Here is a 72089-nt window from a genome sequence, read left to right as displayed (position 1 = left end):
CGCTACGTTATCATCGAATGCAATCGATTAAACATTACAAACATAATCATGGGTGATAACTGCCAGTTTGATATTGTTATTTCTACAAGTCGATTGAAAGCCGATTTTGACCATCATCTAAACGATCTTGACACATATGACTGACTATAGGAAGCGTCGACCAATGAGAGGGCTTGCTTTGATCCCACCCCCGTCATGCTGCCTTATCGTCCTTGCTATCGTCCGCCTAATGATGAAAGCGTCCATTCGTCGCGCTGAAGACGCGGGTTCGTTTCCTCACATGGCTACAATGTGTGAAGCCCATTTCTGGTAGCGGTGGAACGTTAGTTTGCTGAAATATTGCTAAAGCAGCATAAGTCTATACATACTCACTTCATTAAATTTGTTTGTGCTTGGTGATACAGCAACATACAACATTCTCCATACTATTTTGGATGGAGATATCTTAAAGATGTTACCTTTACACAACAGGTATGTAAAATCTACGTAATTGGAAATAAGCCACCGGGTATGTCGAGTTTTGCGAAATTAGTAATCTAGAAGAAATATTGTTGGGTATGGGGCTGTGTGGGGTATGGGGTGGGGGCTGTGTGGGGTATGGGGTGGGTGATGGATGGGGATGAAGTCCAACTTGAAAAGCTCATTATAGAAGTCATTAAGAGTTCTTAGGCCAGTTGTATGACTGTTGCGTAATTACGAATGTAGAATTAATTTCCCTCATATTTCATTAATCTAAATCTTGATATCAGAATGAATATACTTGGCGTCATTAATAAACGATCAAAATATATATAGCACATGTAAAGACGGGTTTCTCAGAGTTAACAGAACTAAGAGTGTTTTGTGTGTTAACAAACGTGACACATCGTGACATACGAGGGTTGGCTGAAAAGTTCTAAGCCTCACTGTGAAAAAAAGTTACAAAGTCCACATTTGTAATTTATTTTTCTACATAGTCCCCTTCCAAGTTCATACACTTTTGCCACCGATGCTGCAAGGCCCGAATCCCGGTCAGGAAGAAATCTTCTTCAGCTACCCTAAAAAAATCAGTCACAGCGGAAATGACGTCATCATTACTTGCAAAATGGCGACCGGCGAGTTCCTTTTTCATTTTGGGGAACAGGTGGAAGTCAGAAGGAACCAAATCAGGTGAATAAGGAGGATGGTCAATGAGATCAAAGCCACAATCGCGGATTGTTGACATGGCCACCACCGATTTGTGAACAGGTGCATTGTCTTGGTGGAAGAGGACACCTTTAGCGAACACACCTCGTCGTTTGGCTTTGATTGCTTCTCGCAACTGGTTCAGTAGATCAGCATAGTATCTGCCGTTGATAGTTTGACCTTTTTCAAGATAATCATTGAGAAGAATACCCCTGGAATCCCAAAAGACTCATGCCATCACCTTTCCAGCTGAAGGAACAGACTTGGCTTTCTTTGGAGCTGGTGAATCAGGATGCTTCCACTGTTTTGACTGTAGTTTTGTTTCTGGTTGAAAGTGATGTATCCAGGTCTCATCAATGGTTACAAATCGTGCCACAAAATCATCGGGATCTGCTTCAAAACGACGCAAATATTCAAGGGACGTCTGGAACCTGACACGTTTCTGTTCTGCTGTCAAGAGCTTTGGCACCCATCTTGCAGAAACTTCAGTCATTCCTAATTCGTTGGTGATAATATGCTCAACCCTCTTATGAGAGATGCCCACTACACTAGCAATATGTCGAGTAGTCAATCGTCGATCATCCATCAACATATCGAGCACTCGCGTGATGTTTTCTGGAGTGGTTGCTGTTGAAGGCCTTCCTGAGCGTGGGTCATCATCAAGGCTTTGTCTGCCACGCTTAAATTCTGCAGCCCACTTCTTTACTGTGGAAAATGAAGGAGCATCATCCCCTAGAGTGGAGACCATGTCAGCATGTATCTGTGTTGGGGACATCCCTTTCTTTTGCAAGTACTTGACGACTGTCCTGTATTCAGTTTTGTCCATTTCTGATGATTTCAGAGGGTAGGTTTACCAAAAGAGATGTAGTTGAGAATAAAACTATTAGTACGTTTGTAGTTCTTGTGTTTTTGATTCACTAAATGATTGTCCTCATTGGTGGCAAACACCTGTCTCTACCTGGTGGGGAAAAACCACTCAGGCTGAGAACTTTTCGGCCAACCCTCGTACAGACATAAAGTCCAAAGAAGCACTCACAATAACAGATGCAACAGATCTATAAAACTATCTCCTTTGCAATATTAAATCTTCTGCCTATCATCATGGAAACAAAAATTCAAGGTGCTTTCATCTGCATCGATGCCAGGGATTATGATGTATACTCCATGTCAAATGCTTCTGCCTGTGACATGGTGTTAGTGGTGGACGAACTGAAGGTCGCGTGCAGCGGAGTCAGGCCATCTTTAAATGTTGATGCACGGTGCTCCTGGATATCCTTACATTGATAACATCGAAGAGTTGTGTCTGACCATCTGCTGCATTAAGGAATTTGTTATGTAATGCAGTATTCATAATGTACCTTTATCTTGAACTGTTGTAACTCGGGGCACTTTCATATTCATATTGGCTTGAAATCTCTGCCATAGTCGACCAACAGCCAATATCGGAACGGAAGTTGGTACAGTGAATCTAAATTAGAAAAGATTTAGGGGTCGTCCAAAATCTGACACCAGTTGGGTAGAAACGTGAACAGATGACTGCCAAGTGGTAAAGACACAAATGCGCTGGGGAGACACCCACGCCAAAATACTGTTGCCACACTCCCTGCCAGGGGGTTTGGACTCGATCTGTCTTGCAAATGTGATCCTGGACGGGTAAAAACTTTAGGAGTGGCTGAAGTTCTGATAACTGGGGATGGTCCACATACTGCTACTCAGCCAAATACCTCTGATCAGTAGACTGGCGTCAATTCTATGACTGGGCCGATCTGAAGCTTGGTGCACAGTTGGTGTCTGGCGCTGATCTGAAGGCTAGGTTTGATCCGAGGAATGACGCCTATCCGAAGCCTGGCGCCGGTCAGACCTTTGCTCAGGTGATACCTGGCGTTGATCTGAAGGATTGGTACCGATCTGATCTACTCCACAGTTGCCGTAATGGGGTAGCAAAAGTCTACCGTGGAAGATCACCTAATCCAGTGGAAAGCTTTATAGGTTTGCCACAACGTGCCACAATAAAGACAAGGTTCAGGTGCTGACAAGGAAAACATACACACACACACACACACACACACACACACACACACACACACACACACACACACACACACACACACACACTGTGGTGGTGTTCAGCTGCCTCTGAAAACCCTCAGACCGTCTATCCAACCTGGCCTTAAAATGGCGTAAGAAGAAGAGGTATCTGTTACATCAGTGGTCAGATCTAATAATGTACTAGGCAGTATACGACACAAGGAGGGTGGTACCACATTCAGATTACAACTCTCACTTTCAATTGGAAATGAAGTACCGTCAGCCTTGCAAATAGTTTCAAACGTGCTTATAACATTTTGGCACACAGTGCCGTCATTAAATACCCCCAAATCATCTTCACTTTCAAGCATAGTCTTTGAATTCACGCTGTTAGTTATAGTAGATTTTGGGTATCCTTTCGCGAGAGAAGAATCAAGTCAAGCTTGTTATAATTGATCAGGATCTGTCCATTTTAAACTAAACACCTCAGAAAACGTGAAGTCAGAGTCAGCAAAGTTACGTCCGAGAATCGCAAACGGCATAAACACGAGAGAGATCTTCAGCTTTTCCATTTTTTTTCATTTGATGGCATTAACTCTGATGAATAATTAGTGAGCAACATTCTCCGCAGCTGTTGGTGAGTTTGACGATTTCAGGTCGATAGAAAGCTGCTCAATAACGGGCGTAATATAAGGACTTACATTGTTTTCACCTGCTACCTGTCCACTACTGTGGCGGGTGACTTCATCAGATTGCAATTTTACACCAAGTTCCACTGTTCTGTGTACATTCCCCCACAAACAGTAATACTTTAAGTTGCATTATTACTGTGTTACGCCACTTATCATTGTTTGACTGGCTCTCTACTGACACTAATGGCCACACCTAGTGCTTCCACTACCCACCTGAAAGAGTCCATGTACCTGACGCTGCAAGCATCAGAGGGTGTTCTTCCATATATATATATATATATATATATATATGCTAATCTGGATATATATGCTAATCTGGATTTCATTATGTTAAGATACAAGACCCAAATGGTCCTTATGTCCCCGCGTGTCAAAATCGGAGACATTATTCTAGACTGTGACATTATGGATGTGTTTCCATATAGATTCTGGACAATGACAATGACACGAGCCCCTTGTTTTCAGGCGTAATCTGTAGAAACTCTACTTGCCAGTGGCATGCTGCATAAGTAACGTCGATTGCCCCTTATCAGATTGTCATTTTATGTACTGAGTGAGTCAGTGAGCGACCTTTACGCTGCCACTCAGCAAATATTCCAGCTGTATTGTCCATAAATAATCGAGTGAGGACCATACAATCCAGTGATCAACAGCATGAGCATCGATCTGCATAACTGCAACCCAGTCAGCGAATCATTCCAGCAGAAGGCTGCTTCACCATTGTCTTACGTAGGGAAGTTGTACATGTATTTGGCTCACCACCAAAATCACGGGCTTTACACCATTCGCGTATGACAATTTGAAGTCACAATTAATTGTCATCCGTCTGTCATCACAAATGCATGGCTAACACATCTTTCTAATGTTCTATTTTTCGTACCTCACAGATGAACACCCTATGTATATTCTTTCTCTATTTAATAGTGCTAAATATCTAATCATCAGTTATGTTAATAAACATGTTGTTACCGATCGCGCATAACGTATGGCGTATCACTTACTAACTTACTTACTAACACCAGTTAGCAATAATATGATGCATCACCTGTGCGCGACACCATGTAAATACTCACCATTATTCAACTGTTCTCATAATTATAACGTTTGCCACTATACCAAAAATTAATATGTCTTATTGATTCTCATTCAATTGCCATCCGTCAGCCATAATACATGCATGGCTGACACAACATCGTTTTAATGTTGTATTGCTTCACAGGAATAAACGAGATGTTTTTACTCCAGCGGGGATCTCTGTCCGTTATTTTGTCGACTTGGCAAGAGTCAGGTCTGAACCTTCGACATATATATGATTTACCATCAACTGTAGATTAAAACAGGTGTTTGGTTATTGAGGCCAAGAAAGTCAGTCGTGAAAACTTAAATGGTTGCTGTAAACAGGATCAAACGCTTTAAAACCCGAGTCCAATTAAAACACGACCCAAAGTTGATTGCAAAACAGATACTACAAAATGTTACAGATACTACCAAATGCCACAAAACCCATCCACACTGTTATTTTAAAACACATTTTTTACAAGATATTTTAGAAAAATCTTCTTTGTGATCAATAACACTTTCAAGTAAGACAGATTAGATTTCTGACCTTCGATCAACCATCGACTATTACAACAAATCTGTCACAAGAATAAGGGAAATGTATATCACCAGGACCACATATCACTCGAAATATCAAAAGGTTAACAAATACGTTCAATAGCAACTACATCTGAGTAAACTAAGATCAAAATATTGCATTGGTATTTCCGTTTTTGGCACTGTGCAAATCACACAGTAATCATTATACATAAACTACATGTATGCTCAAGCCCCACCACAAAAGGAAAGTAACAAAGCATACCTTGTCAATGGTATAACTACTGTACACACAATGTCCTGGCGATGCATGGACTTGGCTTGTGGTATTTGTGACACTTTCCCCATGAACGCACCGTCCACACTTGTGGCGTTGTACGTTCATTGTGACCAGCGTTGTTATGATGGCGAGACAGGTCTGACTGAGAACCAAGATCAGATACATGGCAATTTTTGACAGGGATCCTGACTTGGGAATCACATCAATGATGAAAACCAGAAACACTGAATAGGACATGCATATGGAGATTAGATAGGACATCCTTTCTCCTGAGTCGATTGGCAGTAGGAATGAGCAGGCGTTCAGGAGAGACAACAGACACATGGGAAACAAAATGGTGGTCACGTAGAACGCTGTATGACGCTTCATGTGAATTGTAAAATATGTCACTCCAAGGTCGTTGGATGATGTAGACACATTTATAAACTGCCACTCCGAAGAGGTGTCTGTCACTTCAGTGGTCAGATTTAAAGATGCAGCTGGTATTATTCGACACAAAGCGGGAGGTAGCATATTCAGATTACAACTCTGACTGTCAAATGGAAATGAGGTACTGTCAGTTTTGCAAATGATTGCAAACGTGCTTACAACATTTTGTACAACAGTACCGTTATTAAGTACTCCCAGACCACCTTCACTTTCAAGCATAGTCTGTGAATTCACGCTGTTAATTATAGTAGATTTTAGGTACCAAATATCCTTTGGAGAGAGAAGAATCAAGTCAAGCTTGTCATAGTTGTCGACATCCCATGTCAGATCAGGATCTGTCCATGTTAAACTAAACACTGCAGAAAACGTGAACACAGAGTCAGCAAAGTTAAGCCCGAGAATCGCAAATGGCCTAAACTCGAGAGAGATGTTAAACGGTTCCAGAATTCCATTTGAGGGCATTATCTCTGCCGAATAGTTGTTAAGCAGCTTGACGATGACCAGCGGGGATTGATTGAAAATAGCTCACGAAAATGAAAAATGCAAGGGCGCGCACAAACATTTTCACAGTTTCCACCTGCTACCATTCCACAACTGGGACGGAGACTGTTTGTCAGACAATAGAGGCCAAGTTCCACCGATCAGTTTAGATATCCTACTAAAAGCAAAACATTACGTTTTATTATTACTGTGTTTCGCCAGTTACTATTGTTTGATTAACACTCTACTGACACTTATGCCCTAAACTAGAGCTTCAACTCAAGCACACAGTGCACACACTACACGGGATTTTCCTACTTGTCCAGCACTTATTCGTGCCCGGAAGTACAACTCCTTACTCAAGAAAGATCTTTGATTTGACCATTAAGTATGAGTATCATGATTCCTATCTGGACAGGCTATGAAATATATTTTAACTGTGATAATGTATGCAATTTTGTAATTATGTATAAATGTGTAATATGTGAATCATATGTAAAATATGATATTTGTCAAATATGGCATCAAAATATATGACATGAAAAATGGGGTAATAATCATAAATATCAGATCGCAATATCTGTGAAATGTTCGGCATGTGTTTACTGTTGACACAAATATATTCTCATGATATTGTCACAAATGTACAATGAACAATGCTTTTACCAGAGGTTTCTTCTGGGTGTGGAAAGGATTTTGTCGCATATATTTGTTGTATATTCTGTTGTATAAAGCACCTTTATGAAGGGGACCTGCTGATGGAGCATACCTGGCACGTACTTTGAGGCGGTCCCTACTACCAGACAAGCATGTAGGGATTAACGAAGTCAGCCATCACACTAAACTTCTATTACCACGGCGCTGCAGACACGGGTGGTTACCTTCTACACGGTGCACCAGTCGCTTATAAAAGGTGAAACAAACATAAGTGTCAACTGTTGCACTAAGGTTTTATCCCAGCATAATTAAATACCCAATGAGTTTTGAACTTTTACAATTGATTTATTATTTTTCAATACCGCTATCTATATATGATCGTGAACAAGACAAATGAACCGTAATTACGTTAAAACAGCTCTGCAGTGATGAACTGAACGTCTGTTGGGATTTTCTTGTATATCCTCACTATATCATTTATTCAGAGACATTAAATATGTCCTGTAATTCTCAAATAGAAATTTTTAAAATGTGATGTATTTCATTCAGTGTGTGTAATCTTAATGCTGTGTTAAACTGTAATACAATTTCAACTGCAGGTAAGACTTTAACAATACTGATATTTTCAGCCTTTTTACATGGGAGGGCATCAGAAAACCCTCCCCTAACTCTCCAGATCACAGTTATTTTCAGCCTTGTTAAACAACAATAAATATCAGTTCAAGTACATTTCACGTGTTGCTAAAAGCGTGCAATGTGATTTTACCTTACAAATAGATCGCATGATATATGTTTTCTGGTCATTTTCAGTGATGCCAAGTTTTTGGGGCATTATCATATAAACTGGTCACTGAGTATAAATCCCGACGTGCACTGACGAACTGTTTCGTTATTATGCCCCGCAACGCGTTTTGCGGGGGTATGGTGGCCCTTTTGGTATAAATTCAGTCTGCATGCAAGAAACATATCATACTTAATCATAAAACAAGGGTGCTAAAGAAAACAGAGCCGTGTTTATTATCAGGAACACATTTCGTTTTGTGTAAAAGGGAAAACATAGCTGTGGAAATTAGAGGAATGGATCACTGAGTGAGTGAATGATGACACCCTACCGGTAGGACCATGAAACGACGACCCGTATAAACGACGACCTGTAACCGGTTAACCAGAAAATCCAGTCAGATAATTGTAGGTGTGACTGTTTGGTAGGAGTACAGGGATTCCAGTGCCTTAAAAGATAGAATATAATTGGGGGAAATAAGAGTGGAAACATACTGCTGGTCAGTTTTAATGCTTCTGGCCATACTGGATAGTGTGTATTGAGGACACATTTTTGGCCATTATCGCCATGTTATCCGTGACAATCATTGTACATAAAAGTGAAAGATTTAGTTCCTAATCTCATTTCTCACTTTGAAAAAGCGAAGTCCATTCTATCATTCTATCATGAGCCTGTATATGATTTAACTATTAAATAGTGATGGAAAGAGATGTTGTTTCACAGTGGACAAGAAACCCAGCCATAAAAGCGTAACCAGCTGCTGTAATCACGATCACGCACTAGTCATATTAAAACACGTCACGAAGCAAAACAGGTGTTACAAAATGTTACAGATACTTGCATTTCCAAAAAACGTTATGACCACTTTGAAAAACAGTCTAATAATACATAATCTGAAAACTTTCAAATACGACATATTTTCCATCTTCATCTCAACCATAGCATCATCTGTAGGAATGTGTATCATAAAGATCACATTTCCCTCATTACATGAAATAGTAGGAACATGTAGGTTATGATTTCAATACACTAGTAATACAGTAATCATCACACATAAAAATACGCTAAGGCTTCATCAATCGTAGGTCCGGCGTAGAAGATGCCTTCAAAAACCCATGCCTGCTATGAAAGGCGACTATGCTTGTCGTAAGAGGCGACTAACGGGTCAGGCTCGCTGACTTGGTTGACACATGTCCCTCATGTCGATTCCCAGTTGCGCAGATCGATGTTCATGTTGCTGATCACTGAATTGCTGAGTGCGGCGTAAAACACAACTCACTCACTCACAAGAACATGCGAAATGTGCGTCACAAAAACACATATCACTTGTCATATGAAAATGTTAAGAAATAGGTTAAATAGCCACTAAACAAAGATTTACATTAAAGTATGCTGTATGCTGTCTTCATTATACATAAAATACAAGTATGCTCAGGCCCCACAAGAGAAGGAAAATGACAAAGCATACATTGTCAACACTAAAAATACCATACACACGCTCTTTTGGTGACACATTGGTTTGCTCGCTGGTTGGATTTGTGATATTTCCGGCACGAACACATCGTCTGCTACACTTGTGGTGTTGTAGGTTTGCAGTTATCAGAGTTGTTATGATGGCGAGACTGCTTTGAGCCAGAACCAGGATCAGATACATGGCCATTTTTGACAGGGATCCTGACTTGGGAATCACATCAATGATGAAAACCAGAAACACTGAATAGGACATGCATATGGAGATTAGATAGGACATCCTTTCTCCTGAGTCGATTGGCAGTAGGAAGGAGCAGACGTTGAGGAGAGACATTAGGCACATGGGGAACAAAATGGTGGTCACGTAGAACGTTGACTGACGCTTCATATGAATTGTAAAATATGCCACACCAGTGTTGCCCGATGTAGACACATTTATAAACTGCCACTCCGAAGAAGTGTCTACCATTTCATTGGATCGATCTGGTGACACAGATGGTAGTATTCGACACAAAATGGGAGGTAAGACAGTCAGATTACAACTCTGACTGTCAAATGGAAATGAGGTGCTGTCAGCCTTGCAAATAGTTTCAAATGTGCTTATTGCACTCAGGAAAACACTGCCGTCGTTAGATACTCCCAAAGTATATTCACTTTCAAGCAAAGTCTTTGAATTCACACTGTTGACTATAGTAAGTCTAGGGTACCAGACATCCTTTGGAGAGAGAAGAATCACGCCATGCTTCTCATAGTTGTCGACATTCCATGTCAAATCAGGATCTGTCCAGCGTGACAGAAACGTAGCAGAAAATGTGAACACAGAGTGAGTTATATCAAGTCCGAGAATTGCAAGTGGTGTAAACACGAGTGAGATGTTAAGAAGTTCCCGATTTTCAGTCGAGGGCATGATCTCTGGTGAATAGTTGGTGAGCAGTTTGCTTCTCAGTTGTTGGCTAGTTTGCCGATTACTAGCACAGACTGATTCAGAGTAGCAGATCAAAACCAGCACAGTTAGGGTTTGTACAAACATTTCCACCTTCTACTATTCCACTATTAAACAACTGGTGCAGGAGACTGTTTATCACACAGGGGTGGAATAAAGGTCTGATAACAAATTCCACTGGTCTCTTCACATGCCCTCAGTAGCAGCACCACATCGTGTTTAATCATACCTGTGTTTCACCAGTTACCATTGTTTGGTTAACACTCTACTGACAGAAATAGCATATCCGTGTACATCCATTAAAGTGCAGTACACACAGCAAGGAAAGCAAGTCCATTACCCTCAATCTTCAGATCATTTCTATCTGACCATGGATGCAGCAACCGCTTGCATATATAACGCGAAAATCAATGTTTAATAATGTTGATGGGCGACATATTCACATTATCACCAAAGCAATGCATCAAACAGAAACTTTACATCCAAACTTCATATCATACCGAGTAATAACATACATCCTGAATATTTATATTTTGAATATTTTCTCTACCAGTTTCTGATTCTGCACTTGTGGCCTTTTGTCCTATTGTCCTACACGAATATTCGATTAATGTCCAATTATTGTTGGACTCATCAAATTCAAAGCAGTGCATTAGTTCTGTAAAGAGCAGCTGCATTCGACATTACAATATTGATGAAATCCTTATCACATAAATGAGTATATTTTTATCAAGATGTCAAGGTTTTGTTCGGGATATTGACATATCAACACTGATTTGATGTAAAGTCAAGTGTTGCTTTGCCGTTCAAGGATACTTAAACATGACAAACTGATTCGATGTACATGTACTCTGCTGACAGACTGACAAACAGATCGACAAATAGGTCGTCATCGTTCCCTCCAGTGTTAACGGTACATTATTTAAGACGGATATCTAAAATATGAAGCAGATACTCAATACAATTGTGTCACAACTATTGATAACTTCATTTAGATACATAATTCAAGAGGAAAACTGTAACTGAATGTCAGAGGAGCATAGACTTTGCTGGACAAAGCGCTCTACCGTCCACCCCTTCATTTGTCATGAAAAGTCAGTACACATTTATACAGCCTCTGTTCTCAAACCAATCCCGGGTTCGGCAGAACATACCCTTAAACAGACGTCCAATGTCAGCCTGGTTCCATCCCACTCTTCCTGTGGGTCAGTGCCAAGGTTGTAGAGAGTGGTCGGTGGCTGTTGACCAAGGATATTCTTGTCATGTTCGATGGGACACAGGTCTGGACTGTGTGCTGACAATGGTAAGGTAGTTCTGTTCCCCTGTTGGAGGTACTCAGTAACAACATGAGTCCTATGTGCTCCTGTGTTGGCATGCTGAAACACAAACCATACCGGTGCGCAAATCAACTAGAGTGAGTGAGTTAATATTTAGCGTCACATTGGCAATATTGCAGCCATATCGTGACGAGAACAATTTAATTTATGCTAATATTAAAATAATAATAAATCTAAAACACAAACACCTGCCATCGAATGACAGTAAAAATACTAGATCATCACAGATATGAACCTAAAACTAGCATGTGAAGCTAAAACAGAGTAACTAAAGAGGACAATACAATATAAAACACGGGCTATAGATCACCAACAACTGAAGGTAGATCACCATACTAGGGACCATGGAAATCAACTAGACATAGTGCGTCTCAAGCAGTATGACATCTTGAATGTCATAATGTTTATCAAGGTAGAGTGGCATGGGGCTTTTTGAAATCATCTTGGTGAAAAGAGTTTGCTTGATTGTATCTCAAAAGTTGTGAATTATAAACACAACGGACACAAGTAGCATGACGTCAGCGATTCAAAGGCTGCACCAGTGTCTGAGTGAATGAGTTAATGAATTAAGCTTTGCGCCACTATAAGCAATATTGCAGCAATATCATCGCGAACTTCACACTTTGTAACCATGTGGGGAATCGAACCCGGGTCTTCAGCGTGACAAAGAAACAGACGGGTTAACTACTAGGTTACCCCACCACCCTGTGCTGTTAAGGGGTCAATGTAACGGTAAATCTATATATAGGAAAATATATGCGTGTGTTCACTGCATGGTTTAACGAAAATGACACCGACACTTTTCAGTCCAACATAACGACTTTGTAATGTTTCATGAATATTCTTAATCTGAACATTCTCATTATTTCCTTGATAATAGTTGATTCCTTTAAAGTTACGCCTTATCAGTTTACCAGATCTGTTTTGCTTAATCTTAACTCTGTAGGTTTCTTACGTTCTACAATTATTGATGTTGACATGAGTAAAATTGTTCTCGTCACGATATGGCTGAAGTATTGCCAATGTGACGCTCAATGTTAACTCACTCACTGAACTCTCCACTGTCCTGTTTAATCAACTTCACTTAGAATATGTGTTCTGAATATGATAGGTCACTCTTTTTAAAACCAACGTGCCTAATTCGACTCAACTGGCGTATTGCATATCCCTGAATGCAATATGCAATATGGACACACAACAGGTACTTATTTTCAAAACAGGAAAAGATTTATGTCCCTTTTACCTGTCTGTGTTCACTATGATTGGCGTGTGTGAGTTGCAGAGCAGGTTTCATCAAAAAGGGGTGGGTGGGTGTGGTTTTATGCCGCTTTTAGCAATATTACGGCGGGGAACACCACTCATGGGCTACACAGGCTATACCCCTGTGGGAATCGAACCCAGGTCTTCAGTTTGACTGGAGGACGCTTTAACCACGGCGCAAACTAACCGCCCCCAGTAGTATAGGGAATGACAGTTCTGGACCACTTTCAAGAAATGTCTCTACAAAGCCTTATTTAGTAAATAAGGCTTTGGTTGGGCCCTTAGCTCTTGCTACTATTACCCCTACTACAAAAAAGTTGGCGGTAATTACTATGCCTACTTTGTGTTGGTAGGAGGTAACACTGTGCCGTACGGTACGATCAATAATTCTTCTCTTACAAAACCCCTACCCGGCCCATCCCTCAAGTAGTATAAGTTAGGTTCGTCGGCTTTCATATCCACTTTATCTATGTTGTAAGTTTTGACTGACCATATAGGATCGGTGGCTCGCTTACGGTTATCACCCTCGTGTTCCCCCGGCTGGTATAGATACCTCACTAGGGCCCTATCTGGTATCTGTTTCTCCTTCCCATGCAATGGAGCGGCCGACTCTGCAACTATTGATTTTAGTTTGATAGCGTCTGCCGGTTTCTTACCGGTGAGACGGGTGACTTCATGGTTGATTGCCGACACCACCTTGGGTAACCTCGTGACCCATTCAGTCGATCGTTTTCCAGGGGTGGCCATCTCCCTAGCATACTGATGGCCGAACAAGCGCTCAGCCAAAGTCCTATTAAATCTCTCAACTATGGCTTGGCTGCGATGGGCTCCGGCCGTACCACGCCTGACCTTTGTATCGTGTTTGGCTAGCAGTTGTGACACGGCACCCATGAACTCCCGTCCGGGGTCAACTTGCAGCTCTGTTGGCCACGTCAGCGGGCTGCGTTTGTATATGCGTTCGAATCCTCTGGCTACCTGGGCCGAATCTTTCGTGGTCAAGGGTTCGGCTTCCTTGTAACGACTGGCTACGTCCACTACGGTTAAGGCATACTTGTACCTCTTGTCGTGGGGTAGGAACAGTATGTCTGCCTGGTGAACGCTATTAGGTATGTTAATACCGAACCTCCTTCTAGGTACGTAGCGTGGTGCCGGCAAATAGATCTGCCACAGGGCTTGTTTTTCAAGCCACGCTTTGGCTTCCTCCGGGGGTACTCGCGCTATTTTAGCTAGCTTATCTACTGCGCTAGCTCCTTTCCAGTACCCACGCGGGCTGTAGTAAATAGCCTCAAATTTTTTCATGTCCATACGCGTATGTGTTTATCCCATCAATAGCTATCCAACGTTTCGTGTCCATAGGCGACAGGGACGTCTTGTTTATAGTCAGTCCGTATATCTTATGTCCATCACTTCTAAGTGTGTTCATTTTATGCCTAAAGGTACGGGTCTTGAACAGGGCTTCCTTGAATCTGGCGTGTTTGATGTGTTGTTTCACCACATACTTCTTAACCCCCTTAGCCTTCCGGATCTCACTATTGTCGGCTTTCAGTATGGAGTACATCTTAGGTCTCAAACCTATGTACTCGGCTATGGGCGTGCCAGCACACTCGTCCTTCATTTTACCTAGGACCTTTTTATTTACCGTACTGTGTAGGGCATGGGTCTTAGGGTAGTCGCTGGTGTCGTATAAATCGAGGTGTTTTTTCATGTCCTCGTACACGTCCTCGGTTCGAATCTCCATCAGCAGGGAATCCGTGTCAGTGTACAGCACTTCACACCTGTCGCCGTACTGTTTCTTGAGCTCGTTGTAGTAAAAGTCGTACATCAGGTGTTTGGATAAATCGAGGATGCTCATCCCCACGTAAACAGGCCGGTTGAATTTTATGTGGCTTTTCTTCATGTGTAGGGCAACCAGGTTGTCTGTGAATATCTTACTACGGTTGAATGCCGGACTGGCTATCAATCTCCTGAGCTTGTCTTCCTCACTCAATCGAACCAGCTTCACGGTCACGCGTTTCCTCAGGTTCTCCATAGTCTTACCAAACACCGAGTTGTTCATGAGCTTGTAGAGATTTTTCTCAAAATCACTGGTGGCTTTTTTTCGTAGGTCTGTGTTCATTCTGATGTAGGGCTCCATCCATGGGCTCTGGTCGAACATGAGCACCCTATGTATTTTGGTCAGCCTCATACCCAACGACAGGTACAGCTGTAGGTTGCGATAGTGAACGATGTACTTGGTCTTATTCATTAAGTTAGGCACGAGTTTTTCAACGTCTGTCACACGCCCACCTGACAAGTTATGTTGGTACTCAGACATCCAGTCTGGGTTAACCCTCATACGTTCGGGGGCCAGGGGGTAGCTGTTGTGCGATGTGTGTAATTCCTTGGGATACTCTAAGTCAACCTCGAGGATATACCCTTTGTTCGAATCTGGTGCAACCCCCATAACATCAACGTGGGGTACCCATTCGAATCCCCCTGTAGGTAGATACTGACTCATGGCCCAGCCGTACAGGTTGTTTGCGTCGAGGTAGAGAATGTGATTGGTTGGTTTGTTAGGATCGTAACCTTTCACGTATTGATTATTTGCTTTCGCGTATCGTTTGGATGCCATGGAAATCCCACCTCGCAAACCTTTCTCAATGAATAGGTGCATGTCGTAATCTGTGAGCAATTCCAAATTAACTCCGGTCTTTTTAAGCAAGGCGTCCCACGACAGACCTGGGCTGGTGTAATACCATGCGGGGTCGAGTTTATACTGCTTGAAACATGTCCGCCTAAACGTTTCAAACACGTCGGCTAACAGCAGTACATCTGTCCTCAAGTACAGGTCGTGATAATCACCCAGGTTCTTACAACCCAGTTTATTCCATACGTTAGTCGCGTGCGAGTAATCATCTCGTGAGACGGACGCCTCATTCAGCTTGCTATAAAAGCAGTCAATAGGGGGTAGTCTGGTCTCGGTGAACTTGACCCAACTATCCATGTACTCATAGGGGTACACACCCTTCCTCATAAGCAGGGGTCTAGTCTCGGCGTCTGTGTATCGATCGGTGATAGGGAAGGTATTGTTGGCCTTGACCAGACTGTCGAGTGACGACAGGAGGAACTGAAACGAGTCAATGAACCTAAGTCCGTTTAAGCTGAAGGAGATGTATCTCTCCATGTTGTTGGGGATGCACGTTATATTACCATCGATTTTCGCGATGGCCTGCATGATCAAGTGTGAGTCGTACCCTCTCAAGTTGTGAAAGACAACGGGGATGTTTATTGTCTTAGGGTTGATTTTAAGCTTGAGGTTGCACGCGTTGTGAGCGGCGCCTCTATACTTACCAGTTATGTGACAGTGATCTCTCACCGAATCACCGTTAAGTGGTGATTCACACACGTGACAGTTAGTGCTACTAGCGTGGGCTAGCCTGTCGACTCGGGTCAGACGCATGGGAGCGATTTTATACAATGCATTCCTAATAATTTTTTCTTCCTCCTGCAAACACTTTAGAAACCTTTCAGCCGCGTCAGGGCCCCTATATACTACCGGAGCTTTCGTTTCCCCGTCACAACGGACGACAATGTATCCAAACGAACAGGCTTTATGCTCTTGTGTTTTGTGGGTGAAGGGAGCCTCGCCGGCGGCACCACTGGGGGTATCCCCCACAACTAAGGCTTCGAAGTCGGCGTATATAATATAAGGCACAGACATTTGATTCTTGTGGTTACTGAATTTTAGGATATTGTCACCTTCCTTAGGCATGTCGACTCGTATGGCCGTCTGCCCCACACCTTGACAATCATCCCGGTGGGATTCTAATAAATCAGCTCGGGTGAAGCCATGTAGGCATCGTACACAAAAGTGTTTTTCCCCATCGTGTTTCGACTGGTCGTGCAACAACCGGCTGAGATGTTTTATCCACGTGTAGTGATACTTTTCACCTAGTTGGATCATGAATATATTGATAACGCGAGGGGGGGGTACCCCCGGGCTGACCTTCACCGGGCTGACCCTGTGTACTATTGTTGTGTTACCTTCGTGCCCAAAGACATTTATAGCCAGATTATTCTGTTTTTCTACTTTAGTGATCTGGGATATGGGGGTGGGTTCATCTATACCATCCCAGTTGAGCCCATCGTCTTGCGGATAGCTAGAAAGCCTATCTGAATGAGTGCCAGCTGGAAATAAGGCTGACCTGATAGCTAACCTCAGGCAATCGTTTCCTCTATTCTTAACGTTTACTATAGCATGTTTGTTCCTATAGTAGGGAGGCAAGGCTAGGTATGACCCGCCTCTGAACGGCACGTAGTTAGCTATGTCTAGATAGACATTATCGATTTTATCTACAGCCCACCCGGACCCCAAGTGTGTGTAGCGTTCTAGGTATTCTCGTATCTGCTGAAAACTGGTATCGATTGATGCGTCAATGGTCTCTGTATGTGTGGCGACCTCTTGTTGACCTCGGAAGTAAGGCTGAACATACTCAGTGGTACTCCCAACCTGCTTATCGAGCGACATTTTCACTGTGATCTGAAACTTGATACTTCCTAGGTTATTTAGTTCCTGGTTGACCTTATCAGCTATCAGAGGCTTGATATCTGTAATGTTTATGTTTCTATCAACGTGCATGCGCCAACCTCTCAAATAGTTACCTACAGCGCGCTCAGTGCGCACGAACTGTAGGTCAATAGCTCTATTCTGTCGTAATAATTCTACAAGCTGTGGTTTTCTCATACGGGAATACCCGCCTAAACCCAAATCCTGTGCCTCGGCTTTCAGTTGTTTTACAGTGGGACGTGCTACGGGGGCATGTGATAACAATGCTGTTAACCCGGCTCTCCCCAGGTTTGAATAACCCGTGTATCCAAGCTGTTTTGCTTGAGCTTTTAATTGTTTTACCGTAGGAGGGGCTTCTAAACCTAGTAATCTCAACAATGCTGACTTCCGCATTCGAGAATACCCGATCACACCTCTCTGTTTTGCGACCCGCTTGAGCTCGCGTACAGTAGACATTGTGTTTACACCTAAGAGAGCCAATGTCTAATTGCTTCACAGTAAAGGGAGGTAACCCTTAAGTGGCTATCTTGAGCAGTCGCCTACGTTCTTTTATGTAGCCTTTTTTATTCTCGTAGATGAGTTGATGTCTGACTACGTTCGCTCCGTGAGCTTTACATAGACAGTAGTGTCCTTTAACCCCGATACCACACACAGAACACATGTAGTTAGGACTTCCCATATGGAAACAACAGAACCCCTGATTCCTGCATTTCCTACCACAGGCCTCGGTCTTCCCCATAAGTATGTATTCGCATCGGTATGGAGCGGGTCTCATGTTTACTTATATAGGTATTTTAATTTAATTGCTTCGCAACCAACGCAGTAGCTGCTATACCCAACACTATGAAGCCCAGTTCACGATTCATTTGTCCCTTGGATGGTGTGTAGTACTGAGCGAGTGTGGGTTTATTGAGCGGTTCCAATTGTTTACCAGTTAGTAGATAGTATTCTTTCATTGCTTCATCGGCATCGTAGAATGTTTTAATGGCATGGTTTTCACGCTTGAGTTGTTCGTTAATAAAATCGATCCTCTGGAGGCGTTTTTTAGCGTACTCAGCCTGTGCTCTTTGTAATTTCTCAGTAGCGAGATCGTGCCGCTTCCTTTCTTCCTGTATTTCAGCCGCGTGATCATCTCGTAGTTTCGAGAAGAGGAAATTACTCCCGGAAAATGCCAGGGCATTCACTAACGCCCCACCGACCATCATAGCTATCGTGGCCATCCCTATATTTATTTCATTATATTATCAGGTATTATTCCTTGTTTTACTAGGATGTCTTTTGTGGCCATCGCCATACCAAGGTTCATTATGAGCATACCCATATCCTGCAGGTTGAAATCTAGCTTGATAGTTGGTTGTTTAAGCACCATTTTAGTCAACCGAGCGTACCCTACGGCTAGACTGGCGACCACTGTGGCGTGGTATGCGTCGTTGACGAACGTTTTCCCCTCAGACATTATGTATATATAAAAATATTTTAAATTATAACATGATATGCGGGTCAATAGTGGGGGATACCCCCACACCCCCACTGTTGGGGGTTACCTCACTGTTGGGTGGTGGCTCACTGTGGGAGGGTACCCCCACGTACAACCATGTTATAACCACGGCAGCAGTTACACCTACAGCCAACAACAGTCGGGGGTTGGTCACTTTATGTTGGTTACACCACCGTTTTTTACCGGCAGCTACTCTCTTAGGATTCTTCTGTCTGGTTACTGTTGGGGGCACCCCCACTGAAGGGGTCTCCACCGTCACCTCGGGTGGGGTCTCCTCCATCACTGTGTCCACTGGGGTTTCCTGTGCAGCATCCATCTATACTATTATTATTATTCTTTCTCTCAAATTGACAATGCTTTGCCGTGATAATCGCCGCCGTCACTGGAGCCAACAACATACCATATTTGTGGTACAGCCCGCAGCTGATAGAGCTCACGGCGTGTTCGATAAAAGGGTCTTTATCTAGGTCCTCCCACAGGTAAAGTCGGCGCTCTGGTGGAATGGGAAGGAAGTGTGATACAATACCGGTGTATATCTGGGTCATAGCCGATCCTATTGTCTTTGTCATTTCTGCTCCGAGCCGGGACTCGTATCTAGCGTACAGCTTATCGATTTCTTCGGCTGACATTTTATGAATTTTATCCGGAGTGTAGTCCCCAAAGTAATGTTTGGCTTTGCCGCCAACAGCCAACGCCACCAGTTTCTCTCGCTTGGGGGAATCCCCCACACCCCCAGTGGGGGAACCCTCCACAGACAATTGTTCGAGCAATTCCTCACACTCCATCTTATAATATAACAAGTAAGATTTAGTTTTAACTATATAATACCCGATGCAGGCAAAACACAGAGAAATGAAGGTTAAGTTGCACACGACAAATACTTCAAATATCATAGCTATATGCTTAGCTTTGCTTAGCTTTGCTTAGCTTTGCTTAGCTTTGCTTAGCTTTAGCATACTATATATGCTACTGGTTGGTCGGTCTTGAGCACGAGCTTAGCGTGTTTAGTTTCAGCGAGCTGTTTCTTCACCCGTTCCCGTTCTAATTTGCTCATCACATCGTTCTCTCTCAAACACTCCTCGAACGAATCCCTATCCTTGCAGTGAAATAAGGCCACCCATCGCGTCTGCTCCCTGAGGTCTTTCAACACCGAGTTGAACTTCTGCGTTAGCACCCAGACGCTGTGATTTGCATGCCGGCCGGAGAAGGCCAGGTACGATAGCATGTCTCTCTTTTTTGTTATCTCGCGATTAGCGCTGAGGTCGTCCAGTATGAACAGCGTCGGTTCCCCTTTAAATTTCTCGTGAAGAGCTTTCAACCAGTCCTGCAGGCGTGTTCCAGGGTCGATTTTGTGTACATCCGGGTCCGTCATCACCCAAGGTCGCGCGTACGTTTTATTCATGCTCAGAGTAGGGCACATGATAACGATGTTATCGAACACATCCTTGTAGTAACCCTCCAACATATCCAACACGAAAACGGTCTTCCCACAGCCAGTCTGCCCGCACACTATGGCGCAGTGTGGGTCAGTGGGTAGTTGTGGGTACCCCTGGGGGGTGTGGGGGTCTCCCCCACTAGTAGATGGCTTGCACGAATCTCCCATTGTCTATATTAAGTTGCGCGTCCATAATAACGTACAGATATAATTTCAACTTACCAGCGGTTTGAGCCTTCTTAGTAATCTGGATGGTTATCCCTTCGCTGCCGTTATCTATACGGCGCCCGCTACCGTGCAGTTTATCATCATCCGTGGATCGCATGTCCAACCATAGGGCGTACTTGGTGGTCAGGTATTCACCGATCTGCACGGAGCCTAGGTCCAGGTCCTTTGTTATGTAGTCCCCCACTGGTAGCTTTTTTATCTCATCCCACTGCTGGTGTGGTCTCATACCATGACTGAACAGCTGGTTGGGCACGCCCTCGATGGTCACTTCCACCTTTTCAATCTCGGGGTTGAAAAACTTCTCGCTGTCCCTCCGGAATGGATCGTAATCCTCCACGGGGACGACCAGGATACCTTTCATCGATCGCGCCGGCACGTTCAGGTTGATATTCCACACAGTGTCGCTCTTATCTCGCACGACTGATCTATGCCTCAGTACGCGATCGTACAGGATAGCCATCTTCCCAGAGTACTGGCTTCGAACCTGCCTGGCCAGCTCCGGGCTAGTGACCATGTCGAACTCCAGAGAGATGTTGTCTATGGCATAACTGGCCTCATCACCGTTCGGCGTACGCACTACTTTGCTATAGTCGTTAAACGTGAGCTCGTATTCGAGCCTATCACCCAGCGCGGCCTGGTAAAACGGCGCGTGTCCCGTGAGCAACTCGAAGTCGAGCGGCACGCAGAATCGATTCCCGTATGCTCGAGCGATGGCCTTTTCACCGTCCGATAGCTTGTCTTGCTGGTCTGGCGTGAAGACATACCCTATGCGCGCCCGGGTTGATTTGCTGATACCCTGGTACACATCATTGACTCGTTCTCTCTCGCTTTTCCAGAGATCCTTGTAGCAGTGAAACACGTCGCTGTCGTCGATGCTCAGCACCTCGTTACCGCTGATCTTGACTGTCGTTTTCTTGATGATAGCTCGACCCACGTTCCGCACTAGCTCGCGTTTGTCGTTGTCGGAGGTCAACGTGATATTGAACGCCAGTCAAACAGTGCCTGGTACAATGAGGTCATTCTCACCAAGGTTTGGAAATCTAACCAGCAGAGTTTGATTCTGGTCTATCTTGCTGGGATTGTTGGTGATGGTCACCGACTGGCGCACGGCTCTGGCCCCTAATGGCTCTCTCAATCTTCTGAAAGGATCTAATTTTCTGCCGTACATTGTTATATAAAAGAAATATATTTTTAATACTAATGGATGAAGACATAGATATGACGGAGATGCCGGGCGCTAGTGCCCAGGCATTCGATGATGAGCAGGAGACCTCATTTACTAGTTCACCATTGAACCAAGAACTCTTGGAAACAACGGTAAATGATTATTACGAAAGTTTAAGAAGAGATAAAAACTACGTTGAACCACAGGGTCGATACCATAAGAATTTTTTTATTGATACAAAGGGTGTTCTACGCCTTAAGTCTGACCCAGGGGTTGACCTCTTTAACAAGAGCAATAAAAAAACACTGGCCTTGTCAACTCTAGCCAGCCGCCATGGTGTCGAATTTATCCGTAAAAATCTAAACATGAATGATTACGGTGGTGCAATACCTAAGGCCGTTAAAGAAGATCTGCAAGCTACCAGATCCCACCTCACCACTAGAGATGAAATGACACCACAGCGTGCTACAGAAGCCTCGGACAGCATAGAAAAACTGTTGAGCACCTACTGGGACAAACCGTTACCGGGGTTTGACTTTCCGGTAAGGGAACTGCGCGGCTTAGACGAAGCCGTGAAACGCGTGCGTGGAGAAATCGTGAACAACATGGGGAAACTGAACGAAATCGACGAGCACATCGCTAGGGAAAAAACCAAACTCAACGAAACTGAAAACGATGATATGAAGCGTCGTATCAATGAACGACTACGCGATTTAGAAGACGAGAGACGTACACGATTGGAATCCGCTTCCTCGAATCGTGAACAGCTTCGATCCCAGATCAGTCGTATTCGGGAAACAATCGATAGAATACTGAATGAGGATACAACTTTAGCCAACAGGATTCGGATATTGTTCCGGGAGCAAGGGATCACCATCGTCAGCATTCTAACTGCATTGGGTTTCATCATATCAACCCTGGTGGTGTCACTGACAGGGGGAACCCCCACACCTGCCAGCGGGGGAACTCCCACTCCCACAGGCGGTGGTGTTAAAGACTGGATAAAAAAACTCGGGGAAGGCCTAGCTAAACTGGCTGGTAAAGCCGCCGAAGCCCTTCCCGGCATCCTGGGTAGCATCGTCTCGTGGTTGTTGAGCGCTCTGTCTAAAACTGCCATGTGGCTCAGTCAAAACCTGTGGGCAGCCATCGTCGCCATGGCGGGTCTGGTGTACGTAGCGGCTAAGAAATCTTTAACCAAATAAGTCCCAAAGTTACCCCACCAACCACTAGGGCTGTTTTATTATCAATATGCTGCTGATAGGGGGGTACCCCCACATGAATATGGGGGTGTGGTGTTGGTTGAACTTTAGGCTCCGGAGGTGGCGCCACTATACCCTTTTCACGTGGTGGGATGTGTGGGATATAGGGGGTGTTAATATCGGGGTTGATACCCAACTTTTGGTCCGCCGTGGCTATGACTATTTTGTTGTTATAACCCACCACTTTTTTTATTCTCAGTTGCATATCACTCGGAGCCATGTACAACCCCACGCCGAACACGTAATTGACTTTCGATCTGGCGTATTCTAACACGTTTTGGTAATGGTCGATGGCCCGCAGGAGATCAACTGGAGAATTGATAGCATCCTCAACGTTGGAAACGAACTGTTTCTGAGCGTCGTAAGCAGTTCCCTTACCGAGGATGTTGGAACGCGTCATAGACTGCGCACCCAACAGCGCCCACACGTACGTTCGAATCGAGTCGTTCAAGCGTATTGTACCAGCACGAGTGAATTCTTTCGATGTTTTTGAGATCATTTTAGTCCAGGCTGTGGCTGCATCAGGATTGGTTTGCTTTATACAGCTGACATGGATCTTTTCATTCGTTGTGGGGCCTGTAAATGTATGTCGGTTTGGGTTGTATGAACCATCTTTAGAACCGGCATAATATGTTCCGGACCTGTAGAAGTACACGAGAACTATACCGAGACCATGGTTCACACCAGGAAGGCGAAAGTCTTTATTCGTTGGAATCTCAAACTCCCCACAAATACGTTCATAAGCGCGTCTATCATAGGGGTTATTCGTCATACTCCACGCTTTATCTTGGGGAAGAGGAGCACTTATTTCCTTCAATATTCGTCTCGTTTGATAATAAATATGAAACAAAATAACCGCCTTACTCAGTTCATCTATACCGTAGTCTGGTGTCACACCCGACCCTGTCGTCGCACACCACACAGCAAAGTTGAGTTGGTTCTGCCAAAACTGCATTGGGTTTTGATTCCAGTTTACCACCGCCTGCGCGTTATTAACGGACACGATATAGTTTTCAAAGATATTAATAAAGGTTGTTTTAAACCCCGTACCATCTGCATTCACCACGATTTTCAAGTGTGCTAAATCCATATTATAATATATAATTCATATATTATAATATGTACATAACACTTCCAGGAATAACGAGCGGTGAGGCCGTTCAGCTGACGCACGCGATCGATAACACGTCAGGTCAACTCGAAGTCGCACTCTGCAATATCACCTACCTACCGCAATGGACTAACATTAATATCAGCAACAATAAGCTGTTCGTCAGTGGAACTCGCAGTCAGATAACTGACGGCTACTACAGCGTGTGCTCTCTAAACGACGAGGTCTTCAAACCCCTGGGAGCCGAACTCAAGATGAACGACTCAAACGGCACAGTGGTGTTAATCAACAACGGAAGAACCTCCTTGAGGCTCGGCCGGCCATTAGCTAGGATACTCGGTATGTCTCCTGACGAGATAAAACCAACAACAACCGTCACAGGTACGAAGTTACCCGATCTAGTACCGTACCGAGAGCTGTACATTCATCTCGGTCAGGTGAGCACAACGTACAACATTCAAGGAGGTCACCCTTCCACTATACTGAGAGCAGTGCCGGTGAAAACTGAGAAATACAACGACGGTAGAACCGAGTCGTTTTCACCACGGCAGTATAAGAGATTAACCCAGGGCAACATACCTGAGCTGACAATATCGGTGTTAGATATAAATCATAATCCTGTAAATATAGGATACCTCAGCTTAACGCTTCATGTAAAATGACCAGCGCCCAAGGTCCCGGAGTGAAAAAATGCGTCAATATCGGGATCTCCGACCTCGGAGACACGCGCGGTTTCGACGCTCCCGGAGTAGATGGTAAATCGTACGCCTTGCAACTGAAAAACAACATTTACAAACGCGTTGAAATCCCCTCCGGTGGAACCCTAAGTGATATGATAGATACCACAAGAGCAACAGTCAACACTAAGTACGCCCTTGTCAACACCGGTGATAATAATTGGATAATATACCCATCGTTCGGGGGTAAACTGTTCGACTTAGACGATGTTGAGAGCACTACCGTCGTCCAAAACAAACCATATATACTCGTCTTCACCGAAGATAACAAGTGGGTGTTGTTACCCGATAACGACGACTGGTTTCTCAATATTAGACTCGTCTCCCCTTACGTGTTCACGGATAACAAAGACAACCACCTAAACAAAGTCGTGAACAATGGAACCCTGCTCGTGGCTTACGTCCCAACTCAGAGACGTAGCATAGTCGTCAGCCCAGTCAACACTATAGCAGCCCACATGCTATCGAGTAAACCAGCCATACAAAACGTGAAATTGCAGTTGGTGTCTGAATTCGAAGGTGTGGTCACTATACTAGAGGATCTACTGGCAAACTCAACACTGATCATCAAAGTCTACCTAGGAGAACCATCGGGGAATGATGTCGAGATCGTGAAGGGGATCAAACTCGGGTGGGGTAAACAACATCAGTATCAAGTTTGCAATGTTTACGTGCGGGTGGGTGTCGACTCCAAGACCAGTCTGCAGGGGGTCAACGTGATCGTGGAAAACAAGATATCACTAATCAATATCTTCCTGCCTGACAACATACACTTCATGGGTATGAAGTTAACCCCTGAATTATTATCAGAAAACCAGTTGGAAATTATATCGTAATAGTATAATAATGACCAGTCATCATCCCAACACTACGCTTAACGACCTAGGAGACACGGAGGGATTCGATCAGCCTGGTGAGGAAGATGAATTATATATTCTGCACTTCAAAGACAACGTGTACAGACGGGTGCCGTTACCAGATTTAAAAGAACCTAAATGGCTGATCAACTTAACATTCACCTCACCTTATATCACATTAAATAATGGGGTTGTCTCTAAGATTAAGAACAACGGTATCTGGGCCGGGGATTTCATTCCGGAGAGGGCATTAGTACACATACCATCTACTGGTTACGAAAAAAAGGGGTTAAGTGCTTATCCACACAATAAATTAACATTTAGCAGTAATCTTGATAGAATATCCTCCCCTTTCACCCTCATCATAGAAGTCTTCTTTACGGCTTTATTCGATGGAACCCCTCCAATAGTACACCAAATTTTACCCGGGGTGTCAATACGCTGGTCTTACATAGACCAATATTGTCGTATTGTTATACAACAGGATACCACGGGTCCTATAAACCACTTAATAAACCTCAGTGGGGTTTCTATTACAACAGGAAATTCTATTAGCCTCTCACCTATTGCCATGACTAGTAGTCTAGAACTTGTAGACTTCAAATTCATTGATAGATTTTTAACTGAAACCCAATTAAAATATCTTTCAAAATATACATTATAGGATGGGTCTGTACCCAGTCGTAGAGGAAGTAGCGAAGACGCTGGAAACCGTAGATGGGTTCCGCTTGAGACAGTTATGTGATGTGAAACGTCAACTAGAACAAGACCGTGACACGCGGAAAGCACTATGTAAAAAGTATAATAGAGCTTTCAATATCGTGGACGGGGCTGACACTACCCTTATGGCAACCAGCATGGGACTAGGGGCGGCAGGTGTTGGATTGTTGGCTACCATCGTGGCTGCACCTATAGTGCTAGGTATTGAAATAACAGCTGGGGTGGCAGGGTTGGCAGGGTTGGCGCTTAAGTTAGTATCACGCAGGCTTAATCGTAAGGCATTGAAACACGACGAGATCAGGGTTCTGGCCGAAGCAAAGCTGAACACAGTGAGTGAGCGTATTTCCACGGCACTCTCTGATAGTAAGATCTCAGAAGAGGAGTTTCGTTCAATCCTCTCTGAACTCAAAAAATATAATGGAATGAAACAAGATATTCGATCCAAGTCTCGTAAGTCTGCTATCAGCGAGGACGAGAAAAAAAAGTACATAGAACAGGGGATACAAAAAGCCCAGCAAGCCTTTATTATGAACACCAAAGAGATCGTAGGCGGTTCACGTTAAACTGTTTCATCGATATAAACGTGACATAGGCACAGTGTTACCTCCAACACACGTTAAGTAGTAGGGGTAATGTATCTATACCAGCCGGGGGAACACGAGGGTGATAGCCGTAAGCGGGCCACCGATCCTATATGGTCAGTCAAAACTTACAACATAGATAAAGTGGATATGAAAGCCGACGAACCTAACTTGTACTACTTGAGGGATGGGCCGGGTAGGGGGTTTATAAGAGAAGAATTATTGATCGTACCGTACGGCACAGTGTTACCTCCAACACACGTTAAGTAGTAGGGGTAATAGTAGCAAGAGCTAATGGCCCAACCAAAGCCTTATTTAGTAAATAAGGCTTTGTAGAGACATTTCTTGAAAGTGGTCCAGAACTGTCATTGTATATACTACTCCCCCCAAATACAAGAAGACCAAACCTCGCGACTATATTATGATATAGCACAGTGCCTTTAGATCGTCTATTGTGAGGGAGACCCCATTTCCTAGATACCCCTTGCGGATTTACGACTATTCGACCTTCAGAAATCTATGTTCTTGAGTCCAAATATGTGAGTCACCCTGATTATGCTTACAGGTGTAGCGTTGTCACCATGTACGAAACGTTACCAAACCAGTTTCATACAAAGCGTTAACATAATATCACGAGATCAGTGTAGATGACTGCCTGTCGCACGTCTGTGGAGCGTCATTCGTAAGGTACGCAGTTGCTGCCTTTCAGCCAGACCGAGTGAATAGCGTAATTCAGAAGAATGAAAGCCAGAAACTGTTAAAAAAGTTACGTGTATATAATCTGGTGCTCATTCATCCGTGTTTTGAAACGTTTGGTTGTGAAAAGGTGAACGGGCGCTATCATCTGCAATACTTGCTTTTGAAATATCTGGGTCTGTAGTGGTCAAATCTACTGGTAAATATTACCTGCAATGGAACACATTTATCCAGTAATTCTCATTAAAACTGACTATTGACTACTGTATATTAAATATGACTCACTGTGCTCAGGAAGGGCGCCATGTTAATATCACACACTGGCTATTTTAAGACATTCCCTTGAAATATTACCTAATCTCATTTCACTGTAATGAGCCCCTTGAGAATGTAACTTCTCGTCATTACGAGTAATTTTGTATTGTTCAAAGAGTGGTGTTAGTTTTGACTTCCCCCACTAGTTTTAATTCTAATTGTGATATTCTGGTTGTTTGACTGTCCACAGATTTTTATAATATACATGTATCCCTTTTCAGTGTAAACTGTTCTTGTCACAATATGGCTGCAATATTACCGACGTGAGGTTAAACATTAACTCATTCACTCATTATAACTAATTTCGGGACTATTATCTATTGATTTTTCATAACTAACTCTTTGGAATGTTACTAGTCCCTTGAGTTACAATTAACGTCTCGAGTGCTATATTCACTGCCGTTACAACAGCACCCTGGATGTTCTATCCGCTGTTACAACTAGCCCCTTGGAAGTATTTTTCACTGCCGGTAAAACTATCCTACACTTGGCACTTTCTTAATCACACTGGCGAAGGCTATTAAAAGTGGATATTGTGAATGAGAACTAATAACGTGTGTAACGTTCACCAAAAATGAGTGAGGTGGCTGCGATTGTACAATGACACGAAAACCTTATGATGCATTTCACCGTGAGACTTCCCCATGGTTCCCACTAGTATGGTACTCTGGTATCAGTTGCTGGCGATCAATAGCCCCATTTTATATTGTGTCGTTTTGAAATGATCTAGCCTTTTACACTGAACTGAAACTAGTTTTAATTAATCTTTGAAAATATAGCCGTTTTAGTGTCCCTCCCAGACAGTTTTTTTAAATATATCTAGTCACAGTACTTGACTCTTTGCCATCAGTATATGGCTGAACTTTGCCAATTTGACGTAAAATTTTAACTCACCGTGAACCTAACGACATTACAACGCAGACTTCGTTGTAAATGAGTAACTGGCGGATAGCACGACTGTTCAAGATATATGTATTTGATGGGAAAGGTCCAGGGTAGAATAGGCCTTCAGCGATCCATGCTTAATCACTGGATTGTCTGGTCCAGATTTGATTATTTACAGGTCATCGAAATATAGCTGTAATACTGCTGAATGCGAAATGCGGCGTAAAACTAAACTCACTCACTGTGTTGATGGGAAACTAAACACAGCGTGAGTCTGGGATTTCAGTTTGCCCGTAATAAGAGAGACTTGAAAATGAATCCCAATACCTCGGAAAATATCACTCGTTAGTTGTAAGGTATAACCTCCGGGAAGAGGAATTAAGTTTCTATAACAGCTCAATGAGTATCCAAGGGTGCACTTTACTTTATGCTATGAATTTTATTCTCCCCCAAAATAATACGTGAGGGTGTGTTGTAAGCTCAATAGGAAAATGGCATTAAAAATCCAATTCAGCACGATCAAAATCGGATCAATAGAAGCATTGAAACCATGACACAATTTGAGTGACAATCAGGAGCTTCTTTTCGAGACAATTGATAGTACAGCACGCATGAATGCAAGGCTTGACAGAATGAATGATAAAAATCAAGTGTGTTTGGAAAGGCTTTACACATCGGCAGAACGAATTACAATAATGTCCGTGAGCATTTTATACACACCTGCTAACCTATAACACTCTTAACACAGGTGTAGCCATAGCCTGACACAACTTGTACTGTACTGGATATAATATACATAACTACGTAATGCAAACTGTCAGTTATTACATTGGATGAAAGTAATAGGTAATATGTTACGAAATAGGTTTGGTTACTTCCTTCAGTAATAAAATAAAAAAAACGACAACAACGTGTGTGTTGAAATTTTAGACATGTCAAGTTTTGTCGGGGAATTTATATAATATACGAACTCGAGCACTGGCCACAATTATACCTGGGTGCCGTTATGCAAGGCAGTTTTAGCGCAAAGATGATCATAACTCAAGGTAGTTTACGCGGCTAAGGTTGTTCTGTACAACGGCACCTAGATGACATATGACACTTGACACATATGGTTATGTTATGACATCTAGCATTATTGTAGTAGACTAATCATCGGAGTCGCGCATACTCTACAAGTAGGACAGGTTTTGAGATAATGTCACGTACCGTACTCTAAATTGTCAGTTTTTCACTCACCTCTGTAGACACACATACAACAATCACAGTGCAGTGATTCGTCCAAGCTTGCAACAGAACTATACTGGACAAAATAGGTTAGGGATATTGATATATTTAGGATGGATGTTTTATTAGTGTATCAATGAACAAATAGATCATAATTCAGAATTTCAAAATTTACGTATATCCCTAACTATCTTTGTCCAGTGTAGTTAGATCTGATTACAATCTTTGTCCAGTACAGTTACATCTGATTACAATCTTTGTCCAGTATAGTTACATCTGATTACAATCTTTGTCCAGTATAGTTAGATCTGATAACAATCTTTGTCCTGTATAGTTAGATCTGATTACAATCTTTGTCCGGTATAGTTAGATCTGATTACAATCTTTGTCCAGTATAGTTAGATCTGATTACAACTACCACTTTCAAAGATCACGTGTTAACATAACATATGTTTTTCTTGTAGTGACAATTGCGACCTACCACTGATAACGTACATTTGCGTGACTGGTCAATAATACCGATCACAGTATCGATAAAACCGATCTGTCGCACCTCTGTTCGTGGTGTGAACGCACTCACTGTAACAGGTTGATACACACGTGTATGGTTTCTTTATGTTTCTTTATGTTGTTGCCCCAAATCAAATTTCACCTGGACATCCACAAAAAAGTTCCAAATATATTTTAAAGTTGGACGGGACCGCCTGGTAGTCTCGATGTTAACTGCTCGTTTGTCACGCTGAAAGCACGACATTTTCCCCACATGCTCACGATATGCGAAGCTCAGAAAAGTTAATTACAAAGTGCTTTTTTATTACAAAGTGGGTTGCCACAAAGCAAATTTCATTGTCCTTTGCATTGATATTGACGGAATAATCTTCAATGCGCCTTAAAATCATACTCACTCAATAAACTAAGTAACAAACAGGAAGGTGATTAAAATATATGCACATCTTTATAAATTTTGTCACGATGGTAATGTCCATATATCTAATTTGTGTCCATTTCGCAGTATATAAGGGTCTTCACCGTTTGAAACTCCTCTCGCTCTTCCTCGCCTTCTCCCTCAACGGAATCCACTCCGACCTCTTCGTAGTCCTTCTCCAGAGTAGCCAAGTCCTCACGGGCCTCGGAGAACTCGCCCTCCTCCATGCCCTCGCCCATGTACGCTTGGTGTACATCAGATCGAACTTGTGGTCAAGACGAGACCAGGCCTCGGAGATGGCAGTGGTGTTGCTCAACATGGACATAGCTCTCTGTGCCATGGCCAGGTCACCACCGAGAACAACAGTGGATCGCTGGTAGTTGATGCCGACCTTGAAACCTTTGGGACGCCAGTCTACGAACTGGGTAGTTTTCTTGGTCTTGATGGTAGCGATGGCAGCGTTGACGTCCTCAGGGACGACATCACCACGGTACAGCATGCAACAGGTCATGTACTTGCCGTAACGGGGATCACACGTCACCATCTGGTTGGCAGTCTCGAAGGTGGCATTAGTGATTTTATAGACTGACAGTTGCTCGTGGTAGGCCTTCTCTGCAGACACCACTGGGGCGTAGGTAGCCAGACGGAAGTGGATTCGTGGGTAGGGCACCAGGCTGGTCTGGAACTCCGTCAGACCCACGTTCAGGGCATCGTCAAAGAGGAGGGAGGCCGATATGGAGCTGACGATCTGACCTATCAGACGGTTCAAGTCGGACATTCGATGTCGAGATTACGGCGGCAGATGTCGTAGATGGCCTCGTTGTCGACCATGAAGGCGCAGTCCGAGTGCTCCAGAGTCATGTGGGTGGTCAGAATGGCGTTGTAAGGCTCGACCAGAGCAGTGGAGATCTGAGGAGCAGGGTAAATGGCGAACTCCAACTTGGACTTCATGCCGTAGTCAACACTCGCTCCTTCGACAGAGAGGTGAACCAGAGCCAGTGCCACCATCGAAGCTGTGATCACTTGATTGTCTGGTCCAGACTGGGTCATTTATGGACCGTCGCCATATAACTGGAATATTGCTGCGTTCAGTTCAGAACTAAATTCACTCACTCACTGAAAACATGAGTATTATATATCAACCTGGGTCTTTTATAAATTTAAATACCTTTAGTGTAATGACCACAAAGTATGATTCATCAGCTGAATATCGTATTTAAGCATTTCTCTTCTGAGGTACATCTAAATATCATACAAATTTCAACCCACCTTGGTGCTTTAGATGTCGATGGCACTGTACTCACTAAGACGGTACGAGTCAAAGGAGACAAGACGGAATGGGTGTTTCATAGAATACACCGGTTTATTATAGCAACAAGAACACGTTCCTTATCATGTCAAAACTACCTTTACTACGATTGGTGCCTTTCTGAGGTTACCAATGACTCAACTTCTATATACACAACAACCTTTTTTCATAACTTATACACATTTGAAAGTGTTTCTTTGACATGAAAGGCAATACTTATGATTATACACCGTGTCAAGAAGGTTCTAAGGTCCCAGCGACAGTTCTAAAGAGTATTAATATAGGTTATACATATCCGTGACCTTATATTCATTTCATGAATGGATTGCAACAAAGGGTGTACCAAGGTCGTGTGAAGGGTGTACCGTTGTGACGGTTTTAAGGTTCACATAATGAGTCTATAGCACACAATCATAGCTGAATCATGTCATGTAATAATATAAAATAGCAAATGGGTTGAGAAATAATTTTCTCATTTGTTGGAAATTTAGACATTGTGGTGTACATTTTTCATAATAATTCGAAAAAAGGTGTAATTAACATATGTAGTTATAGCTGGTAATCACACTCCGTTTATAAACTGAGGCATTTATACATATTTTCAAAATATTTTGGGGGCATTATCAGTGAAATTCTACAAGGAAGAATATAAAAGTTACCATCACCGTCACTTACATAGTCAAGGTTATTTGAAATGCTATCATCCAACTCGATTGCCCACAAATTGATTTATTATTTAATCTTCTCGTCTTTCTATGCTGGAAATCCACGGCTGAGCCACATGTTGGTTCATGTAGTAAATAGATGCTGATTACAACAAACATGTTTGGGAAATAGCATATTTGGAGCATTTCATCAACACAACTAACTATTCATCGACTCTGATGTACAAAGATGATTATCGGTGTTTTGTAAGTAACATATACACATGCACAAAAGTTAAGCGCCATCCACTATTTTTGTGATCAGCTACTTTGGACACTCAGTGGTAACCATCATAACGAGATCTATGCCTGTCATTGACATCACTGATTTGATTATGTTTGGCAACTAAACGGGTGATGACGCTGTGATGACGACCCATTTGCCTTGCAACGGCCCTGCATGACATACCAGCATTTTTCATGCCTATCACCTGCCATCTCTCAGCGGTAGTAAAGTTTCTCCTCACCATGACTGAGTTTCTAACTCTAAAGTGAAAGGAGAATCTCAGAACAAACCGGTGAAACCCAGTGTGTGAAACTTGATTTTTCAAGATTCAGATGGTAGGGAAATGCAGGTGCAGGTGCAGAACCTTTTCCTTGTCATACCTTGACAATCTTAATTTCAAGAATATATGGAAGGCTCATTCAGTAATAAACATTTATAATTTGTATTTCTATGAAGATAGTGGCACTTAACGTTTGTGCATGTGTATATATTAGAGATATGAAATGTGCATACGCTCTTCAAAAATGAAACGCAAAGGTGATTTTGAAAATATCGGACTCGTGTTGCTGCTTTCAGAACAATACAAATATTGTATTACTTTCCAAAACATCATCGTTGAGTGATTGTAAACAGCTACAGTTTTAACTACATCCCTCACAAAACAAAATGCACGAGCAACTTACCGGGAAAACATGCGGCATCGATCACACGAAACATCGCCTTGAATCTAGCGAGTCGTAGTCTGCAGTTGCTCGCCATTTCAACGTTCCTCAAAGTATTATATCTCGCCTTCGTTTCCTGCAGACAAGTTCCGCCCAAGATCGCCCGAGAAGTGGCCGTCCAAAAGTTACCATCCACACCCAGGACTGCTATGTCCGGGTTGCTCACTTGCGTCATCGTCTTGCCACAGCCGTGGAGCCACACACACAACGCAATCCAGGTTTGTAGAATTTCCGACCAAACTGTCAGGAATCAATTGCGTGAAGCGTGGTTTCGACCAAAAAGACCAGTTGTCACCCCTGCTTTGGGAAACTTCCATCGACGCGTTGGTGTAGTAGAATTAGATTTCCTCTTCACAGGCGAGGTGGAACACGGCGTGTTTACCATAGAAGAAATTAACGTTTTGCCCCTAGTAGAATTCGACAGGTCGACAGAATCCGAGACAACAGTGCCATGGTGTGGGGTGAAATATCCAGCACACACAGATCTGTTTTAGTGGTGGTTCAGGCGAACCTAACAGCATGATTCCGATTATGGGCCGGCAGAGATAGTCATTTCAGCATGACAACACCACTTCACATACACCACTGGTTACGGTCCAATGCCTTGCAAATTCTAACGTCAATGTCAGTGGATGAACTGGATGGACGTGTACGTCAAAACACGCCTCAGACACTTCCACCACTTGCTATATCATTACTAGAGGATTGGGAAAGAATTCCACAACAGTAACTTCGTCGATTTATCCAGTTTTTGCCGAGACGGTGCCGAGCAGTAATTGCTGGCAATAGTGTCCATACGAAGCACTGATTTGTTGTGGACTACTGTAAAGACTACTGTTGTGTTATCGAACTCTTTGCCTATAGATGTGTGATTTTTCACACTTAGTAGAATTGAAAGTACATGAAATTTTTTTCTCAAAATGGCTTGCGTGTTTCTTATGAAGAGTGTATATCGTAACAACGAACTTATGGATACAACGAACTAGTTTTGTCTCGGTTACTTGCTATAAGGTTTAATCGAAATGCATATATTGATATTAATTTAAAATCGGGAGAGTAAGTCCCTAGTGTGGTGATCTACCTTCAGGTGTTGGCGATCTGTAGCAACATTTGTGTATTTATATTGTCTTTCATAGTTAAGATACTTTAGATTTTCGCAATAACTTTACAGTTATATCTGTGACTGTTTTTGTTTTTATAATTATTTCATATGATACTATAACTTGTTGATTGTTATGATATGACTGAAATAATTCCAGTGTGGATTAAAACCTTAACTCACTCACTCATGCTTCAAAGCGATTCCAAAAACCTTCAATAACTGACATAAACACTCTGAGAAAAAGAAAAACACTGACCACTCTTTATTTTTCATGTTCCTTAATTTCATATATCTTGATCATCGATCTCATTTTGATGAAAAGGATACACCGTTTGTTCCTCTAGAGGATCATGCTCTACATCTTAACAAAGACACATCAGAACACATGAAACAGGTGTAACCATTTATAAACGAAACGAACCTATATCATTAGAGCATTACAAAAGGATAAAATTTTGTAAATGTCTACACTGGTGCTTATATGCTTGCACATGTATACTTTGTACCTATTGTACATTTAAGTGAACGGATTGATATAAGCTCTTCTAGCTTTACATCTCAAATGCATTCTTAAACTAGATAGATATAAAGACATGATTCACGTCGTTATTAAAACTTTGCATGAAAGGCATTCTAGTACTCGTCATCCTCATCTTCCTGTGTTGGCTGTTGGGAATCATTTGCGATTTCTTCGTAGTCCTTCTCCAGGGCAGCTAAATCATCGCGGGCATCAGACAATTCAGACTCTTCGAGACCTTCTCCCACGTACCAGTGGATAAAGGCTCGCTTGGCAAACATGAGGTCAAACTTGTGGTCAAGACGAGACCAGGCCTCGGAGATGGCAGTGGTGTTGCTCAACATGCACGCAGCTTTCTCAACCTTAGCCAGATCGCCACCGGGAACAGCAGTTGGTGGCTGATAGTTAATACCGACCTTGTAGCCAGTGGGACACCAGTCCACAAAGTGAATAGTTTTCCTGGTCTTTATGTACGAGATGGCGTCATTGACGTCCTTCGGGACAACATCACCACGGTACAGGACGCAGCAACTCATATACAACCCCTTATTGGGATCACACTTCACCATCTGGTTTGCAGGCTCAAATGCGGCGTTGGTGATTTCCCCAATCGTTAGCTGTTCATGGTGAACCTTCTCTGCAGACACCACTGGGGCGTAGGTAGCCAGAGGGAAGTGGATACGAGGGTAGGGCACCAGGTTGGTCTGGAACTCTGTTAGATCTACGTTCAGGGCACCTTCAAATCGTAATGAGGCTGTGATAGAGCTGATTACCTGACCTATCAGACGGTTCAAGTTGGTGTAGGAGGGACGATCGATGTCGAGGTTTCGACGACAAATGTCGTAGATGGCCTCGTTGTCGACCATGAAGGCGCAGTCCGAATGCTCCAGGGTGGTGTGAGTTGTGAGGATGGAGTTGTACGGTTCCACCATTGCACTGGATATATTTGGAGCCGGGTACACAGAGAACTGCAACTTGGACTTCTTACTATAGATGTTACTAAGTCGCTCCATTAGCAGAGCCGTGAAGCCAGATCCAGTACCACCACCGAAGCTGTGAAAAACAAGGAAGCCCTGAAGACCATCGCAGTGTTCCACGAGATTGCGGGTGCGGTCTAGGACAAGGTCGATTATTTCTTTTCCTGTCGTGTTATATCCACGAGCATAGTTGTTAGCTGCATCTTCTCTGCCAGATATCAAGTTCTCTGGATGAAACAGTTTACCGTAGGTGCCTGTGCGGACCTCATCTGTCAAGAACAATGTATCGCAATTAAACTTGTTAAAAACCTATATTTATCGAAAATATCATGCTTAGAGAAAAACATGCTATTTCGCAAACTGCTACCTTCAATAATGAAACAAATGATTTTATGAGTAACAACTTCTTGTTGAGTTGTAACCCATGATGTTCCATGCTTTAGTATTGACTCATCAGCTACTACTGGGGCGGTGAGGTAGCCTAATGGTTAAAGTGTTCGATCGTCATGCCGAAGACCCGGGTTCGATTCCAATCATGGCTACAATGTGTGAAGCACATTTCCCATGATGATACAGGAATGAGAGGGTGGTCCTCTCAAATCCAGAGCCACTGCAAACAACGTTTCCTCGATGGACAGTACTATTTGACCAGGCAAATATATCATATAAAAGTCCAATTTTTTTCATTGCTATTTTGTGTTGTGACCTCACTGAGACTGAGAGGCTCACAAAGCATTTCTGGTCTCGAATGCACTCACAGGTGCACAGTGTATACAGTGCAAATCCTTATCAATATCCTCTGAGGTACCAAATTTCAAAACGGTAAAATAAAGCAAATACAATGTTGGATATATTTTCAGGTAAGTTCGGATTTATAATCAAAGTATACATTTCCTTTAACAATAGCAGGAGTTTTCGGATGGTTTAATGATCAGTCTAAGTTTAATTCAAATGTTTTTCCTCACCAACGACAGTTGGCTCAAGATCAGCAAGGACAGCCCTTGGAACGAGTTTCCCTTCGTCAGATTCCATGAAGAAGGTATTGTACGAATCATCCTTCTCATCGGCTGTCGTGTCCAATGGCATCTCACCATCGGCTTTGATGCCATGCTCCAAACAGTACAACTCCCAGCAGGCATTGCCCATTTGGACTCCGGCTTGACCAACATGGATAGAAATGCATTCCCTCTAGAAAGACAATTCTATATTTATTTTCTCAAAAAAGAAAGGGAAACATTCTGAAGATTATTTTCAGTTTATGTACAGTTCACGCTGTGCAGAGATTATGATGTTGTCGGTTAAGGCAGGTACTTCATTAATGAGGTTCCATCCCATTTTTCAGACACATTCGAGTGAGGCATAAAAGAAGGGACTGACACGTTCACCTCTCTGTGTAATAGAATCTTCGAGAACATACATTTGTTTTCAACAGCTTAAGATTCAATGTAGAAGAATAGGGCCATATATACTTAGATCAAAGGGGGCATCATCATCCTTCATTCACCCTTTATGTTTGTTTACCGAGTCAAATGGACTGATCCCGTGTTGGGCACTCTATACAAAAATACCAATGTCAAATGAATGATTAAAATATGCTTTTACCTATGGAAATATCAGTGACTGACAAACACGTGAGTAAAATGTTTCATTTAGTGGACATGAAATTACAATACATGATAATGTCAAATAACTGCATATCATAACCATGGCTAGCCTTCAGCAGGTTGAGTTTGTCACGTGAAAGACAGGGTCACTCTGTGATCTCCACAATGGATATGTTTACAGTAGGATTGCTGTCTGCCAGATATCCATCATAATCCATGGTGCAACAATAAATATTCCAATTTGAACGACAAAAATAGTCATGCATAAAGTTGCATCAATAAAATATGCCTTACCATGGTGCATTGACTAAAGCTGAATCCGAACGATGGTAACGGGACAAAGCGTGTAAGGATTTCGCAAGCAACAGTACTGAATGTGTTCTGCTGACGGATTATGTTCACGACATGTTGCACGTTGTGACAAAAAAAGGATTTTATGCATTAATTATAACAGACGGTTCGAGGGACCCTTCACGTTTTTGCTTAAGCACATGGCATGTCATGAACCGCAGTCTACATTGAAGCAAGACGTTGTTATAACTCTTCAACATGTCCAATTGAACCTTTGTCGTGTACAGTAATACCTCGCATGTCTTCGCATGTTGCATTTGTGTCATAGCAAATAGTCTCAAAGGCGGGTATTATGTGTACACTCAAAGCCACCCGCTTAGTCAGCAGTTCATCTTTGGAGAATAGTGTCTCTGGATGTACTGGTAGCGTGCATTGTGCGACTGTCAGGGACTGGCTGTATGTGTGTACACGTCCTTTGTGAGAAAAATCAATTATGTCTACAATGTCTCCTCTCTGCAGAAGCTCACGAGAAAGGTTTCCGTATTACCAAGTAAATATTATAATAATTAATCCCCATTATTATAATGATCCATCTCAGACATTGTATATACCAATGTTACTGATAGGTCTCGCACCTGCAAGAGTCGTGATAAAGAAGTTGTTCACCCATAGATCGTATCGTTCTTTAGAACAGCGAGTACAAAGAAGTAAAATGTCTCTTGTCAACAGAGCGTATTTTTACATGATCCAGTACATGCTCAGCATGATGTTGAAAATATGAAACACTGACAATGAGTTATGTTGGAAGATCTAACAAAGTAAGGAACGACAAAGGAGAAGGGAAGGAGTAAGTCTTGTTTATTCAGCCTGGAAGTCGGGGCGGCTGGAAGCAGCCCTGTCGTCTCTCTCCGCTCCTCTGCTTTCTGCCTTGTCACCTCCCTCTATTTAGCCCCTCGGTCAGTCTTAATGGCTCAGCCATCTGCACATGCCATAATTATCGGCGTTGAACCCCCATGGATTATCTTATTATTGGTCACGGGTAGTGTTCTTCCATAAAAGTGTCATTGCCGACATGGCGGATTGCTGCTGTATGTTGACACACTCGGGGCTTACGTGGACTGATCTGGGACTGACCAGGGGGAGGCGACTAGCCACTATGTTACAAAGAACCTATGGGCCGTCAAGTATCACAGCCCATCCAGCTAATAAAACTGTGGGTCTTGTATAGTCCACACCTGTAACGTTAGATCCAGGACCTTCAAAGACCTCGAGTGGACAAGGCATTTCTTTCTTGTAACGTGTCTTTGTTTTTTTCTGACATGAAAATACTAAAGTATTTTGTTAAGAACATTTCAAAAGTCGAGTCTGCAAAGTTACTTGTATACTTCTGTTATACCTGAATACCAACTTCTCAAGGCCATCACTTTGATGCATTTTGGTATATTGCATCAACCCAATGAAATACAATACTCAACACAGAGTAAAACATGGTAAATAGGCCATGTTGTTAATCTATGTGCCTGGGAAGGGTGCCCTTCCCGACTTAACTCGTGCAATAGGTGTCATATTTTCATTATCAACCGTAAACGCCTTAATTCAATACTGTTGCTTCAACACAATGTTTGTGATCAGACTGTCTTCCATGTGCTGAACGACAGGGCCATTGACATACTTCAAACTTGCGAACTTGGCGATAAATGTGGTGTTCACATTGTGATATATGTAGTGTTCATATAGCCATGTTGTAGCGTTCGCATTGTAATACAGTGGAAGTTGTCCAAACCGGCACTCATCGGGACTGAAGCAATAGTCCGGTCTAGACAAAGTGCTGGATTGTAAAGCTGGTGATACATGCTCAAGTCAAGGGTGGAACTGACCCTGTATACTGGTCTTGACATCTTGCCGGATTGGACAGATGCCGGTTTTGACAGATTCCACTCTATATGTGGTGTTCACATTGTGATATATGTAGTGTTCTCATTTTGACATATATAGTGTTCACATTGTGATACATGAAGTGTCCACATAGTGATATATGAGATATGTGGTATTCACTTTTTGATATATTCGTTGTGCCCACTTGGGGTTATATGTGGCGTTTACATGTTGATAAATGTATTGCCCAAATAGAGGCATCTATTTAGTGACACTACATTCCTCCTCATGAGTGTATCGTACATGAAGCCTCCGAACGTCGCATCATCTGAATAAAGAAGTTGTTTAATCCATAAAGCTTGCCCTTATATCACTTCCCAAATTCTACATAATGCCTCTCAAAAAGGTTTTGAGAATAGTATTTAACTGACACAGTCGCCACTACCAGGGTGGGTGGATTTTATATTTACGCCCCATGTAAGGAATCGAACTGGTTTTCGGCATGATGAGCCAACGCTTTAACCAGTAGCTACCCACCGCCAGGATGAACCAGTCATGTGTATATTTGGGAAATGACAAGTGTTTACAGTTATCGGGTTAAATACTGAACCCCGGCGTGCAAACTTAGCCCATTGGTTTTCATGTCCCCACCTCCATCTGTTCATGATATAAATGAAATAATGTCTCATATAAAACATAAGTCATCAAAAACGTTACAGGTTGAGCATTTTATTAGAAATATAGAAAATGTCAACAAAAAACTGCATTAATACAAAAACCTGTCTGCTCTGTTGTCAGGAAACAGTAGTCCGATAGTAGGCTTGGCGTAATATATACTAGTATTTACAGTCGTATATAAGCAGAAAACCTGACTTTATTAGCCCATGAAATCACACAAGGTGTAGTGAATTTATGAGTGTTTTCCGTCTTCATTACCTGTTACACAGTTAGGTGGCAAAGGTTGTCGCAACATTTGCTCATCCTTCAGGTATACTGACACCGTTATACCATGACGAAAAAGTTCTTAACCTATGAAAGGTTATAATAATGTAATAACAATATTGCGTAGAATTCGAGTACAGAATTGAGTAGAGTGTGTGATTATTGTAAAGGTCAGAACATGAAGTCAGTATATCCTTGTGACGCTAGATTTAGTCGGAAAAGGTAAGCCATTTGTGTCATCGTTTCTCAAAGAGTTCCACATGCCATTTATACTTGTCATCCGCCCTCTACGAGTCGACCAAATACAATATACGAGGGGATGAGGTTGGGAGCAATTGCGACGTAAAACTTAACTCACTCACTATAAGTAGATGGAGGCGTTTTACTCGGACAAATATTCTGCAGTGGAGATTTGGTTACACGTTCCTAGTAGATGATGTCATTTATGACTGGTTCGAAAACCCAATCTAACTGCAGGAAATCTATCAGGTTCCTTATGTAAGGTTTCTAAAACGAAACAGAAATACACAAAACATTTCTTTGACTCTACTCCAATTTCGGCATCAGATGTTCTTATCTGATATTTCCTATTTTTTTTAATCCACTACCCTAGTTTGCCGATTTTAATGCGAGTTCCTTCCATGGATTTAAGAACTCTACGCGGGGAGGTGCCATTTATGCAGACCTGGTCTGATTTCAGATTACAAGGACACGACAGTGTACTTCGAAACAGTTCATCGCTAATTCTTGGACCTCAATATAACATTTCCTTGACTCCAATAAAATTTTTCTTTGATCAAAATAAGACTTTTCTTTGACATCATAAAATATTTCTTTGACCTTAATAAAACATTTGTTCGTAAAAAGAAATGAACCTGACTTTGCTAGATCCACCCGAACATCATTGTTGTATTGTTTTTTAAATTATATAAACGATAACTGTCTATCTTTTCATGATGCTAGCGTATGCTGCATGTCCTTTCCTCTGTTTACAAGTTGATGACACGGGCATTCTGGAAAGCATTTCCGGCTCTCTTCAGTCTCTTGCTCCTTGAGTTGAGTTTTTCCACTCTAGTTGAACCCCTGCACACCCGCGCTGTAAGATTTTTCTTCTTAAGCGTTCTCCTTATCTTTCGCTTGATGTCCCTCTTCTTTCTTATTCCTGTAAAACAAACCGTTTGAAGCGACATGAATACAAAGACGTTTTAAACTCGTTCTCAAGGTTGGAAGGTCCGTATTTAATGTCGCAATCAGCAACATACCAGCTATGTGGCGGCGGTCTGTAGATAATCAAACCTAATTTACAGCGACCAAGACGTATGTGTTATATATGCTGGTGCTATTTTCTCAAATGTGACAAGGGGCTGAAGCACTGTAAAATGTATTGTCTGTTGTGGGGATGCCTAAGTCCCTAAACATTCGAGGTAACTTATCGAATTTTCAAAACGCAGCACCTGTATGTTTTAACTCATGGGTAAACTTAACTACAATGACCAAGAACTGAGCTGATGATATAAATCTGTCCAGGGTCCATACAGGTAGCCAATGTATTTACGTCCATCCTGGTTCCCGGGCCTCTCATTAATATAGAGGGCCACGTGGTCTCGAGTATCTGCTGTCCGTTTTTACGCTGTCTTGCATTATAGTTTAAGATTTAGTGACATGCTAGTTTTATATCTCTATCTGTAAAGCAAGACCTCGAGCTTGTCCAAAGAGCCTCAGATGAACGAGCAGAACTTCGGTCAAACAATTTCTGCCCAATATATGTTTTTTTCAAATGCCTACCTGACCCATCCCCTGCTGGCTGTGTCAGATGCACCATGATGAAGTATCTGGCCACACCTTGTCTTGGCCTGCACTTCGCCTGCTTGTGGATTGCCACATATCCTGATGGAGTGTCTGGCGTCCGCCATACCATGGAGGTGGTATTGGACGTGTTCAGAATGACCGTGAAGGACATACCGGCATCCTTTAGGAGGATGTTGATCTCATGTAGGAACGGCTTTGACGATCCACGTTTGATGGTCGCTTGTACATATATGTCTGAAATGAAAGCGTTACGTCAGTCGGAGATACAAAAGTGAAATGGAGATTTATTATTTGTACCAGTTTGTCTTTATTATTTCTTGTTTAACGTCGCCTTCGGCCATATTCCAGCTACAGGAACATTGGAATATTAAGAGGCTTCGCAAATGCCAAATATTAACGTAAATGTACTCTTCAGTCATTTACAAAAGGGCGGAGAGGGTCTTGGTCATGAGACATGCTAGGTCGTTGAAAATGTACTTACACATTACCACTGATTGTGTTTTACAGGTCCCAACATGTTTACTCCTATGGGTTCAGGGCATTCCATCGAGCACAATAAATGCTGGTTCAGCGGTTTTCTAATATGCATCCGAACACGTGGCCTCTTGGCGATGTGTAGCCAACAAAGAACAAAGGAGACTTCATGGAAATTTCGACAGTAACCGTTTCGCTGGGATGACCTGCAAACCGTCCTCCACCCCACCCCGACTGCATACTAAATGGGTTACCTGTCGTTATTTTCGTTTCGTTTCTTTTTTTTTTTTTCTTTTCTTTTTTTTTTGTGTGTGTGCGTCTTTGTTTTGGTTCGGTTTTGGTTTGTGTGTTTGTTTGTTTGTTTGATAGTTCGATTTTTTGGCTGTAGATCTGTAGCCGTGTTATTATTCATAACTGTATTGGTAGTTTCATAACTGTGTTTGGGTGTGTGCTCTACCTACTAGATTCAGTGGCATTCATGGTTGGAGCTGGGAAGATCTGGAATGTCCCTGGTTGAACTCGGACTGCTCTTGAGCACATCTGTTTGTTTGCAGTCGTCCCAAAACCGTCAAGAAGCATTTTCCCTGAAGACAGCAAATCAAAATAACCAAACTCCATTACGTAGGCCCTAAAACCATGGCTGTGTACATACAGAGACATTAATGTGAGGTATACACGTTGCGCGATTTAGCTATTAGAAGTACACGTCAGTCAAGTTAAATATGAGATAAACACTTTAATTTGGTGTGAGTTTAGTTTTACGCCGCCCTCAGCAATATTCCAGCCAAATATGGAAATTCCGGCGGCCTATAAATAATGGAGGCTGGACCAGACAATCCAGTGACCAACAACATGAGCATCGATCTTCGCATTTGTTAACCGATGGCATGTGTCAATCATGTCAGCGAACCTGCCCACCCGATCCCGTTAGGCGCCTCTTACGTTAGGCATAGTCGTTAATTTGGTGTGACATATACGGCGTTCAGCAGGCAAGGTGTCAGTTATTCCATGTTGAGCAGGCAAGGTGTCAGTTATTCCATGTTGAGCAGACAAGGTGTCAGTTATTCCATGTTGAGCAGGCAAGGTGTCAGTTATTCCATGTTCAGCAGGCAAGGTGTCAGTTATTCCATGTTGAGCAGACAAGGTGTCAGTTATTCCATGTTGAGCAGGCAAGGTGTCAGTTATTCCATGTTGAGCAGGCAAGGTGTCAGTTATTCCATGTTCAGCAGGCAAGGTGTCAGTTATTCCATGTTGAGCAGGCAATGTGTCAGTTATTCCATGTTGAGCAGGCAAGGTGTCAGTTATTCCATGTTGAGCAGGCAATGTGTCAGTTATTCCATGTTCAGCAGGCAAGGTGTCAGTTATTCCATGTTGAGCAGGCAAGGTGTCAGTTATTCCATGTTGAGCAGGCAAGGTGTCAGTTATTCCATGTTGAGCAGGCAAGGTGTCAGTTATTCCATGTTGAGCAGGCAAGGTGTCAGTTATTCCATGTTGAGCAGGCAAGGTGTCAGTTATTCCATGTTGAGCAGGCAAGGTGTCAGTTATTCCATGTTCAGCAGGCAAGGTGTCAGTTATTCCATGTTGAGCAGGCAATGTGTCAGTTATTCCATGTTGAGCAGGCAATGTGTCAGTTATTCCATGTTGAGCAGGCAAGGTGTCAGTTATTCCATGTTGAGCAGGCAAGGTGTCAGTTATTCCATGTTGAGCAGGCAATGTGTCAGTTATTCCATGTTGAGCAGGCAAGGTGTCAGTTATTCCATGTTGAGCAGGCAAGGTGTCAGTTATTCCATGTTGAGCAGGCAAGGTGTCAGTTATTCCATGTTGAGCAGGCAAGGTGTCAGTTATTCCATGTTGAGCAGGCAAGGTGTCAGTTATTCCATGTTGAGCAGGCAAGGTGTCAGTTATTCCATGTTGAGCAGGCAAGGTGTCAGTTATTCCATGTTGAGCAGGCAAGGTGTCAGTTATTCCATGTTCAGCAGGCAAGGTGTCAGTTATTCCATGTTCAGCAGGCAAGGTGTCAGTTATTCCATGTTGAGCAGGCAAGGTGTCAGTTATTCCATGTTCAGCAGGCAAGGTGTCAGTTATTCCATGTTCAGCAGGCAAGGTGTCAGTTATTCCATGTTGAGCAGGCAAGGTGTCAGTTATTCCATGTTGAGCAGGCAAGGTGTCAGTTATTCCATGTTGAGCAGGCAAGGTGTCAGTTATTCCATGTTCAGCAGGCAAGGTGTCAGTTATTCCATGTTCAGCAGGCAAGGTGTCAGTTATTCCATGTTGAGCAGGCAAGGTGTCAGTTATTCCATGTTGAGCAGGCAAGGTGTCAGTTATTCCATGTTCAGCAGGCAAGGTGTCAGTTATTCCATGTTCAGCAGGCAAGGTGTCAGTTATTCCATGTTGAGCAGGCAAGGTGTCAGTTATTCCATGTTGAGCAGGCAAGGTGTCAGTTATTCCATGTTGAGCAGGCAAGGTGTCAGTTATTCCATGTTGAGCAGGCAAGGTGTCAGTTATTCCATGTTGAGCAGGCAAGGTGTCAGTTATTCCATGTTGAGCAGGCAAGGTGTCAGTTATTCCATGTTGAGCAGGCAAGGTGTCAGTTATTCCATGTTGAGCAGGCAAGGTGTCAGTTATTCCATGTTGAGCAGGCAAGGTGTCAGTTATTCCATGTTGAGCAGGCAATGTGTCAGTTATTCCATGTTCAGCAGGCAATGTGTCAGTTATTCCATGTTGAGCAGGCAAGGTGTCAGTTATTCCATGTTGAGCAGGCAAGGTGTCAGTTATTCCATGTTCAGCAGGCAAGGTGTCAGTTATTCCATGTTGAGCAGGCAAGGTGTCAGTTATTCCATGTTCAGCAGGCAAGGTGTCAGTTATTCCATGTTGAGCAGGCAAGGTGTCAGTTATTCCATGTTCAGCAGGCAAGGTGTCAGTTATTCCATGTTGAGCAGGCAAGGTGTCAGTTATTCCATGTTGAGCAGGCAAGGTGTCAGTTATTCCATGTTGAGCAGGCAAGGTGTCAGTTATTCCATGTTGAGCAGGCAAGGTGTCAGTTATTCCATGTTCAGCAGGCAAGGTGTCAGTTATTCCATGTTGAGCAGGCAAGGTGTCAGTTATTCCATGTTCAGCAGGCAAGGTGTCAGTTATTCCATGTTCAGCAGGCAAGGTGTCAGTTATTCCATGTTGAGCAGGCAAGGTGTCAGTTATTCCATGTTGAGCAGGCAAGGTGTCAGTTATTCCATGTTGAGCAGGCAAGGTGTCAGTTATTCCATGTTCAGCAGGCAAGGTGTCAGTTATTCCATGTTGAGCAGGCAAGGTGTCAGTTATTCCATGTTCAGCAGGCAAGGTGTCAGTTATTCCATGTTGAGCAGGCAAGGTGTCAGTTATTCCATGTTGAGCAGACAAGGTGTCAGTTATTCCATGTTGAGCAGACAAGGTGTGAGATGTACATGTTGAGCAGTCGTGGTGTGTTGTATATACTCTTTAAAAAAGTAAGGGAACTGTACTTCCAAAGTACGATTGTCGAAATTGGGATACAATAATAATGAATGTTTTGAGAATGCATCACCACATGGATTTCATTCAAAGCAAAGCTGTTCGTTCAGATATCCCTCCTTGTTAGGTGACCGGAGTAAGACACGAAACTTTCAGGTTTACAATTTTCAGTCTCTAGTGTGTGATTTCACCCTGAAGACCCTGACCATACAAGATTATTATCAGTAAAATGGCGTACAGTGATTTATCGACCTGCCTGAAAAACGTCAAGATTCATAATGACGTGTAGGAGGCTCCAACATTGTGCACGTGCTTCCAATGCATCGTGTTTGCGTGTGGTTATAAGGTGAAATGATGCAGCATACACAAGATGAATGCTATTTTAACGCTCCTCAACGGTTTTTTTTTCTACCAGACTTCAAACTTCAGGTTCCCCTACATTTTTTAAAGAGTATGTATGTGTATATTGAGCAGGCAAGGTGTCAGATATACATGCTGAGCAGGGCAAGTGTGATACATACATTTTGATCAGACAAGATGTGATATATACATTTTGAGCACACCAGGTGTCAGATATACATACTGAGCAGGCAAGGTGTGATATATACATGTTGAGCAGGCGATGTGTGAAATATACATACTGAACAGAGAATGTGCGAAAAATGCATGCTGGGAATTAAATTTGAAATACTGAAAATACCAAGTTTGCATCTCATATTTTTTTTATATGGCCTTCGCCTCTGATTCTTTCGCTGCCTCTTGCCAGTCTTCCGGTCAGTCATACGAACAGTCGTCGGGACAGTCGAGGCAGTCGAGGCAGTCGTCGGGACAGTCCTCGTCAAAGCAATCAAAAGGTGAGTCGCTGGGGGAATCCGTGGAGGAAAAGTCGGTGCAGGTCCGACCCGCACAGCTCCTAACCCTGCTGGTATGATGTCAGTGTCATACAACACTGGATGTCTTGCTTTCAATCTGCGTACCGAACTACCCCCTGAAACATTTGATTAGTAAGAAGGTACATTACGGATAATTATCAGGCTACATAATCACCTGCCTCTTCATTGCAATTAGGACATTTTTTCGAGCCAGCCTTTCGGTTTTGTTATGTTTTCATATGTAGGTGGGAATTCCATTTTGTGTCGACCTGTTCTAAAACTGGCCATGTCAATACCCTCTAGCAGATTTTTCGGTTGGCGGTAATTGTCTGTTTTCGAAAACAAACTGAAATGGGCAGGGATGCACATGAATTCTACTTTTTCACCTAAGGCTGAGTTCATTTTAGTATTTCGTACAAGAATTTAGTTTTATTCTGTTGTATTTTTCATTGCTTGGAGCTTACTGTTAGAGTCTCTTAGGATTGAAAATTATTTCCTATTTTTAAACATTCTTTGCTCATATGAATATGTGTGTTTGTGACATTTACCATCAGAGGAGCAGGATCGACTCATCCTTTGCCGGATGTTATCACTACACTTGGGAGCGATTCCTAAACACATATCCATAATACAGATTCTCGCGTCCATTTAATCTTAACTGGAATACAGGTTTAACATGAAATGTTATTATATTTAAGAGTAGAATTACTTTTCCTTTGGAAATATGATGTTCTGAATATTAGTTTTGACATTTACACATATGAACACCCTCTCCATAGTGGTGGCACATCTATTGAAAGAAGTATCATTACAGAATTCGAATAAGACACATATTCCAGTATTTTGGGGCAACAACACACGCCATGTCTACACACGAATAATGGGGTTTTGTTTCTTGCCAAGGTCTCTTGTGATTTTAAAAAATATTTTCATGCTTTCATTTAAGCTTAAAAGTACGGAAGCGTATTAGGGCCTCGGTGAAAAAATTTTTGGTGGCACTATCTCCTACATAGGACTTGGTATCTCCTACGTAGGGCTTAATATCTCCTTCGTAGGAGATAGTAAGTCCTACGTAGGAGATAGTAAGTATTACGTAGGTGATAGTAAGTCCTACGTAGGTGATACTAAGTCCTACGTTGGAGATATTAAGTTCTACGCAGGAGATAGTAACACCCAAAAACTTTTCACGGTGGCCCTAATACGCTGCCGTATAAAAGAAACACATGTTTAACACAATTTTGAATAATATTTCAGAATAGAATTATTATGGTTTAGGGAAATGTGAATATGTGCAATACTGGTGTTAACATTTGCATTTACGACCGCCTTCCCCACAGTCTCGACCCATCTGTATGTTTACTGAAGTATCATTACAGAATTCGCAAAAACACGTATTTTTTCTTTTGTCCATAATCTTTGAAACAATACACAGCATGTATATACATACACAGGACTTCACTCTTTTGATTTCAAGTATACATTTTTTTTGCAAGTAACGTTTAAATAATTATAATCAACTTACTTGTCCTACTTGGGAAGTGACGCTTTCGTAGAACAGGGTCTAAAAGCAAAATACTAGTAATTATGTATTGAAGAGATATTTAGGAATTTTTTGTCTTCAAAGGTAATCACTTTTCTGTACACATGACAGCATCAATTCCATATTCCGAAGCATTAATTTAGATCTTCCATTGCCATTTGCAAAATTGACGCATCAGTGTCCAAAATGGTGTCCAGTGCTATATATGCCTCTCTCGAGGGTAATGCTTCTCTCTGATGTACGCCTCTTTGTTGCAGTGTCACTTAAGCCTGTGGGATAACACTGCTACAAAGAAGCGTACATCAGACCGTATTGCCCGAGGGAGAAGCATACAACCTATTTATCTTACCGTAAAAAGTACATGATAAATGTGCCAAACAAAATCATGTTATTTCAGTTTGAAGATCGCTACCAGATACTTGACTTTTATACAAAATGGCGTCTGCGTCCTGACTGGACTGGATTCAGTTAAATGTACTCTGACGTGTTTAAAACTGCTAGAAAAATGGTTAATTAAGTTTAAGCTGAGTGTGCAAACGATTCAGTGTATTAACTAGTTTGAATAAAGCAGTGAAAGTTGGTGAAATAAATGTCTACATAATGAACTCACAAACAGCTAATCGAGCGGCACTGCATGCGTCATATTATGTGATTACGACTGTTAGCAACACAGTTCTCAGCGAAGCGTTTGGCGGTTACCGTGGCAGCGGGTAATATACTTTTCCAGTTGTCGCCCTACTGAGAGGTGTGACACTGAATGTTGTTAAATCAAAGTATTTTACATGAAGGTTAGATACTATTTCCTATGTCGATCTAAACTATCATATGTTCATATCAAAATGACATGTCTCTGCATGTGTTTGTGACAGTTTCTATCAGGGGCAGGGTCCGTTCATCCCTTTCTGAACACCTGGTATCATCGCCATAGTTGATAGTGATTGATAAACACATGATTATTAGACAGTCGGAATCGAATAATGAGTTTTCATTTCTTGCCAATTCTTAAAATTCCAGAAAGTGTTTTCCTGCTTTCATTTTAGTTTCAAAAGTACGTATATTTACAATTTTTAATATCAGTTCAAAATAGGATAATTGATAAGGATAAAGTCGATTGTCGGATAAACGGGAGTTGGATTAACGTGACTTGACTGTATTATGCTTTGGGGGAAAATCTGGGTTTTGTGAATGAATTGCCATTACAGAATTGGAAGAACACATTATGATCTTTGAAACAACACATAACATGTGTCTACACATCCTCACATTTCACGCGAGTATTTGTTTCCAAGTAATGTTCAGATACTTATAGCCAACTAACCTGCATCTGAAGATCTTTGTCTAGCTTGTATTCCTGGAAATGAAGCCAAAAAGAGTTTGAACGGAAGCGATTTCAAAGAGTTTTTGTTCTCAAAAGTAATCACATTTCTGAACACATCACAACATCACTTCCATATTGCAATGCATTGCATCACTGAATTACAAAGTTGGAGTTGTTTCCAAGAATAGAAGAGGACCTTCCAGGACGTTTCCATTTGTGAAACCAAAATCAGTAACCAAACTGATGTCTGATGCCATTTACCGTATTGACCTGAAATATCGTCGTTTGTTCTTATTAACATTACTTGTCCCTACATGTGTGAACATTTTTTCTTAACAAGTGTCTTCAGATCAGTTTAAATCGCTTTCATGTTTAATAGCTAGTTACTATAAAACTGGCATGTTTAGTGGTTAATTACTACAAAACTGTCATGTTTAATAGCTAGTTACTAATTACTACAAGACTGTCATGTTTAATGGCTAATTACTATAAAACTGTCATGTTTAATGGCTAATTGCTATAAAACTGTCATGTTTAATAGCTAATTACTATAAAACAATCATATTTAAGAGCTAATTACTACCCAATCTATATTTCTTCACACTTTTGATTCAGATTTATTAATTATTGACGGTTTCATATAGATTCTATAAGTTTAGCAAAAAGGAAGTGCCATGGAATTCTACATTCTAAAAAATGAACCTGAAGACACACTTGTTCACAACTGATGGGTGTTGAATGTATACCGTATTTGATATTTCATTGATATTATTTCTGTAGAAAGTCAGAGAAGTGGCGTGGTTCTGGCGTGGCCATCGATTCAAAACACAGTTCTAACAACTTTATAACAGGATATGACTTCTAGACGCTTCTGAGGACGATGAAGTGGATCTAAGATCGAAAACACACTTCTTCACAATCAATGACGTGTTGTTTGCACGGTAACGCGTTGGCAATATATTGTTTCTGTGAAAAGGCTAGAACGTAAATATGTAAAGAGAGGACAAACTGACGTGCTTGTCCCTATATTATGATATTATAAGTCAATAGTAATCTGGAAGCTCTTAGAGTGGTATTAAGACTAAGAGAGACGTTTACGGAAGCTGTTTCACATCAGTCAACAAGCTTTTGTCATCTCACATAACATTAACACTGAGTGAGTAGGTATAGTTTTACGCCGCTTTCAGCAATATTCCAGCAAAAACACGGCTGGGAACACCAGAAATAGGTTTTACACATTGTACCAATTTTTGGAATCGAACCCGGACCTTCTGCGTGGCGAGAGTAGGCTTTAACGACGACGTTAACCCACCACCCAACTTTTCATAAAGATTGACAGTTGTACGAAGATGGAGAGAATTTGAACCCTGGAAGCCCAGTCTTTTTCTGTTTCGAAAGCTTGAGCACTGTGGGTTGTAAGCAATATCCCGACAGGTGACACCAGAAATGGGCTTTACACATTGTACCTAAGTGGGGAATCCCTATATTTAGTTGAGTGACGTTCGTTATTTGAACCCTGTAAACACAGCCTTTCTCTGTTTTGAAAACCTGAGCACTGTTGAATGTGATACCCCTGAGGTTATTTCTATTATGCAAATATACTGCTATTGAGTTTCCTACTGCCAGTATGTTTGTACTTCCATTATCTTACGGTAGTTTTACTGATTTTAAACTTAGTTCATTATCTATTACAGTGTTAACTGTATATCATATACTAGCTATTTGTTAGGTTCACACTGTATTCTGTTTCATATAGATTACTGATTAAACGTATTGTTAGATATTGGAGTGAGTGAGTTTAGTTTTACGCCGCTTTTTAGCAATATTCCAGCAATATCACGGCGAGGGGCACCAGAAAATGGGCTTCACACATTGTACCCATGTGGGGAATCGAACCCGGGTCTTCAGCGTGACAAGCGAACGCTTTAACCATTAGGCTACCCCACCGCCCCGTTAGATATTGGAAAGGCACACTTCACAACATCAGCCATTATGGAATACCCTTGGTTTCAATGATCAACGATTATTTCATAGAAATGTTTACATCATTGCGGTCAACTTACCTCCACTATACATTGCACCTGAATCTGAAAGATAACGTGACTTCTTGAACTCCTGTTCAGCTAAAGATGCATAAGACATGGCTATCACAATAACACCTACAATTTTCTCTTATCCTGCATTTGAATTATGAAATCCTCATTATTTACAGAGGGTGTTGAAATTTTTAACAGGAATTGAATATATTTTACACTCGTGGGTCCAGTTCATTTGGATTTTTTGGAATCATGAGTACAACTTTTACATGTTGATATTCAGATCGTAAATAAAACGGCTTCTAATTGTTTTAATTCATGTTTTGCCCTATGTGTGTCACGACTTCAATAATGAGAAGATATAGCGTACTATGTATGGTATATGTCACATATCTCATGATCCCTGAATTTTGACAGAACTTAGCGATTGCAAATTAATATAGGAATACATTACATGGAAAGAATATCGCAACACCCGATTCTTACATAGTATCAGTATGTTGCCATTATCTAAACCTTCCTTCTGTTTTCAGGTTGTTTGTCGGCAGTCAGTAAATAATCGAGTCTAGACCAGACAATCCTGTAGTTAACATCACGAGCATCCAGCTTCGCAATTATGATACGATGATATGTGTCAACCAAGTCAGCGAGCTTGACCACTCGAATCCACACTTTTTGTTTCACTCTTGGTTTCATACGATTGATGATCACTGATTATTTCAAAGATATGTTTAGATGTTTATGGTCAACTTACGTCCACCATTCCCCAAAAAATCTGAAAAATATAAATAAATTCTTAAACCCTTGTTCATCTGAAGATGCATCAAACATGAATATTACAAATAGTATACACTCACAATTTTCACTCATTATTTACAAGGGATATTGAAAGTTCTAACTGGAACTGAACATATTTTCCACTCGTGTCCATTTGGATTTTTTTCAAATAATGAGTAGAACTTTTACATGTTGACTTTCTAATCTGAGCCATGTGGCAGTGAGACCCGTAAAGGTCCCGGGGTAGAATAGGCCTTCAGCAACCCATGCTTGCCATAAAAGGTGACTATGCTTGTCGTAAGAGGCGACTAACGTGATCGGGTGGTCAGGGTCGCCGACTTGGTTGACACATGTCATCGGTTCCCCATTGCGCAGATCGATGCTCATGTTGTTGATCACTGGATTGTCTGGTCCAGACTCGATTATTTACAGACCGTCGCCATATAGCTGGAATATTGCTAAGCGCGACGTAAAACTAAACTCACTCACTCACTCACATGTTGACATTCTAATTGTAACAAAACTGCTTCTATTTGTTTTAATTCATGTTTAGTCCTATGTGTGTAACGCCGTCCATGAAAAGTAGGCATAATGTACTACGGTAAGTGTCACATACATGGTGCTCCCTGATTTCAGACAGAACATTACTCGTGAAGGTCCCGGGGTAGAATAGGCGACTACGCTTGTCGTAAGAGGCGACTAACGGGATCGGGTGGTCAGACACGCTGACTTGGTTGACACATGTCATCGGTTCCCCATTGCGCAGATCGATGCTCATGTTGTTGATCACTGGATTGTCTGGTCCAGACTCGCTTATTTACAGACCGCCTCCATATAGTTGGAATATTGCCGAGTGCGGCGTAAAACTAAACTCACTCACTCACTCAGACAGACAGAACATAACGATTGCAAATTAATATAGGCAGACGTTCTATGGAAAGAGTATCGCAACACCCGATTCTTCAATAGTATCTATATATTAGCATCAAACCCCCAGCCCCCACAATCATGTGACTATATATAACTATAAATTACACATGTTGCCATACTTTTTTTGTAATTATAACTGATACTTTCTAGTTGGTTGGTTTGTTGTTTAATCCGCACTGAGAAATATTCCAGCTATATGGCAGCGGTCTAAAATAATCGAGTGCAGACCAGACATTCCGGTGATCAACATCATGAGCATCGAGCTACGCAACCGGGGTACGATCACACGGGTCAACCAAGTCAGCGAGTTTGTCGACCCGATTCCTTCTAGATTTTGGATATCTGAAATAATTATCTTCAATAATTTGTTCAAACGCATTCACATATGTACCGGCTGCTAACATCTGAATAGAAATAAGAACCATCACTGAATTTGTGAAAACAATTGTTTCGTGGTCCCTACTTTTTTAACAGTGCACAGGTTTATGCGCATCTCATAATAAATCATGATAAACGAATTTGTTTTACATCGACATATAGGATAAACGCAATGTTTGGAAAAGAAATAGTCAACTTACAAGAGACTTGCGGTTGAGGTTGTACTCCAGAAGCTGCAAATTCAAACGGCAATACTCATTCACTATTATGCAATTCATCGTTTTCATTTAGGGACAAACAAAATGTCCCTGCCTGTGCTACAGGGATCTATTCTAGTAGGGAAACAAACTGTGTTTCAAACATACAGAAATAAGCTTTATGCCAACTTTAAAACCATGTTATACGAAAAACTAAATGCTGAATTAGACTGTTAAGATAATTTGCCATCAGCTTTCGATTTACATACAGGTGTTTAAACTGGCAAAGATCACGATTTTTTTCTATTCCATTTCAATTCTCGGACACATTGCATATGGGATATAAGGCAATATATATATCGCATATAAGGCAATATATGTCACATCTTTGAGGTACACAAATATACAGGTATTTAGATACATAGAATGTACATATAAGATCACGACTTCATTGATTACAACTTCTTGCATACGCCTTTAGCTTGATAGTTGGGAGGATTCTATGCTATACAAAGTTGTAACTCCCTATCAAACAATATTAGTTATATAACTCACCAACAGTTTTGAAGGTTCTCCGACTCATCATGGAGTTATAGCGATTTACACGTTGTGGGTAATACGCTTCTGCAAGATTAAAATATTCCTAGATTATTGTAACTGCATCCCTCAATCAATACCCATATTCGTAACACACACACACATGCACGCAGATAGATAGATAGACAGATAGATAGATAGATAGATAGATAGATACATACATAGTATCGTTAACGAAGAAGTAAATACAACTATAACTATAATACAACTGTGAAGAAAACCGTGAGTTTTTGGAGTTGCCTCCCTTGTACCTCAACTGTTTTCAGCTCTGCCCAATCGCACAATTGCTCGTAAACCTGATCCCAGGCTATCATTAAATAAACAGATCGGAAAATGACGTAATGTGAAAGCTTGAACTTACGATTTGGAATCGGAGTGGGATTCGCCTGTTTATAGTCGTCGCCCCGGATGTTCGTCTTTGTTGCCTCTTGCTCTGGTTTCGTTGCCACCATTGACGTCAAAGGAGTGACAAAGTTGTACTGAAAGCCAAACGACCGTCGGGTTTTATATCAAAACACGAACTATTCTCTTATAAGCATTAATGTCAGATAATAGTTAACTTAATTGAATTTAATCCTCTTAAATACAGACCTGATATGGCTTATCATATACCATATTTCCTCCCATAAGCTTTGGTTATCTAATAAGCCTACGTCGGAGGTAAAGCAACTGTACATGAAATAAACGCCGGGTCTCCAGTAAGCGCCGTGTGTTCACACGAGAATCTATATTTATTTCTGTTGAAACATTAAGCGCCGGTCTCGAATAAGAGTCGGTCACAATCAAACGCGGGGTTTGAGAGTTTGCTGAATCAATAAGCGTCTGAAATACGGTAACTCTACTTCCACTGAAGGGGACCTGCCTGAGTGAACATGAACAGAACTATATGACCTGTCAATGTGATTAGGTCAAGCAAATGCCCCCTTAAATAATCCAGCTGTGTTTTTTTTCTTCTCCACGACTGGGTTATTCGATCTTACTTGAAAAGAAACGTCAACAACATATTTATATATCTACATAAATTTCGCAACCGACTAAAGATGCAATGACGCTCAGAAATGTCACTGTCTATTTCGATGGACAATAATCAAATATCTATACAAAAGACCATGTGTCATAAATTCATAAATCACTGATGCCGTTCTGCTCTCAAAGACCATCTGACATAAAGCAATGAAGCCACTCTGGTCTAAAAGACCATGTGACATCAAGCTTTGATGCCACTCTGCTCTTGAAGTTCATGCATCACCAACGAGCATCATAGACTCTTGATAATGACCCCTAAAGCTTCTGACAATTTGATTGCATGAAAAGATACCTTGACGGCTTTGAGCATACCCATGAACAATAAGGCTTGTCTGTGATGACCTTATGTTAGAATAACTGGGTGTCTTTATTTGTCGAGTGGTTTGAGTGATATTATGTCATCATATTACACGGAAGGATGTCATGGAACGCTGTGGACAACACCATCTGACAAACCATGAAAATGTACTTAGTCGTCATATAGCTGATATTTAGGGGCCATAGAACAAGAAAGAACTGAAATCTGTACGTACTTTGAGTGCTAACTCCGTTATCTTCTGATCAAGCCCAGTCTTCTCTTTCTTGTACTCGTCCTTCCGCTTCTGCAGCAGAAGACTCTTGATCCGAAGATAGGCCCAGCTCCTCTCAATAACTGACGACAAATCCATGGGAAGAGTGAAAAAGGTGTTGTCTGTCAATGGTGCAATGGGCATTATGCTATTGTTATCCAGAACAATCTGCAACTTTTTCCCGCCAGTTTCTGCTGTCAATACACCACCGATAATTGTGTTGATAGTGTCAGTCATGCGACCGGCTACAACCACGTCGTTACCGAGGAAAACGTTCCTGAAGGTCGTCGTCGTCAATGAGTCGGGATCGACCGTGCCGTTGATATATTTGATCTTCAAGTCCCGAAACACGGTTGTGGATATCTCATCATAGAATCCCTCTACCTGATCAGCAGCGTCAGCGGCTTCATATATTCTCCTAGCAAAGCCACAGTTCTGGGCCGAGACTACCTTCAGCATATCATAATCTGCTCCATCACCAAACGCCAGCCCGAACAAAGACACGACATCCTCATTGAGGCGTTCGACATTCTTGGCAATGGAGGCGGGATCTTTTACGCCAACAGTAGGTTGACCATCTGTGAGGAAGAACATCAGAGACGTGTGCTCTTTGTTTCTTCCTTCCAGCATGAAGGAAACGCCCCTAGTCAAGGCCATGTTGAGGTCAGTTGCTGAAAGTGAAAACAGTACAGATATAGTTTCTCCTCTTTCTTATTATTCATCAACTGCTAAAATGCCAATCTAACAGAAACCTAGTAAACCTATATATGTTACCTCGCACACTTTTATTATTTTTTTATGTGTACCCCACATACAAGCGAGGTATATTTCAATGTACGCCGATGCCAATGGCAATCTCATTCGGTACGTCGTGGTAGTACTTCTTTATCTCGATTAAAATTGAATCACGCATGATGCAAGGAAAGTACCGATGTTTTGCGAATGCAAATCTGAAGTGAGATAACACTAAATCTGTTTTTTTCTTGAGGCGTCTGCATGGCTACAAAACAGATTTGCGTTCCAATAAATAAATTTTGACAAAACGTTCAAATGTAGTCCCTGTGAATATTAAGAAGGAGAATTACGCCGCGGCGACTTCACTAAGACAATGCCTGCGGAAACAGAGCAAGATGTAAGAATCGTTTGATTCACACAGGTTGGCTGATATGCACGATCCGATACCCATACATCAAACAGTTCAAAATTAACATTGAGGTGTTCGGTAAGATAAATACGTTGTTCACTTGTCTCTCGGTTCCCATGGATTGATGTACCCTCGATGTTTCGCTTCAGGGAACATAAATAAACATGGAAAGTACCCATGCCCCACCAGCCCATGCCTAACAGTCCCCCATTTACTACACATCTATCACAATTCGACAGGCGTGGTATGTCTCACTTACAGTCCTCCGCTCGAAGCCGACTGACATAGTCCAGGGCTTCACCGATGGTCCTCGACTCGACGGGGACAAGCGACGACTTCCACTTCTTAAGTCTGTCATCAAAAAGGAAAATGTTGAACCTGTCGTTTTTGCTCAGCTCTTTTAGAATGACGGTCATTGCTTCCTTAAGTTGCTCAATCTTGGTTCCTGACATTGAACCGCTGATATCAAGGACAAACAATATGTCCTTGGGGACCGTTGTGATGTCGTCTCCAGCGTTCTCGGGGGCAAAGAAATGAATGAAGTACCCGTCAACTACCTGAAATGTAATAGGATAAGATAAGATAGGATATTTACATAACGTACAGTATTTTCACAGTATTCACAGTACAGAGACTCGTTCTACAAAACAACCACAGTGCTACAACACTCGTTCGTCCACTTTGAACAATGGATGTTTCATCAGTCGCCTGGTGGAAGTCAAACCAAATTGTCACATATTTTAATGTTAGTAAAGGTAAATATTCTAGCAGCTGAACCTGTTATGTGTTAGTTAAAGTTAACAATCACATGTATTGCAAATATTAAAGAAATTGTAAATCCACACCACAAGTTGTTATGTTACCTTCCAACTTCTATATATTAGTTAATGTAAACTAATTTCCTGGTAAAACATCATCCTTGTATAACGATAGATAATCTAAACGTTCACCCTGTAAATGCTACACTTCTTATATATTAGGTAAAGTATTTTATGTAGCATGCAATGTTACTTTAAGTAAGCGATCTAGCAAACAAATCTCAGACAAGCACATGTTAATTAATGTAAGTAATATTACAGGTAAAAGCTCATCCTTGTTTTATGTTAGATAATGTGAACTCCACGGCATGTAAATATCAGGGAATTGAATTAGATTCGCATGTTTTAATCGTTTCTATATAACGACGTTACCAATCCCCGGAGAATTACCAATTCAGCTCCCTGCAAATACACATGAGTTTTCCTTGCAGGATACAGTTTATTTGTTTTGTGGTAATGGTGTTTACGTTTCCACTATCCACTTAAACTTCTGTGTCTACAATACACATTTGTGTTTCTCCTAAACATATTAAGTAAACTGCTTATAGCTTCTTCTATTGCCTGGTGACACTCGGGTCCATTAAACTGCTTATAGCTTCTTCTATTGCCTGGTGACACTCGGGTCCATTAAACTGCTTATAGCTTCTATTGCCGGGTGACACTCGGGTCCATTAAACGTTCATGTAATGGATAAGACGTGACAGGAAAATAATAACAGGGCCGTGTTTCACACAGCTATCGCGTTACGTCTATCGTAGCTCTCTATTAAAGTATGGGAGTTACGAGCATCCTAGCGCGACGATACCTTTGTGAAATGGGGTCCAGGATCTAAATTTTCGAAGCTCTCTTAGCGCTAAAATAATCGTAAGTTAATGTTGATGTATGGCACTTAGACTATCTTAGCGCTAAGTAAGCTTCGAAAATATTGGTCCAGGCGAATAACAAGCGATTGTTTTCTTTCGTGTAAGCCCGAGGGGTCAAAATATCTTGAGGTATGATTAGAAGCGAGATAAAGGGAAATAACTGCGTAGGATAAAAATAACAGATACGCGCCCCTACTGTCGCATACCGTCGCATATGGTATGTGCACAAACAAAGGTAGCCAACACTTATGGTCTCTATCTGAATCTCACTCACTAATTCCATTGACGAAAACGTATTATGGGATAAAACTTCTGCTCACCAAAACCTCCCCAGCAGAGTGATCTCTGTCAACGTCATACTTGATCAACATTTTCCTGTTGATCCCCTTTTTGCCCAGACCCTTCTGCTGGTCAAGTGACGGTTTGAAAACGATGTATCGGCTTTTAGGACTAGGAGACGTTGTTGACACAGTCATCTCCCCTGAAGAAGACAGGTCAGTGAATGAGACGTGACATGGCAATAATGTAGACATGGATGTTTAATCCATGATTCCTACTCATGAGGAACCCACGCCACGTCACTGGTTTCCTCCCATTTTGTGATAACGTATAAAATACCTATATGACCACATCAACAACCTGGCTAATCAATATGTCACTTGTTATATCCCAACCTGCACTTGGATCTTGGTGTCCCCAACCCCTCATAAGGTTTTAAGCGTCTACATGATGTTATCAACGCCCGCATAAAGTACCAAGATCCTTCAGATGTATTCAACATCTGCATGGCGTTACGAACACCTGTTAATGTACTCAACACCTCCATGACGTACCAAGATCCCACAGATGTACTCAACACTTTCATGACGTACCAAGACTGTATGGATGCACTAAGCATCTGCATGACATACCAAGATTCTGGCGATGTACTCAACACATGCATGACATACCAAGACCCTTCAGGTGTTCTCAACGCCTGCATGACGTACCAAGATTCTATAGATGTACTCAATACCTGCATGACGTACCAAGATTCTAGCGATGTACTCAATATCCGTACGACGTACCAAGACCCTCAAAACATACGTTACTCATCAATCTCTTGGAACATGCTCTGAAAAATCAACATTGTTCAAGACGTACTCATTACACTACTGTTTTCTTCATCTGGAAACTCCGTTTCTGCAGTCGTGATGACGCGGCTATCCTCGATGAAGACCTCAACTTTTACCTCCGGCACCAGCTGACCCGGGTTCAGATGTATTCTTTGTTCATACATCCCTTTGTGACGGGGCAGCACTTGTTGATAGGTTAAATTGAATGTGACACTACTTCCAGGCTTTAAGTTTACGGACACGTCAAACTTGTTGGAATGTCGTGCACTGCAATAAAGCAATACTGAGTGATACATTAGCACACTGCACAAACAAATGAGCTAGTCGAAAAGTGAAATCTTACCTTACTCTGATCGATAGATCTTTCTTGGTGCAAATGTTCTCTAAATAGGGAGTGCAATGTTTGACATTTGGCTCCGCATTGATTCCTTAACAGCAATACTGCGTACTTCATGGGATACTTAACATTACGTTTGTTTAATAACTCGGAGGATCGACCTGAATACATCATGGTCCTAAATATGCATACAACTTGGTACAAGCCACTGCATGCGTTAGCCATATATTTACACTGGAATGCAGCTTCAGAAGCATTGTGTGTTGGTACACATATTGTTCTGGGAGAATGTTTCTTATGTTTATGGGTCGAGCATTAAAGTTGATGTTCTGTTTGAGGCGATGGTAAACAGAACACACCCACAGTAAACATGAATAAAAAGCTAATGGACCGGTTTGGTACTCAGTGGAGATATTCTCAATAGATTTATCCAATCACCTACTCACCAACTGAGGTGTGGTTTTACATACAGAAAATAAGATGGACACCATTTGACATTTTCAGGGGAAGTATATGATACTCTAAAGCACGGCAAACTATTGACTAAAAGAATCTGATACTTTGTTCTTGTGCAACTCAGTCGGAAATTTTCCTGGTATATTATAATAAGTCTGGATCAAAAGATCCAGTGATCAACAGCATGAGCATCGACCTACGCAATTGGGATACGATCATATGTGCCTTCCAAGCAACCAAGCGACCCATTTAGTCGCCTCTTACGACAAGCATAAGATCCTGGTAATCTATGGAGACCAGTCCTAACCCGGATCTTCACAGGTAGCCTAAAACAAAGCATACCACCACGGGATCACAAGATGGCGTCAAACGACCAACAAGAAACTAATGAATGAAAAACAAAGCGCCTGTGAGCAGCCTTGCTGCAACTCGATGCTATACAAATGGATGATAAAAATAATAATGGTTATAATACTATTGGTTACACTGACGTTGTCTTGATGTAGCCGGCACTCTCCCCGCGGCTCTTGGCCTGCTGGTAGGATGTCAAGGCTTTTTGCTTCTCTTCCACGCGGCCCACATACACTTCTTCATCCACTGTCCTGGAAGAAAAACACCTGTCAGATAGTATCGGAATGAAGAAATCCGTCGTCAGTACAACAGAGTTTTGTGATTTTTTTGTTTATTTGTTTTGTAAATAGATGGGGTTTAAAGTATCGTATCATTATTGTCCTCCTGAAAGTGAATGGCACTCACTCCCAATACATTCAAAGGAAATGTAAACATATCCATTTTTTATCGTAGAATATATGTGTTTTAATCCATGACTGTATCTGTCTCCAATCATCAGTGGTTTAAGAGATGGTGTAAGTCCATGCAGGTACCTAATGTACTGAAAGTCCCCATGGTCCCTGGCATGATCTACCTTCAGTTGTTGTTTTTATATTGTTTTGTTCAAAAATAATAATTTTACAGTTACATGCTAATTTTATTCTCTATCTGTGACAATCTAGTTATTTTATTCTCCTTCACATACATATTTTTATTAGTATGATTATTTTTACAGATTAAGATTGAAATGCAGCAGAGAGGGTTCGGGTGATCCTGGCACAGTCAGGCTGGTAAAGCTCATCATCAGCTCAGGGCCCTCGCCCCCTCTACACGCAGTTCAGACAGTGAATGGGACTTTTCTCAGGAAACGCTGCCTAGTCGAACCCACCAAGAACTTTCCAGAGAGTATGAAGGCCCCTCACCACTGCAGCCTTCTGCATTAACTAGATTGTCAGAAGGTGGAGAACCTGGGCACTCTCCTGATCTGCGTCAAGAGTTCAGGAGGTACTAAACCAAGGGCACCGAGAACAATGGGGAGCCTGACGAACTTGAGATGCAAGCGAGACATTTCAAAGGTGAAGTCCGCATATTTATTAAGTCGTAATTTGTTAAGTCACGATATGTTGTCGACGTGACTCTAAATCTTAACTGAGTTTTGAAACCACAATGCTCCTTCATCGAAATGGAGCTTTACACATTGACATGCGGACCCTTAAACAAACAGGACAAACTTAATTATTTCAGTACATCCAAGTCTAAATTTGAGAACTACATTTACATAGATAATGGACTGAATGTTATCACCGTTGCGTACCACATTATCCATATACACTACTAGATATACACGATTAGATGAGCCACGACCTGACAAATGACCCCAATTTGCATATATGGGAACGCCCTCCAGAACATTCCATTTGAAACAGGAGGGAAACAGGTTGTCGTCTATATATTGAAAAGTTCTCTTTCCTTGCGCGAATTGTGTTTTGATAGATATATCATACTGCTGGACACGTGTTAAAATAGAAGTAGTATTGAATTCATGCTATAGAAGTAATGAGAAATGTCACTTTAAATCTACACCTGACATGTTATGAGAATCGGATGGGGGTGTCATGCAGGGACAGATTTCAGAACTACATTAACACGGACTCAGGTCTAAATGTTATCGAACTTTAGGTAACATGTGCATCTCAAATTGTGATAAGGTTAATGAGAAATTAAATACTTTAAATATACACCTGAAATAGTATGCAGATCAGTTTTGGGTATCATGGACGAAAAAAATAAATCAGACTGTCAAAAGTTGGAGATATTTTAGTTTTTGTGTAAATATTTCCAAAGAAAGAGGTCACGTGACTTATCTGGTCATTTGGCGGACTTACATGGAGAAGTTCGAGATGAAAGCTTCCTCCGGTAGTAAGACTTCAAACACCGCCTCGTGGCTCGCTGTTGCATCGTCGTTGATGACGGTGCTTGCGACTTCAGTGGTGGAAAACCGGTAACGGATGTGAGAGCGAACCAGGAAAGATTTCACGGTCAGCTGAAGCACAGAAAAAATGGCCGTGAACTTACACACATGTGTAGTAGTATTGCATTGTTATGCATCTGTATAACATTACTAGTATTTGAAGTCTGATGTCATTGCCATTTGAAGCACTTTGAGAGGTTAGCCGTGAGAGTAGACACGTGGGCAATAGTAAAGCATTGTTATGTATCTGTGACATTATTTGGATGACGATGGCACTGCCATTAGCGACACACGGAGAGAACAGCCGTGAAGTGACACACATGACTTGTTATGTATCTGTTTCATACGCATGTGTGTACGGGTGTGTTAACTAAGGTGAGAAGTAATGACTAGCGGTAAAGTAAACTTGAATAACTATTCAGTTCAATTTATTACTCAACACCACCAACGTAGGTATATGAGAATACAAATAAATATAAATATATATGACAAGATGGTAGATAAAGAGAGAAGAAGAGTCAAAAGTTAAGGTATCTTTGTAGACTTAAATATTACATAAACATTCAGAGCAAGATTTTAGAGGATTACGCGTTTTTAGAGGAGAACAGTTTGGCGACTTTCCACAGGAATACGGAATTCAAGTACGAAGGTAAATATTTTTGTCTATACTATAATAAAGCATCGCACTTGCCTGAGAATTACAGAAAGTGCACAGACGATATTCTCTAGGAACATTTTTCCAACGGCCAACTTCTATAGGGAGGTGATGATTACTCGTTCTGAATCTTAAAATCGGGAAATACACATGTCTTGACAGAAATTCTCTCAAATTCTGTATTGTTTTTTGTTTTTTAGAAAACGATAAAAAGACGATTTTGAACACTTTATCATACAGGAATGCCATTTCTGTTAAAATTGCTTTTTCAGGATTTGTTCAGTTTTAAATGAGAGAAACGTAGCTGTACAGAGAAATGGATTATCACATTTTTCAGATAGACCACAGTCATTAAGTGTCTCTCTTACAAACTCAATCCAGGGAAATATACTGATTTCAGAACGAGCTTGTAATAGAAATAGTGGAATATATGTTATATGGTAGTTTAGCCTGGCGGGTGTTTGTAACCATTTTGTGTCAAAACCTTACAAGTCTTTTGTTTCATTTAATATACATCGGACATCGAACAAATTTCTGCGTATATCATATAATCTGGATTTGAATTTCGAAGACATGCAGCAAGCTTCACAAATTTTATATGCATTCTTTCAGTTACGTTAATGTTTTCAAACCCCCAAATTTCACATCCATATAACAAAATTGGTTCAATCATTACATCGAAAGCTGAAAGAGTGCAGTTAGGGGGTATGTTTATATTGTGTGGGGTTCTTTTTCAAAAGAGAAACACGCCTTTGTACCCGCAGATACAAGTGCCTTAATTGCGTGAATAAATATTCTATTACGATGAAGGAAAATACCAAAAGGTTTAAAATTAGATGGCTTTGCAGGACCACTACCAAAAAAACGACTCTAGTTTTGGATAAATTGACAGATAGCTTACATTCATTAGAGTACATCATAGGGATCATCGCTGAACAGGACGGTATCATCACCGTACAATAGTACCAAGTTAAAGCCAAAGAGTTACCCAGAAATCTGAAACGTACTGCAATTCTACACCCTGACACCTACTATTTACTAAATATGATTCAAGATCATTTATTAAAAAAGCGAACAACAAAGGGTAGTGATTCTCTCCTTGTCTCACACTAGAGTTACTTGTTAAAAAATACGAGATCTTGTTGTTGAGAAGTATGGTTGATTTAATATCTTTGTACATGTGTAAGGAACCTGCCCTGAGACTCCGTTAATCGGCATTTTATGCCATAAACCAGCTCTCCAAACAGGCAAATGCTTTAGAAAAGACAATAAACACACAATATAGTTTTTGTTTGGCATTTTTTAGAAGGCCGAGTAATGATGACATTACGAAAATGTTATCCATGATTGAAAATTCTTTCCGGAAACCGGCTTGAGCGGGTATTATGATATTTTCAGATTCCACAAATTTTGTTGGCCTAACATTTAAAATACTCGTGAGCAGCTTTCAGAAGCAGCTAAGAATGGTAATGGACCGGTTTGAGTTAGGGTCTAAGTTATCACCCTTTTTCTTGTACAAAGGCTTAATCATTCAGTGCCTTAATTGCGTGAATAAATATTCTATTACGATGAAGGAAAATACCAAAAGGTTTAAAATTAGATGGCTTTGCAGGACCACTACCAAAAAAACGACTCTAGTTTTGGATAAATTGACAGATAGCTTACATTCATTAGAGTACATCATAGGGATCATCGCTGAACAGGACGGTATCATCACCGTACAATAGTACCAAGTTAAAGCCAAAGAGTTACCCAGAAATCTGAAACGTACTGCAATTCTACACCCTGACACCTACTATTTACTAAATATGATTCAAGATCATTTATTAAAAAAGCGAACAACAAAGGGTAGTGATTCTCTCCTTGTCTCACACTAGAGTTACTTGTTAAAAAATACGAGATCTTGTTGTTGAGAAGTATGGTTGATTTAATATCTTTGTACATGTGTAAGGAACCTGCCCTGAGACTCCGTTAATCGGCATTTTATGCCATAAACCAGCTCTCCAAACAGGCAAATGCTTTAGAAAAGACAATAAACACACAATATAGTTTTTGTTTGGCATTTTTTAGAAGGCCGAGTAATGATGACATTACGAAAATGTTATCCATGATTGAAAATTCTTTCCGGAAACCGGCTTGAGCGGGTATTATGATATTTTCAGATTCCACAAATTTTGTTGGCCTAACATTTAAAATACTCGTGAGCAGCTTTCAGAAGCAGCTAAGAATGGTAATGGACCGGTTTGAGTTAGGGTCTAAGTTATCACCCTTTTTCTTGTACAAAGGCTTAATCATTCCTATTAGCCAATCCTCTGGTATAAATCCAGATGACAGTATTAAGTTCAAGAGTTTAGTTAGTATGGGAAGTAACACCTCGAGAGCATATTTAAAGAACTCGTTTTTTATAAAGTCAATTCCTGGAGCTGTATTTCATTTAAGATTTTCCACTAAGGAGATGATTTCATCATTAGTGATATCTGAATTAAGAATATCCGATTCAGTACGGTTTGGGCTAACAAAGACTTGTTATTCCGGTCATTTAATTCTTTGAAAAATTAAAAAAAGTGTCCAGGTGAGGTTGGTTTACTTCTTTACTATTCCCACCATCATCCATACATTTTATTGTGACATAATATAGTCCTTGTCTTAGATTTGTATTGTTTAGTATGTTTATCGAGGTATTTTTGTATGATTTGCATACATGTTTGTATTTGGTTTTATTTAACAAGGACCTATTTTTCTTTAAATGCGTTTTGTTTTATAGACGCGATTTCACATGATTTTACATTCCCTGTTAAACCATGGTTTACGTTGGGGTAGGGGTGGGGGTTATGTTAACTTTACTCGAGACATGAGCATTGCTACGTTCGCGACACCGAAAGTTAACCGGGCAGTACATCAGAGATGTGCTACTCACAAACTGTTTGTCGACGGTTTCTCTGGACGTTTTTAGGAGCCGACTGATCGTGGTTCTAAGTTTCTTCAGGTCAAGGGTGTCCTGAAACTGGGCGGCAAGTTTATCATCAAAACGATTAGGTTGATTTGCCTGAGTGTGTACTACTATTATTACTAAGAGACTGCTCGGCTACTGGACAACTCAGTGCTTGAATGGAAAAGGTCACAGGACAGTGTACATCCGAGTTTAACGGCAAAAACTCTTCAATATTAAACTTAGATATCATTCTTAGTACTGGTGGAGAAGCAATCAGATAGTTAATGACAGTTTTATCTTTACACGTGAGCTTGCCCTCCACAGTATCCGATTGTATTCGACCATTACAGATAAACATGTTCAAGCATTTAAACATTTGAAGTAATTTATATCCATGACTGTTTATTTAACTAAGGTCCTGTGAGGTTCCTTGAAGAGACAAATTTAAAGATGCTAAAACACTTTCAGGGTCGAAATCATTTCCTATATCTGACAAGACATACATGACACCTTTACTTGGAATAAGAAAAGACATGTGTTGAGTACAAACGATAAACTGCACAAAGTGACACATGATATTTAACTCCGGTATAAAGACATTACGCATTCGTATTTCTATTTTTTGTAATATTTATGCTAAACCCCACACATACAACAGACATAGGTGTACAGAAGAAGATTTCCGAAGATTCAGGAAAATATCCGAATAGGATAATAAGTGGATTCCGAATAAAAAATAGAGGATAGTCACCCACTGTGTGCATGTTTACACATATACAACCGTATTTTACACAAGGAACCATTGATAAATTGTAATCATTTTAAGTATAATTAATCAAATCAATCAATACATCAAGAAACATATGTAAGTGAACAATGAGCAGTGATCATCAATACATTGAACTGAACTATACATAGATCTTTACGGTATGATGCCGAAGTTCAGTCACAACAAAACTTGAAAAATAGAAATCTGCTGACATATGAAACAAAATGAAGAACCGGCGAAAAGCTGAGGGTCAAAGTACCAATAATATCCACAGAGAGAGAGAGATTCTACCATAACTTCAGTAAACACTGGACAGTTATTGCTTAATCAAAGTCATTCGAAGGTACATCACGTTATTTACCCCTGATTTTCCAAAACAGTCGGTATTATGTTTTAAATCTGAATAAAGTGGTTATGGTGGAATGGAAATAGACGCACTGTGTTGGTAAATTATGTAAAAAATTATAATACCTTAATTTTTTTTGTTTTAATCCCACTCTAACATAATTTCCATATACATACACACACACACACACACACACACACACACACACACACATACATACGTACATCTGATTTTCCAGTACAGTATGTTATTCTCCTAGTTATATGGCTTTACTAGGTGCATGCTATTTGACGGACATTCTGTCTGTGTATTATGATGTTGGTGTAACCCTATACAGACATATATATTTCGGTTGGGTCAGCGAGCCTCCAGAATATCATTAGCATAGCATGCAAATATACTAGTTAGTTGCATGATTGCCTGTTGTGACTCCACCAGGCCAGGATGCATATACGATAACAACAATGACTTCACATGTCTCTCAAGGGCGTATTTCCTCAATGCACGCAAGTCAAGTGTTGCTGAGCACAGACGGCGCGAGGTCGTATGGGCAATACAATGGAAGAGAGCCATGGCACACTGACATTGATAACCATGCTGTCTGGATTGGACTGGTTGAAGATATGATCTGAGTGAATACTTAAGTCTGTACAACACAGTGTTATTCAAGTAATACTTATACTAGCTTTTACTAGTATTTATACTAATTATCATGACAGCGCAAACACGTATATTCTTGAGTCAGTGTTAAAACACTAAAGCCTCTATTTCAATCACATGGAGGGGCGGTGGGATAGCCCAATGGTTAGAGCTCTGGCTCGTAACGCCGAAGGCCTGGGTTCATTTGCCTACATGGGTGCAATGTGTGAAGCTCATTTCCTGTATCATACAACTTCTATATTACTTACAACACGACGTTTCTGGGCTACTCCTTGATTATGTCTTCTCGACGGAACATGATCACAAGCAACATATATAGTACGCACAAGGGTCGATAAAGCGGAATTAAAGAAATAACTCTGGTCTCTTTATGAAATGTGCCCGAGACACTTTCCCAAATATCAAATATTAAAGAATGTCACTCGCAGACAGACAGCAACTACTGGGTCCCGTTCCTCGTAGCGCTAAGGTGATCTCAACTCCCATACTTTAACATAGACTTACGACTGCGCTGCCACGCTTTGCGGAGCGGGGCTCAGGTCCATATCTGTAAAGTTGTTGTAGCTAGAAAATGTCAAATGAGTGTGAAAATCATTACCTGTCTTGCGGCTACTGGTTCAATGTAAAGCACAACGGCCAGCAGCACAAGGGTCACGTGACCGAACTTTGGCAGCATCTTGGACTGAGACAGACTCCAGCGGCAGGTCTGTATCCCGCTGTTCCCCAGCTCTTACTACGTCAACATTTATTGTCGGGGATCCTCAAGGCCGACTACTTAAATGTCAGGATATGATATAAACAATGAACCATGGTCGATGGGATTGGATAAAATTGTCCAATGGTAAGCTGACCAAATGGAGGTCAGCGGTCGTGTGCAGCATCTCGTTTTAGTGCGACGTAAAAGGCTAATAGGAAAAAACAGTAAACAGTTCTTAGCCTTAACAACACGGGCGAGTTTCGCAACCTTTGTCGTCTTGAATGTCTGTTTTCACTTTCAGACTCTAGCGGGGTTTCGATTCGGATAGGTTTGATAAAAATCTATATTAGTTCCTAGAGCTATTACAATTGTGTTATATACCTGTGATTGTCCAACACAGTATCCCCAACGTGACTATATACGTTTGAATGACTTTGATTAAGCACTCATTGTATACCCGTGAAGGTCCCGGAGTAGAATAGGCCTTCAGCAACCCAGGCGACTATGCTTGTCGTTGGAGGCGACTAACGGAATCTTGTGGTCAGACTCAAACCCTGTATGATTTGGACTTTTATATGTGTTTTATAAAATGTTTTATGTATGTGTCCATTGTTGTAGGTGTGCATGAATGTGCAAGTGATCATTGCCCTAAGATATGATGGTTTGTGATTCGAATGCATGTGTTTCTTTCATGATCTCATGATCTTCCTTAATGCAGTGTGTGAGTGCTGTTGTGCGTGCGTCTCTCTCTCTCTCTCTCTCTCTCTCTCTCTCTCTCTCTCTCTCTCTCTCTCTCTCTCTCTCTCTCTTGGAGAGGGGGGCCCCTTCCCACATTCCCACCTCTTGAATAACAGTCACCCTCTGTGCCGCCTGACCCAGTTAACTGTTATTTATGTATATCTTTAAAGAGTCGTTCGAACACACCGTGTCCTATACACAATCATACACAGCGTTGTTCTCTATTCCCAGCTCAAGTGTGTGTCCGAGAGAGTGTCGGTTTGAACAGTGGTTTATTCATATTGTGGCGCGACTACTTCAAGTGGAAGGGAAACTCTAGGTTCCACACAGTCACCCTGAGCACGGTACCATCATTTGGGATGTCGCGGGCGGGCATCAAATCATTGATCTTCCGCTGCAGATGCCGTATACGCCAGATCACGCAGACGATGTGCTACACTTTAGAAACAAATTCTGCAAATTGCAGTACATTCAGGGCGGTGATTATAGAATTAAATTGTGGGCTGGTCATCCACGTTTATCCAGTGTGTAAAGAAAAAGCCATTCTGTTTTGATAAACAATGTCGCACATTACTTATTAGTCTGCCTCACAGTTCCTGAACCACACTGATTACACAATGTCATTTAGAAAGTGGTCAAATGCAACATATGTCATATTTTGGATTTCACTTGACAGAGCG

The 72089-nt window shown here is 41.6% G+C and overlaps 2 protein-coding genes and 1 pseudogene across 11 annotated transcripts; all 3 read right to left on the bottom strand.

The window, feature by feature from the left end:
* Positions 1 to 31367: 31367 nt before the first annotated feature.
* Positions 31368 to 33785, bottom strand: LOC137258588 (tubulin alpha-1A chain-like; annotated as a pseudogene).
* Positions 33786 to 35998: 2213 nt separating this feature from the next.
* On the bottom strand, positions 35999 to 38681 carry LOC137258587 (tubulin alpha-1 chain-like). Its single transcript, XM_067796294.1, has 3 exons — positions 38643 to 38681; positions 37825 to 38047; positions 35999 to 37128 (listed from the first exon to the last, which is right to left on the bottom strand). The coding sequence occupies exons 1-3, from the start codon at positions 38679 to 38681 to the stop codon at positions 35999 to 36001; spliced, it is 1392 nt and encodes a 463-aa protein (XP_067652395.1).
* A 2657-nt stretch (positions 38682 to 41338) lies between these two features.
* On the bottom strand, positions 41339 to 70824 carry LOC137258212 (inter-alpha-trypsin inhibitor heavy chain H3-like). 10 transcript variants are annotated; one of them, XM_067795795.1, is made up of 18 exons: positions 70573 to 70777; positions 64527 to 64684; positions 62802 to 62912; positions 61546 to 61784; positions 60723 to 60883; positions 58981 to 59278; positions 57542 to 58248; positions 56344 to 56461; positions 55941 to 56009; positions 55389 to 55421; positions 53858 to 53878; positions 53131 to 53154; positions 51068 to 51100; positions 49732 to 49770; positions 48038 to 48325; positions 44316 to 44438; positions 43357 to 43614; positions 41339 to 42733 (listed from the first exon to the last, which is right to left on the bottom strand). In XM_067795795.1, exons 1-18 carry the CDS (start codon positions 70648 to 70650, stop codon positions 42561 to 42563), a joined length of 2931 nt encoding a protein of 976 aa, XP_067651896.1. In that variant the 5' UTR covers positions 70651 to 70777; the 3' UTR covers positions 41339 to 42560. The 10 variants fall into 10 exon arrangements, with proteins under 10 accessions (XP_067651896.1, XP_067651898.1, XP_067651899.1 ...); XM_067795797.1 differs by lacking the exon at positions 51068 to 51100 and having other exon boundaries at positions 70573 to 70824; XM_067795798.1 differs by lacking the exon at positions 49732 to 49770.
* Between the last annotated feature and the right edge of the window lie 1265 nt (positions 70825 to 72089).

This window comes from Haliotis asinina, chromosome 12 (assembly GCF_037392515.1).
Source record: "Haliotis asinina isolate JCU_RB_2024 chromosome 12, JCU_Hal_asi_v2, whole genome shotgun sequence".
In the NCBI taxonomy this organism is placed as follows: Eukaryota; Metazoa; Mollusca; class Gastropoda; order Lepetellida; family Haliotidae; genus Haliotis; species Haliotis asinina.
This window is presented reverse-complemented; position numbering and strand designations above follow the sequence as displayed.

Excerpts from the sequence above, each read along its gene's own strand:
- LOC137258587 (XM_067796294.1), bottom strand. The coding sequence starts at position 38,681 with ATGGATTATGATGGATATCTGGCAGACAGCAATCCTACT. Across the intron at positions 38,048-38,642 it reads TGGCAGACAGCAATCCTACT|AGGGAATGCATTTCTATCCA; the intron begins GTAAACATATCC and ends TTGTCTTTCTAG. Across the intron at positions 37,129-37,824 it reads TCTTGAGCCAACTGTCGTTG|ATGAGGTCCGCACAGGCACC; the intron begins GTGAGGAAAAAC and ends TGTTCTTGACAG.
- LOC137258212 (XM_067795795.1), bottom strand. The coding sequence starts at position 70,650 with ATGCTGCCAAAGTTCGGTCACGTGACCCTTGTGCTGCTGGCCGTTGTG. Across the intron at positions 51,101-53,130 it reads AGGTGCAATGTATAGTGGAG|GAATACAAGCTAGACAAAGA; the intron begins GTAAGTTGACCG and ends CTTCATTTCCAG. Across the intron at positions 44,439-48,037 it reads AAATATGAGATGCAAACTTG|GGAAAATGCTTCTTGACGGT; the intron begins GTATTTTCAGTA and ends TGCTGTCTTCAG.